Genomic DNA, 62300 nt, shown 5'->3' with positions numbered 1-62300 from the left:
CTTAAACTTTGGCACATTTATGAAAGAATTGTAGCATTACACAGAGTGTATGTTGTTTATAACAATTGGAAAGAAGTGAATATGTGTGTGATGGTTTATGTGGTTTGTTATCTAAACATTTGATTCAAAACTTAGCAACCAAAATGGATTACAAACTTTTAAGAAACTATCACTAAGATAGTGGTTCAATCGAAAGATACTATTATTGATATACAAACTATCAAAATGTGTTTTGTAATCCATGAATAAAGTATTTTTCAATTATTGAAAAATGGCGAGGTATTGTTGGATATTTTAAATAAATGGAAAATGCTTGAAAGAAAAGTCACAACTTTTGAAAAAAAGTCACAACTTTTGAAAAAAAGTCATAACTTTTGGCCATTTTCAATGTGTTTGGTTGCCTATAAAAGAGGCTAAGTTGGATGGAAAATAAATACATATTCTTACTCTCCTTTCCTTTGTTTTCAGAATTGTATTACTTAGTGCAAAGTTTAGGCAATTAAGTTCATCTAATCCTAAAAGATATTTGGTCTTTGTGTTGCACAATTTATAGACCAAATAAAACCTTAATGACGATATTTGAAACACAATTTGGAGTTTAATACATTTGTTCTTTCCTATGGAAAGCTTTCAAGATTGGCCTTATTCTTGAGCACTAGCCTCATACTACACCAACAACGTTAACGTCGGAAGTAAACAACTGTGGATTGAGGTCCTGTGCGAGATGCTCAAGCATGATCTCATGCCGCGCTTGTGCACCGAGTACCTCTACATCACCGTCGACGACATACTCTCTAACATAGGTGTTAACAACCAGGCCTTCTATCCTTACCCCCCAATTTTCAATGTCTATAAATTAAATATCATTATCGATAAATTAGCCCAACAATTTTATAAATAATGAAAAAAAACTCTATTTAATAAAAATTTAGAATTTCGTAAAATATAAGAAAAGGCTAGATGGTAACATGTTCGCTCAAGTGAACTCGGACCTATTCTACAACATCCTTGATGGACTCAACCAAATCCAGATCAGACCAGCCCACCTCTAGTTTCTAGATCTATCCTTAGCTGATGCTCTTTACTTCGCAAGCCTTCGGACCTCCGGCAGCTAGGAGATCACCGTAACCTCGACTCACAGACATTTGAGAGAGGAGGTGTCTGAGCCAGCAAAAAAGAGACACCATCAATTAATAAGCGTTTAATTTGTGTAAGTGAAAACCTATGGTAATATTGATAAATTAATAATGAGCAACTCCATAGAACAAGTGGTTGGTTAAAATGCATGACAACTTGTTATATGACTTATAAATATAAAATTAATTCTAATTATTTCTAGTGTTTGAATCCTTGTTACGAGATATTAAACATGCATGCGTGTACTGATCATCTATCACACGCATTTTTTATTTTGGGCTAAAAACTATAACTAGATTGAAGAAAAGAACCACTCTTCCTTTCCTGTAGGTTTAAGTTGGTTTAGGTAGCAAATAGAAACATTATCTCACAGGAAGCCTGTGAGCCTGTCTTGAGTCAGAGGAACAAACACGTACGAGTAAACTAGTCGCAGGCTCTGAAAGCAAAGAACACTTAAAGAAATAAAAAAAATGATCTTCTTTACAGAGAGAACGGATCAAATCAATGATGATTAATTATTGAAAGAATATTTTTAATTATTTACTCTCCATCATTAAAGAAAAACAAAAGTATAATATGACAGGGAAAGAAATTAAGCCTCGTCAAGGCAAGGCAAGCTTAATAAAGTTTATGAATTGCTTTATTGAAAGAACAAACCACAAAACCAGGGAGCGATCTGTGTATTTGATTGTGAGGATAAAGATCGATGGATGAGGGATGTCCAAACAAAAGATCAAAAATTTATATATATTTTGCACATTTGATATGATTCTGTTGGGATTTTGAGCAACTCGCTAGAACATCTTCACTGCGCTTTTCACCTTGGAAAGCCATGGAAATGTCTTCCTTTGTAATTCCAACAAAATTTTCACCACTTTTGTCATTGGCGGCCTCTCCGCCGCCTCCGCAGCAACGCACCGGATGGCCAAGTCCATGACTCCGATCATCTCGTCCCGGTGACACTCCACCTGCCCTCTCATTGCAGGGTCAACCCATTCGTCCAAGTGGCGTTCACGGTAGCAGTAGCGAGCCCACTGCAGCACCCCTTGCTCGTCGCCGTCGACGTCGCGCCTCCCGGTCAGTAGCTCCACGAGGAGCATGCCGTAGAAGTACACGTCGCTCGTCTCTCTCTCCTTGAATTCCCCTGCCATTGCACCTCGCATTAGAAACAGAGCAGCCATGGACAATCTTGTGATTGTTCTATGATTTACCAGGACTGAGATTGGCTACGTTGAGTACAAGGCGAGGCTCTCCGTCGTCGTCCAAAACGACGTCCGTCGCGGTCAGCATTCCGCTCCGACCGCGGTGGTGAACGTAGCAAAGGCCCTTGGCGACGCCAAAGGCAACTCTCCGACGCTTCTCCCAGCTCAAAGCTGTCTTCGCGTCGCCCAAACTCTTGATGCCTGTCAATGGCTCGTACAAGAATACCCACGTCGTGTCTGACCTGCACGCGGCGATCAAACCCACCACATTGCAATGCCGAAGTCTCCCCGACTCAGTCACCTCCGCCCACCCCAACCAGGGAACCTCCCCGGCCGCTTTCACCGTCACCAGCTTCCCGTCGCAGGTCTCGCTCTTGGAATTCTTGACGGACGCCAAGATGTCTTCCGTCGTCAGTGAAGTTTTCCGGAAGATCCTCACCTCCCAAGTGCAGTCGCCGACGGTCTCCACCTTCTTTAGTTCGAACTCTCGGCTCCGCCACCAACGTCGCAATAAGAAAGCCAAGACAACGGAGAGGAAGATGATGAGAAGCGCTGCTGCGAGAACCGACACCGGAAACCACCACGGCGGCCTCCCTGCAGCCTCCTCGCATGCCGGTAGACCGCTCTTCGGCCCGCCGCCGCATAGGCCAGGGTTACCGGCCAGGGCAGTGGAACCGACGGAAAGAAACGCTTCGGTTTGCGGGACACTGCCTTGGAAGCTATTGTAGGAGACGTTGATCGACACTAGCAAACCACTCTTGCCTAATCCCGGCGGGATTTCACCGGAGAAATCGTTCACCGAGAGGTCCAACGCGCTAAGGACAGGTAGATCAGCAGCCCCACTCGGAATCTCGCCGGAAAGGTGGTTCTTGCTGAGGTCGAGCCTGACCAACCTTTTCAACTCCACAATAGAGCCCGGGACAGAACCGGAGAGTCGATTCCCGCTGAGATTGAATTCCGATAGCTCGGCGAACCGCCCGTACCTTTGCGGAATGCTGCCGGAGAATTGATTCTCCGAAAGATCAAGATGCTCGATGCCGTAGCCGCCGTAGAAATTCGGCAGGGGCCCGGAGAATCTGTTCCCTGAGAGACTCAGCATCCGAAGTGACATCATCTCCCATCGGCGGCGTCCGATCTCGCCGGAGAACTGGTTTCCAGAGACGTCAAGATAGTTGACAGCGGGTAGCCTGGTAAACTCCAGCGGGATCTCACCGGAGAGCCGGTTGTCCTCGATGCGGACCCTCTCTAGGGTTCGACACCGGGTCAACCCGCGAGGGATGCCGCCGGTGAAGGCGTTGGAGAAGAGGATGAGCTTGACAAGGCTAAGGGCGTAGCAGAGGTGCTCCGGAATCCGACCGGTGAGGTTATTGGAGGAAAGGTCGACGACGGCGAGCTCATCGTTGCCGAGCCCGAGCGAGCCGGGAATCGTCCCCTCGAACCGGTTCGACCAGAGTTGCAGGACCCGGAGCCGCGGAGTGGCCCCGAGAGAACCGGGTATCGGACCGCTTAACCGATTCGAGAACAGGTTCAACACCTCCAGATTTTCGAGCCGCATCACGTTCTCCGAGACCTTACCCTCGAGCTGGTTCTCGCTCAGGTCGAGCGAGATCAAAGCCGTCAGATTGTAAACGGACGGAGGGATCGAGCCCGACAGTTGATTCTTGTACACAAAGAGATACTGCAAAAACGGCAGATTCCCAATCGAGCTCGGGATTCCGCCGGCGAGATGGTTGTAGACGAGGTCGAGGTGGCCGAGAGCGGTCAGATTACCAATCGCCGCCGGTATCTCGCCGGATAAATTGTTGTAGCCGAGGTAGACCCATTGGAGCGCCGTGAGATCGCCGAGCTGGGTCGGAATCGGCCCGATCAGCTCGTTTGAGGCCAAGGTCAGAAACTGCAAGCCCTTGAGCTCGGCGATAGACAGGGGGATCCGACCCTGAAAGTAGTTCCCTCCGAGGTCGAGGTCCTTGAGGCTGACGAAACGGGAGATTTCGTCGGGTATTGGTCCGGCGAGGAAGTTGTTGGAGAGGTCGAGGACTTGCAAGCTGAATAAGGTTCTTCCACCTCCACCGTCCTCACCGGAGGGAAAATGAAGGGCGCCAGACAGGTTATTGTTGCTGAGGTTGAGGAAGAGGAGGGAGGGGCTGAGCCCAGCGAAGGCGTCCGGAGGGATGGCACCGGAGAAACTGTTGGATGAGAGGTCGATCGAAGCGACGAAGGAGAGGGAGAGGAGGGCGGACGGGAGATCGCCGGAGAGGTTTCTCCCGGCGAGTTGGACGGCGGATACGTGTCGGGACGAGGAAGAGCATGTGAGACCTTCCCAATTGCAGAAGGCGGAGGTGTTGTTCCAGGTGGCCAGAGAGTGGAGAGGATCGTTGATGGATGATCGGACGGACAACAGGATTTGGAGCTCCTCTGCATGGCAAGATAGCAGCTGGAGGAGGAGGAGGAGCAGAGCAAACAGGGCATTAGCTTTCATGTTTAAGAGTGAGGACAGTGAAGAACTGGAGTACAGAGATTTGGATCTTTAAATATGCAGAGAGGGATAATTAAAGGTATGCAAGGTCTCATAATTAATGACAAGTGTGAGGCCTCGCTGGATTGAATGAGGAGACAAAGGTCCCAGGAAAGGTGGTATCAATGGAGCATGAGAATTGTGAACTGCTCCACTGCGTAGCCAAGGTAGTCTGCTTATCAATTATTCTAAATGGAGCTTGTCTGTGAAGCTTAGAATGATGTATGCATATTTTGTAAGTGACTCGCATGTTCTCTTGTCAGGTAAAGCGGGGTGGATGATCAACACATCCAATTTTCAACATCTTCATTCTTTCTTTTGGGAGGAAGGGAACATCATTGCGCTTCAGGTTAGTTGTCATGTTGAGTTGATATAAACTTGATCTTGAAGCATGCACACATAAGGGAAAACACAAATATATTCAAAGTTTTGTTTGATATATATTCACTTTTCTGTACTCCTTCTGTCTTCCATAAATCCATTTAGTCAATTTTAAAACATCAGAAGGGCGCGCATGCTAGAGGGAATTTCTAAATAATTCTAAAGGTTTGTTCCGGACGGAGGAGCAAACAAGGAGAGGATCAGAGGACTTAAAGGAAGGGGTGAGGATGGGCACCAAAAATAGGTAGAGGCACAGACACTAGGTTTGAAGAAAATTGTGAAGTTTGAAGAGGTTATAGATTGGGTTATGCTCTGCGTTTGTCCTGAACTTTTATACGTTGTTTGATCGTGCTTACTTGCAGTTTTTAATTGCTTCATAAACCATTTTACCCGCCAACATTGCCAAATAAGCCAAACAGAAACGCATTCTAAGGTTTTTTTTTTCAGAAAAGATTTCTACAAGAGTTCTTAAGTACTTACATGAAAATGAAGCTACTGAAGGGGAGTTTGAAGGTTTGAACAAAAAATCTTAGTAATAATTTTTAAAAGCTTTACCAATCGAGCTAGTTGGCACTCTAAAATATGTTTCCTTAGTAATCCTTGCAGGTCTGCATAAATAGGGTCTTATTAGAATCTGGTCGTGCCTCAAAGGTCAAAGAGAATTTCTTAGACATCCACTTCTTCATTTTAACAATTTCTTAGACGCCCATACCATCCAACATTTGATAATAATATAACCTGATAATACAAAATAAAACATGAATCAGAGCACAAGCTATCAACTTAAATTGAAATGGTAAAACTTTTAAGCTTGTTAATTCTAATTCATGCTTATCTATTGTCGTTGTTTTTTTCAGCTTCCAGTTACAGGCTAATTATCAAGAATTGGCAACAACCTTGGTTGTGATTTCTTATTTGAGGTATGTTTGTTTAGTTTTTGCTCTACCATTATGTTAGATCTTGAACACTCAATGAAGTCTCTGGTTTGGTGCACTGAACTCAGGGTGGACATGACAAGGCCCTAATAATACAAAAAGGGAAGAAAATGTATGAGCCGATCATATCGAGTTGGCATGGACAAGCAAAACCCCTTAACTAATCCTTGTCAGTTTAGTATCCCAAAACACACTAAGAATCTACATATCATGCAATAGAGTAGTTAGAAGAACCAGCTTTGTGACAAATATTTGCAGTTGTATGTATCAAACTGCTGTACAAAGAAAAGAGTTGCTACTACTTCTGACTAACTTTTGCCAACCAACCAAAGAAAAGACAAAGCTTTAGCTAGCCAATGTTGGTTTTTGATAAACTAAAATGCATGTTATGGTTGGAGAGTACTAGTTACTACTTTGCTTTTCTCTGTGCAGGAAAAGCAAAGCATGGACTTGTCAAGATCTGTTAGGACTTAGCCATCAGGCTGAAAAGATGCCCAAGTAATGTGGATGAATGGAGAAGAGGTGAAAGAGGATAAAAGTTTCATTGTGAATTAGACTTTAGTCCCATATTAGGAGTTTCTTGGCATGTTAGTTGGTTTATATTGATTCACATGCATTGAGGCTGTGAACAAATGCATGGGAAGAAACTCTCTCACGCGTGGATGTATAGGGGATGCAAATCCAGGACCCAAATTGTACTGAACTATGTTGACTCGTGTGCGAGCACGACCTGCGCGTGTCGAATGCCGGATCGATAGGGGAAAAATTTGTCTAAGTGGAACAACTAATATTTTGCCATGTAAACCTTTTTGCTGCTGTATAACGGATGTATTAAAGTAGAAATTAATGTAAAATCAAAACGCCCGAGTGATAATGAGTGAAACGACGAGCGTTTCACTGCTCGGCAAGTAATGGTCATTAATCAACCATTAACGCTGTCATTGATCTGAGCTCCTATATGCGGAGGCTGCGATCACAGACAGAGTACATACAACAACACAAATAGCAATTCTCCACCTTCATTTCCTCCTCTGTCGTGCAACTCTTGCTTGATAGAGTGCCTGTGATAGAAATCGGGTGTCACTCAGTTCGTTGTGACCACCAGTGCTTGGTGGGGATCACGATTAACCGTTATATCTTGGGAAACAAACGATCATAGTAAGCTTCAAAGTACAGCTGGAGGTGGGCGAATTTGTTTCAAGGAAACTGCATCAATCGCAGACCTCGGTTCGCAGCTTAAAACCCGACCTGCTTGTTTGTTCGCCTGACCTGCCTCGCTCGGTCTGCTCCTAAACTTGTTGCTCAGCCAATCTACCACTCTGCAACGCAGATCTGCTAGACCTACCACTCTACAACGTAGATCTGCCAGACCTGTCGCTCTGCAACGCAGACCTGTCGCTCTGCAACACAGATTTGCCCGCCTTGTCGTTTGCAATGCAGACCTGCCACTTTGTTGCTCTACAACACAGACCTGTCATTCTGTCGCTCTGCAACGCAGACCTGTAACTCTGCAACACAGATTTGCCCGCCTGTCGCTTTGCAATACGGACCTGTCACTCTGCAACACTGACATGCTACTCGACTGATCAGTCCGCTCGGTGATTCAGTCCGCTCTTCAGCACGTAATAGAAACCAGCTCTTGTTGGCAATTTGAGATTATCTGTTTAGATCATTTCAACTATAAGTTGAATTTAATTTAGTATAATTTAAATTCAATTAATATCTGGTAAATTAATATCTGGTAAAATTTCGATAATAAATTGTTTGTATCCAACATTATTTTCCTGGAGAGACACCATAAGAAGGTGTCAAAGTGAAAGAGGCTGGTAAAGCTGCAAAGTGAGGTTAGTCAGTTGGTGTATCCACTGAGCATCCAATGCAATTATCAAGTAGAAAGTGAATCAGAGACTCATCCACATACGTATACATGAAGCCATCAAAAGTTGAAACTGGACGTCAAATTAAATTAAGCCACGGACCAGCTCGCCTCTTCCATGCCACATTCATGTCTCCTGCCATAAATCACGCCTTCAATTAAAGGCTTGACCCCATTTATCTTGAACGCGAGTACGCGACGCAGGCAAAAGTAGGCAAAGAGCTAACTCCAATAAATATCGGTATTTCATTTTGCACCATATACAGGGAATTAAGTGCCCGTATTTACTGTAGTCGTTCTTTAGTTACCTACTTCAAATTGACAATCAAGTCTTTTTCCACCTGCATTTTTCTTCAACCATGCGTGGAGAACTTTCTCACTGAAGTGTTTGTTGGTGCAATATCCCTCAGGTCAAGGGTGACCTGGTTAACCAAGCTGAGTCTTGGTTAGGGTTTAGATGTTTGACAATAAGATATTGATTGAAGAAGAGTCAAGTAGGTCAAGGGAGTGACTGGATACTTGACTGGAAAGTCCTAGTGAGTGAAGCTAGGCAGAAGGAAATCCTGGTGAGTGAAGCCAGGCGAAAGTCCTAGTGAGTGAAGCTAGGCAGAAGGAAATCCTGGTGAGTGAAGCCAGGTAAAAATCCTGGTGAGTGAAGCCAGGTGAAAGTCCTAGTGAGTGAAGCTAGGCAGATGGAAAGTCCTAGTGAGTGAAACTAGGCAGATGGAAAACCCTAGTGAGTGAAGCTAGGTGAAAAGTCCTAGTGAGTGAAGCCAGGCAAGGAAGGAAATCCAGATGGATCAAGGATGATCGGACATCTGGTGTTGGGAAGTCCAAGTAGGTCAAAGGATTGACTGGATACTTGGCAAGGAAGGAAAACCAGATGGATCAAGGATGATCGGACATCTGGTGTTGGGAAGTCCAAGTAGGTCAAAGGATTGACTGGATACTTGGCAAGGAAGGAAGTCCAGATGGGTCAAGGTTGACCAGACATCTGGTGGAAGTCCAAGTAGGTCAATGGAGTGACCGGATACTTGGCACGACGAGTAAAAGTCCAAGTGGGTCAAAGGGATTGACCGGACACTTGGTGGGGAGTCCTGGCAGGTCAAGGGAGTGACCAGATGCGAGGCATGATGTACCAACAGGTCAAGGTTGACCGGATATTGGTTAGGGAGGTTTGGGACTTGGTTTGGGCAAAACCAAGTCTTTGATCGATCCGTGGATCGATCGATCGTGGATCGATCGGTGGATCGATCCGATTCTTCCAGTGACAGAAGCTCGGATCGATCCGTGGATCGATCCGGAGGTCCCGATCGATCGATCGATCGGGACTTCCTGCGTGATAAGCGCCGGATCGATCCGTGGATCGATCCAGCGCTTATCGCGTGGAGCGCTCGAATCGATCCGTGGATCGATTCAGGCCTCCGATCGATTCGGAACATTCGAATCGATCGGGATCCGACCGTTGCGTCGGGTTTAAAGCCGCAGGCGAGCGTGGTCTTCGGCATCTCTTCACGAGCTCTTCTCAGATTCATTCCAGCTCCTCCACAGCTCTCTACAAGCACGTGATCGCCAGTTCTTGAAGGTTCTTGGAGGCTTTCCAAGTCAAGAGGCGGATCTATTGCAAGAGGAAGAAGTTAGGGTTAGGGTTTTTACGGCACATCTTGTAAGCTTTTGCTTAACTTGTATTTCCCTTTCTTCTTCTTGTATTGAGAGTGTTGTAGGGCTTCTCCGCCTTTGGTAGTTACCATAAAGGAGTGTTATTCATAGTGGAGGGTGTGTGCGTTGGTGTGGATCCTTGGATTAGTCACCTCTTGTGAGGTGGATACCAAGTAAAATCCTAGTGTTAGCGTTTTGTGTTTGTTTCTGTATTTTCCGCTGCACATCCAAGAAGAAACAAGCAGCGCCAAGCAACACCGAGCACCGAGCGAACGCGACAAGCTATTCACCCCCCCTCTAGCTACTTTTGGTCCTAACAAGTGGTATCAGAGCAAGGCCGCTCTTCACCGGAATCATCACCGGAAGGGTCAAGCATAACAAGAAAAGCTAGAGGGTGAAGAAGTTGAAGCAAAAATTGTCAAAGTCAAAGATATCAAAAAGCTCAACTTCAAGATGCAATTCCAAGATGGACTTGGATTTGACACAAGGGTGGCTCCACCATACACTTCCACGAGTTTTGATTCTTGGAAATCAAGAATTGAAAATTTTCTTATGATGGAGATAGAGCAATGGTTTGCTCTAATGGAAGGCTTCAAAGCTCCAACAAACTCCAAGGGCAAGCTTCTAAAGAAAAGCAGATGGAGCTCAGAGCAAATTCAAAGGGGTGAGGCAAATGACAAAGTGACCAAGCTTCTGGTCAACTTATTGCCTAGCCACATCTTGGCTCGAGTTGGAGAGTTCGAAGATGCCAAGGAGCTTTGGAGCAAATTGGCCAAGCTTCATGAAGAGATCCCCTCCACTGTACAAGATCATGAAGAATCCAAAGAGGGTGACTCTTTGGAGCAAGACCAAGAGGAGGACCCCGAGGTTGAGAGATACTCAACCTCCGAAGAAGAGGAAATCCAAGAAGCTTCATCCTCAAGGGAATGCACCGAAGGGAACAAGGAGGGAGCATACTCCTTGTTTCACATTCAAGATGATGAAGCCTCCACCTCTAGGATTGAGGGGGAGCAATCCTTGGTGACACCGGATCAAGATGAAGAAGAAGCTTCTACATCCGGGTCAAGAGATCAAGAGGAGGAAGAAGCTTCTACCTCCACAAGTCAAGAAAAATCAAAGGGAGGAGAATCAAGGTCCGATCAAGAGGAAGCTTCTACCTCCGGATCCAAAGAAAAAGATGCCACCCCTACAAGCAAAGGTATAAATGTTTCAATTAATAATAAAAATCATATAATATGTTTTGAGTGTAGGGAACATGGGCACTATAAGAGCAAGTGTCCCAACTTGGCCAAGAAGAAGGGCCAAGTGACACAAAATGGCAAGGAGAAGCCCAAGGTGACCGCCCTCGGGACAAAGAAGAGCAAGGAGCACATTGTGTGCTTCTTGTGTCAACAAAAAGGGCATTATCGAAGTCAATGCCCCAAGGGGAAGAAAGTGGTCAAGGCTCAAGGAGGCACTAGTCAAGGGGGAGCCTCCAAGGTAAAAAGGAAGGTAACTTTCGTTGAGCCTATTTCCTTGCAAAATGGTAAAAAGCATGCTAGGTCAAATTTTTATCATTTTAATGCGATTTACCATAAGAATAGGAAGCATGAGGGCTTTAAGGAAAAGCATGTGGCCCTACATGCCAAAACTACTACACCTAAGGCTAGGAATGTAGGTAAAAGTCTAGGCAAGAACTCTAAGGATTGTAGCTACAAGCCTAGAAACAAAAATGCTCATGGACTTAATGGAAAACCAAAAACTAAGGACTTAGTGATGGAAAATCAAGTCTTGAGGTCAAGACTTGATAAAATGGAAAAGACCCTAAGAAGGATGGAAAATATCCTATTAGGCCAAAATGAGCATAGCCTAGGTCTAGGGGTACAAAAGCCATCCAATGGCCATAGAGGTTTGGGATACAAACCAAAGGCTAAGAAGGATGTGCCATCTTACCATAGAGTTCCATATAGTTATGGAACAAACCCTAGGTCTAGTGGTCAAGCCAAAAATACTAGGGAAGTCATCCCTAAGAGTATTTTTGCAACAAATGTGATTAAGACTTCTAAGAAGTCTAAGAAAGTCACAAACAAGGTCACAAGGGAGGCTATCCCTAGAGTTGACCTAGAAAATGTGACCAAGGCTTCTAAAAAGCCCAACAAGGTCACTAGGAAGGTATCTAGGGAAGTTATCCCTAGTGAGTACCTAGAGCATCCAAGGAGCACCAATAGGTGTTGGGTTCCTAGGAGCATCTTCTCTACCCCATAGATGGGTTAGAGAGTGTCAACTCCGATTAGAAGGGTAGTTAACCCAACTTTGAGGAAATTGACACTCAAGGAGCATTTTCAAGGTTTAGTTAACCTTTGAAAATGAAAGGGACCTATTGATTACTCCTTGAAAGAGTAAAATGTGCCTAATGGTGGAAGAATTGATTTTAATCTTAAATGTCACATATTGGGAAATTCATAAGAACTATCAAGTTGGGATTTTGGTATGTTCTTAGGCAATTTAAGGCAATCCGGGCCTTAAATTTAAAAGTGCTACTCTTGAGGAAAAATGGATTATGCCAACATTTGAGGACATGTTTATTTTAATTGGCATAAATTAATCAAGGGTATAAGAAATGCAAACTTAGGCTTTGGCATTTTCTTGAAGCACTTTAGGGCAATCTAGGTTTAAGGTGTAAATTTAGCTAAGACTTTAAGAATACTTAGATAGTTAATCTAGGTATAATTTAGTTATGCTAAATCTTGCCATGATTGTTTGCCCATCATATGCCATGACATCATGTCTATTTTTGCATTCATGTTTTATTATGAAAAATCCAAAAAAAAAAAAAAAATACCATGTCATGACATTCATACATCATGTAGCAATAGGATATTTTCTTGTGAAAATTATTTTCTTTTGATGTATGCCATAACATAATCATGCATTAAGTTTAATTCCTTGTAATTAAGGACAAATGGCATTAGTTCAACAAGTGGCATTTGTTTATAACAAGTGGAATAAACAAGTGACATTTGTTTAACAAGTAAATCAACAAGTAACATCCTTTGTGGATGTCTACCTCTCAAAATGCCTAGATAGATATGCATGATCCCTAGAATAGGGCAAAACCAAAATCTTACATCTCACAAAGACCTATAAGATGACTTGTATGTGTTTTAGTGCATATTATATACAAGTGAGATGTTAGGATGATGAACAAAGCTCAAGATGTTGACTTAGTGCATTCCTTTGAGTTTTAAATTCATCAAAACACATAGTTATGTGTTTTCCCATCATTGGGAAAGCTAATGTACAAGTCATGTGCATTATGCCCAAGGAACATGATGGGATATTGGTTTTGAAAATGTTTTAAAATGTTTTTGGAAAACCTTGGTGAAGGCTATCTTTTGATAGTAATCACCATTGAATAGTTAGACACAAACTTGAAGAAAAACACTAAAGTTTTTGCAAGTTTTCAAGTTTGTGTCAATCTTTGAAAATATGATGTATTTTCATAGAAAACTATTTTTCCATGATTAAGTATGCCCTAAATAATGTCTACACGAAATTTCATAATTTTTGGATTTTTGTAGAATTTTCTAGGGGTTTCTGAAGTTGACTGAAAAGGAATTTCAGCAACTATCAGAGCTCCGATCGATCCATGGATCGATTGGAGTTCCATGAATCGATCCATGGATCGATTCAAACGGTAATTCCCGCGAGCAGAAGCTCGCTGGATCGATCAGCCGATCGATCCAGGGAGTCTGAATCGATCCGTGGATCGATTCATAAAGGTTCAATCGATTGGAACCCAACTTCAATCGATCCAAGTTGCTGATTTTGGCTGGGAAGGCCTGACTTCAGCATCTTTGAACCATGGTTAGTCTATGTAACCATTCCAAACCCTTAAAATACATTTGTATACATAAAAAGGGTGTTTTCGTGTTGAAAACAAGGATGGAATGGTTAAGGAAGACTTCATTGAAGTTTAGGTCGAGGTTTGTGTCAAATTTTAAACATTTGAACCTCAAAACTTCTAAATCTGGGTTTCCTAAAGGTTTAGGGATTCCAAGTCATTATTGGTGCAATGACAGAAGTTACCACCATGTCTTTAGGGGGAGGGACTCTTTAAAGGCATGAAAATTATTTTTCATGAACCTTGGAAGGTGGTTAACCTTCTTTAAAGAAAATGCTCATGGTTGAGCATTTAAACTTGAAATGGGGATAAATGGGGAGTGGATATCCTCATCATTTCAAGTGGCAACTCAAGTGGTTGAAAATGCTCAAGGTTGGGTATTTATCAACATTGAGGGAGAAGTTTAAGGATAATGAAGGGTATGAGACCTTCAATATTGAGTTGATCACAATGAGTGAAATTGTGATCACGATGAGCAACTCTTCAGGGGGAGAGTCTTCAACAAATGGTTTTGTTGAAGTGTGCCCAAAATTGGAGCATAGGTTGATGTGTGTCCAAAGACGGGTTGATGTGTTTTATTAGTAGGGGGTTGATGTGTGCCAATAGGGGGAGAATGAAAGGAAGTAAGTTAGGTTTTCATTACCTAGAGGGAGTTTGCCCTCTTAGGGGGAGAATGAAAAGCTTAATTTATGGGTTCATTACCTAGTGGCATGAAGAAGGAGGCTATAGAATTAGCCTAACTTACATGTGGGAATGTAAGTGTTATTGTGGTATTGTCAAACATCAAAAAGGGGGAGATTGTTGGTGCAATATCCCTCAGGTCAAGGGTGACCTGGTTAACCAAGCTGAGTCTTGGTTAGGGTTTAGATGTTTGACAATAAGATATTGATTGAAGAAGAGTCAAGTAGGTCAAGGGAGTGACTGGATACTTGACTGGAAAGTCCTAGTGAGTGAAGCTAGGCAGAAGGAAATCCTGGTGAGTGAAGCCAGGCGAAAGTCCTAGTGAGTGAAGCTAGGCAGAAGGAAATCCTGGTGAGTGAAGCCAGGTGAAAATCCTGGTGAGTGAAGCCAGGTGAAAGTCCTAGTGAGTGAAGCTAGGCAGATGGAAAGTCCTAGTGAGTGAAGCTAGGCAGATGGAAAACCCTAGTGAGTGAAGCTAGGTGAAAAGTCCTGGTGAGTGAAGCCAGGCAAGGAAGGAAATCCAGATGGATCAAGGATGATCGGACATCTGGTGTTGGGAAGTCCAAGTAGGTCAAAGGATTGACTGGATACTTGGCAAGGAAGGAAAACCAGATGGATCAAGGATGATCGGACATCTGGTGTTGGGAAGTCCAAGTAGGTCAAAGGATTGACTGGATACTTGGCAAGGAAGGAAGTCCAGATGGGTCAAGGTTGACCAGACATCTGGTGGAAGTCCAAGTAGGTCAATGGAGTGACCGGATACTTGGCACGACGAGTAAAAGTCCAAGTGGGTCAAAGGATTGACCGGACACTGGTGGGAGTCTGGCGGTCAAGGGAGTGACCAGATGCGAGACATGATGTACCAACAGTCGAGGTTGACCGGATGTTGGTTAGAGGTTTGGGACTTGGTTTTGGGCAAAACCAAGTCTGGATCGATCCGTGGATCGATCCGATCCAGGCGTTCTTCGAGAGCCAGATCCATTGAAAGCTCGGATCGATCCGTGGATCGATCAGAGGTCCCGATCGATCGATCGATCGGGCGATCGATTGCGCGTGATAAGCGCCGGATCGATCCGTGGATCGATCCAGCGCTTATCGTGGAGCGCTCGAATCGATCCGTGGATCGATTCAGCTCCCCGATCGATTCGGAACATTCGAATCGATCGGGATCAAAGTTGCGTCGGGTTTAAAGCCGCAGCGAGCGTGGTCTTCGGCATCTCTTCACGAGCTCTTCTCGATTCATTGCTCCTCCACAGCTCTCTACAAGCACGTGATCGCCAGTTCTTGAAGGTTCTTGGAGGCTTTCCAAGTCAAGAGGCGGATCTATTGCAAGAGGAAGAAGTTAGGGTTAGGGTTTTTACGGCACATCTTGTAAGCTTTTGCTTAACTTGTATTTCCCTTTCTTCTTCTTGTATTGAGAGTGTTGTAGGGCTTCTCCGCCTTTGGTAGTTACCATAAAGGAGTGTTATTCATAGTGGAGGGTGTGTGCGTTGGTGTGGATCCTTGGATTAGTCACCTCTTGTGAGGTGGATACCAAGTAAAATCCTAGTGTTAGCGTTTTGTGTTTGTTTCTGTATTTTCCGCTGCACATCCAAGAAGAAACAAGCAGCGCCAAGCAACACCGAGCACCGAGCGAACGCGACAAGCTATTCACCCCCCCCTCTAGCTACTTTTGGTCCTAACAGTGTTCATGGTAAGCAGCTAAGCATTTACCCAAACTCTCTTCCATTTGCATAATATTTTTCTAATCTAGCACAAAATTTAAATTTTATGCTGTAATCTAAGCATTTGTTGTTACTTCATGCACTTTCTCTTAAAATGCTGATTTGACAATTATATAGAATTTTACTGAATATATATATATACTAATATATGACTTTGTAATTTTTGTTAAATATACACAACTAATATAAATTCTATGAAATATAACATAATCAATATAACTTCTACCAAATCTGCAATAACCAATACGAGTTCTTTAAATTCTAGCACATAATTAAATCTGTGTTTCTTTACATCATTTGATTTGATGATGTTTTTATTAAAACTCTTAGATTGTATTACTGACACTTATCACTTAGATCAAAACTTTATACACAAATTAACAGTATGATTAAAATTTTGGCGATGGTCTCTAAGGCAACTCTCTTAATATTTAATTGGTCAACATTTGAGGAGCTCAAAATAAAACTAAGAAAACATTACTAAATATTGAAGAAATAGAAAAGATAAAACTCAATGTAGAATTGATTTTTTTTTTATAGAATTTATATTGTTTAAATATTATTTGTACCTAATGTATTCTTGCATTTTATTGTTGTTGTGCAAGATTGGATAGAATTTAAAAACTAGCAATACATTAGAAAAATAATAGTGATATTTGTATAGTATATAATATAAATTATAAAGATTAATAATTTTAATAAACTTGCACGAACGTGAATAAGTCAAACGACTCATTTGTACCTCTTTACGAAATAAAACTCCATCCACGGAGGGGTGTTTTTGTCATTTTATAGTTTTCTTCTACAATTTTATCCTTCAAGTGGAGTGCAGTCACCGTTCAGTTATTCTCACCGCAGCCATAGCAAGCGTCAGTGCTCTAATGGCGATTAGAAGCTGAGAAAATCGAATCCGCCCGACAGATATATAAGCGGAGAAAAGGGGGCCGTGAATAGAGGCTTCGTTCCTTTCTTCCTCGGTTCCTTGGGGGAGCCCAAACGATGGGAGAATCCAGCGACTCGGTCTCGGTGGATGTGGAGAGGTTCTCCTTTGGCGGAAAGGTTAGCGTGCCCTGTGTCCAACGAGTTCTTCCTCTTCTATTTCCTCTCTTCCTTGACTTCGCTTTCGGCGAAATCTTGGATCTTGTGTTCTCCATTTGAGTGCGCCAATGCCCTTGTTTAGTTTGTTAAGCTTCTTCCTTCGAGGTTTTTATTTTCTTTATTGTAATGCGTGAGTGCAACGGTGATGCGGTTGCTTTTAAATGATCTTCATGGTGATTTCGTGATGCGCATTTGAGTGTCTCAACTTGGACTATAGTGTGTCGGCGGTTGTGGTATAAATTGAGTGTTGGTTCTGGTCCATCTAATTTCAGATATATTTTCTCGAGGGCAGTCTAATTTCATATACTGATGGTAGCCTATCGACCCCGTCTCATCTTTTTCCCACAACTTTAAAAAAAAAAATGATATTTTGAGTAGTTTAGTGATGTATGCCGCCTAATTTGTTGTTTACGTTGACTTTCCTTCTTTTGTGTCTTGTTGTTAGCACTGTCGTTTTTCAGTTTAAGTTATATCAGTAGCTTTGTTATGCAATGAAGTTGTATTTGAGTTTCATGAATAGCTTCATGTGTCTTACTACAGAATGCAGGTTGTAACATTTATAAGTATCTGAGATTAATTAATTGTTCGTTCATCAAAGTTGTGTTTCAATGATATTAATAGCTTTATGGTTTTTGCTGAAAAGGAAGGGAGCAGAATCCTTCATAATTCTTTTGAGTAATGTTGCTATTCTCTTTTTGCCTTATCAACATTTGTCAATTACTTTCTCGTATAGTGACATAGAAAAGAAATACTGTTATTTTATTCATATTTTAGACGTTGATTTTTCTTCTAGGAAGGTTAAAGTGGGTAATTTAGATCATAGGAAACTAGAATATTGAATCTTGCTTATATGTTGTTGGTTTTTAAGGCTTTTAAACAAACAACCTAGTACATGTGAATACCTTCTCTGACAACTGAGCTTATGACTCCTCTATGAGGAGTTGAGGTTTGCACCTGAACTGTTAAAAGGCCCAGAGATCCTAACATTCTTGGTCTATAAATCTATAAGCTTTAATTATATTGGTATATGAATTTATCTTTTGTGAACCTATGAAATTTCCAAAAGAATCATTTATCTACAATTTATTCCTCTATGTATACCTAGTCTCTGGTTTCACTATTAAAATAGTTTCCACTACGCAATGCTTGTCTGGACTTGACAACAAAAATGGAATTGTGTGCTCGCTAATTTCCTTTTTTCCAGTTGGCTAGGTTTGGTGAAGTAAACATACTGACATAGTGATGATTCATCTAGTGTTTTTGTATTTTTCATATATATATATATATATATATATATATATTTGAGTGTCTACCTGAATTTAAGGGTTTTTCCTTGATTAAGATAAAAAATATTCATTGAACTTATTCCCAGGAACATCATGTGCTAACTCGTCATGGTCCCCTGTCAGTTTGTGTTTATGGAGACCTGGAAAAGCCTGCGCTTGTTACTTACCCAGATGTTGCCTTGGACTGTAAGTTGGATCCAGGAAAATTTATCCATTTCTGAAAGTCTTTATCCGTCTCTATTATACTTTGTGAATTTTCAGGATTATATCCCTGCAATTTTGTGATGATTGTTGTTGATCTTTATATTGCTGCAGAAATGTTTTTTTATTTTTTATTTTTGAAACAACTGAATGATCCTATTAATCAAACCCTATTTATGTATGTTCATCAAACAATAGTTCTATACTTCTATCTGTCTGCTAAATTGATTCGGACAAAGATTTCCTTGGCTCCAAAGTTCACTGACACATGTTTTTATGTACATAACTAAGATTGTCAACAGCTAGGTAAAATTGTGAGAACCTTTCTTATTGGAGATTGATTCTTTTAGTTGCTAATGGTCCCCTTTTACTCATTTATTCAGATATGGCTTGCTTTCAAGGATTATTCTTTTGCCCTGAAGGTGTTTCTTTGCTGCTTCATAATTTCTGCATATATCATGTCAATCCTCCAGGACATGAGGTCAGTATTCTATAATATTACAGCTAGCAGTCAAATTTCCTCTTTGTGAAAGCAACTAGTTTATACAGTTGAGGCTTCAAAGTAAAATTGACATAACAGTTAGAGTCACTTTCCTTAAGAATTCTGCAGTTAGGTGCGGTTGCTATTTCTTCTTGTGATCCATTACTCTCAGGTGATCAGTTAGCTGACCAGATTGCCGATGTGCTTGATTTCTTTGGGTACTTATTTCTTTACTTCTCTCTTTCTAAATGGGTACGCTATCCATTATCTTGACATCTTTCTTGAAAATCCTCATTGGCTTTCTCTTTGCAGGTTATACTCTGTCATGTGTTTGGGGGTCACTGCAGGAGCCTATGTCCTTACTCTTTTTTCAGTAAGTGACCATGCAGCCAATGCTGTTTCGTATATTATTCTATTTTGTTTCTGTATTATGTATTGATTTTTATGTGCTCGTTAAGTCAAAATACAAGGAACGTGTTTGTGGTTTGATACTTGTTTCACCTTTATGCAAAACACCCTCATGGAAAGAATGGTTGTCTAACAAGGTTAGGTATCATTTCTTTCAATTGATGTTTTCTTGTGGAGTGGAGTTCGAACTGTAGCAAGCAAGTTGACACTTTTTTAGGTGATGTCAAATATTCTGTACTTTTATGGAATGTGTGGCCTAATCAAGGAATGGCTGATTCAACGATACTTCAGCAAGGTATTCTGGGAGCGTTTCTGGTTCCTTTCTAACTTGTGTCGTCAATATAATCTGTTTTATGTTATATATTCTTCTAATTTTTCACAGGAAATTTGTGGAAGTTGGCAGGCTCCTGAATCAGAAATTGTCCAAGCCTGTAGATGTGTTAGTATTCTTTCATGCTCTGGATCCTTGGAAAATTTTTGTGTCTTATGCAAATCTCTCTTGAGACAGATTTTGTTTTCTTGATGAATTATGCAGGTGCTGGATGGGCGGCAAAGTTCCAACATTTGGCGATTTCTTCAGTCGATGAATGAGTATGTTAGTTTTACTATCTTTCTCTTGTTAAGAAAGCAAAATGGGTGATTCCTAACACCTCACTTATGATAGCAGCCGGTGTGACTTAACAGATGCACTAAAAAAGCTTCAGTGTAGGACACTCATCTTTGTTGGCGAGCATTCTCCTTTTCATTCAGATGCCCTCTACATGGCCGCCAAAATGGATGGGAAATACATTGCATTAGTCGAGGTGCTTAGTTTGGATTAACAACAATGATTCATGATTCCCTTTTCTATCTTGTTTGAAAATTTCTTGAAAATTGGTTTCCAGGTTCAGGCATGTGGATCACTTGTGACTGAAGAGCAGCCTCTTGCAATGCTGATAACCATGGAGTACTTCCTTGCAGGCTATGGTTTGCACAGGCCGAGCCAACTAAATTGCAGTCCTCGCAGCCCTCTCAGTCCCTCACACATCTCGCCTGAGCTGCTCTCACCCGAGAGCATGGGAGTGAAGCTGAAGCCAATCAAGACTCGCATCTCACTTGAAGTTTGAACTGTCAACTCAGAGTCGATGCATGGTCTTTGGCCAGGTGAAGGATTACTCAAACCTGCATCATCAGTCTTGTATGAAAATTCTAGATTCTATACGGAAACAAATAAGGGCAAGAATTTCTCTTTATAGGATGAGCTTTTATTTCATTAATTCAGTTCCTAACCTGTAAATCTTCCTTGTTTACTTGAAAGATTAATAATGAAACAGAAACCAAAAAAAAAGTCAAATGAAGTTACTCCTGTCAGTTCATCATAAGTGACCTTCAAGTTCAAGGATCACGGGAGCAATCCGAAGACTCTGCTCATGATGTTGGCCCGGGAACAGCCAGATATGGTGCTGCTTCATGATGCCCAGTAGGCAGACCACCACAGGATTGTTGTTTACGGAATGGTGAAATGGAGTGGGGATCATGCTTCGAAGTCAAGGGACACACAATGAAGAGCTGCTGGCAGGTAAGCTGGCGCGCAACTCAGAAGTTATGGCAGGAAACATGAAAAAGACTTGATCATGATTACAAACCAATAAAAGTTGTTCTTTAATTTATTTCGATACGCAAACGCACCACAAATTTCGCAAACTGCCTTCTTTTTTCCTGACAAAACGATTTACAACGGAGTTGAGTAACAGTAAATTCGTTCAATCAAAAGAAAAAAAAACTTATAATTCTGTCGTGAGAGATCGAGTAGAAAACCACAATAGATTCGAGTTTTTTTTCAAAACAAAAAAAAAACAAAAATGCATCTCTTCATGTGCACAGCCCAAAATTATGCATTTATCTGCATCTGTAACCACAAATCCTACCATATATCGATCGATCTCTTAGGAATTTGTACCATACAGCTGCACCAAAACACTGTTGTAGCAGAAAAAAAAAATGATCTTTTTCATTTTTGTTTCCGGATTCAAGGTGGTTTTCTTCAATTCAAGCTAGAACCAGGATTGTTAATGGCGAGATCAGTCCATCCTGACGCCCAGCATCCCGAATCGCCGTCCAATCTATCGAAGACCTCCGCTGCCGGCGTTTCCGCGTCGTCATTGTTGGTATTTCCGGAAAACAAGTTGGGCAATTCTATCCCGTGAAACTCGATCGAGGAAGAGATGGCGTCACTCGAGATCGGCAACACTGCGGGGCCCAGCGGAGACAAGCTGCCCAGGAAGCCGTCGAAGGCCCCCTCCGACGCCAGCAGCGAGCTGAAGCTTCCGGGCATGTCGAGCAAGTGGCGGTCGGGGTCGAGCGGCGGATAGATCGTCGAGACGAGCTCCGCCTTAGGCACGCCGCAGAGCTCAGAAGAGGATTTGGGCGGATTGGAGCGTTTCGGGTTGGAAGCGGCCGAGGAAGAGGAGGAGAAGCCGGAGCGCTTGGAGCTCTTGCGAGTGCCGCCGCCGACGGGGACGTTGCGGAGGGCGCCGCCTTTGGTCCAGTAGCGCCGGCAGCTCTTGCAGAAATGACGCGGCTGCGAGAGGTTGTAATTGTTGTAGTAGCAGAACTTGGTGTCGGTGGAGTCGCACCGGGGGCACCGCAGGTTCTGCTCTTGCTCGGAAAACGGTGGCTTCGCCGCCGGATATGGTGCCGGCGCCGGCGAACCCTGCATTGTCTCTGAGGAAAAGTTGGGATTTTTACCAAGTCGCTTCTCCTTTGTTTTTCTCCAACTGGGTGGAGAATTCCGATGAAGAGGACTCGATTACTCAGTTCTGCAGTCTGTCAAACAAAACCAGTGCTGATAAAAGCGATTTTGAGCGCTGCAGAAACTAAAATCGGAACTTCTTCTTCCCCTGAGAAAAAACTCTTTCAAGATTCTCGGCGAGAACATTCAAAGAGAGCTGTGAACCTTTAGCAGAACAAAAACAAAGCGATGCTTGCTCCAAACACACAACACGATGAAATGGCTTGAACTTCACCCGCAACAAAAGAAGCAAAAAAGAAAGAGAAGGAACACTGAATTCATCATTAATGCTCGAACAAAATTGTGAAAGACACACACAACTTATGTAGACATCTCGAACGCAAAGGACAAGAGCGCAGTGTGCGTAGAGAAAGATAGGACATGTTCAGACTTCAGAGATCAGAGAATTCAGAGTCGTCGATGAAGAACATATTCCAACTGCGCAGTAGCCAACCACCCAAACTCTCTCTCCCTCCCTCCCTCCCTCACTCTCTCTCTCTCTTTCCCTTCCCTGCATTTTGATTTGATAGTATGGAATATATAACGCAGCTTGGCTCAGGTGTGACTCCAGAGGATTCCCCTGCAAATTTGCAAATTTTCATGCAATGTGCAAAGATATTCGATTTTCCTTGTTCCTGTATATTCACCAATTTGGCTTGCTCAAGGGCAAAGGGACCGGTAGAGTGGTTGTGTCCTTTAGTCAAAATTAACAGTGCTTCTGCTGCTGCACGGCAAACGGCAGGGTTCAGTGAGCCAGTAGTAGGTGTGAGCTTGTACGCCCCCTCACTCTGCCATCAATGGCGACAAATGAGACAGGGTAGCTTTGTGCTTGGCCGCCAGTCTACTCCATCAGTTGTAGGTGCTGTAGCAGCTTCTACATGAAGCACGAAGTGGAACTTATATTATTATTATTATTATTGATTCTTTTACCACATGATAACACAGAACTAATTCTCTGTATCTAAGAATTTGAGATAAGAATAATCGAGATCTCCAATGAAGCTAGCGTTTCGATTGGAGAAGAGATTTCCATCACCAATCAAATCAATTTGCCTTGCCAACCACCGATGTGAGAAAACAAACTCACATGGAAATCGATCGGCACGAATGAATGAATGAATCGATATCTCGATAACAACCTGTTCCCGAGACTATTCCGTGTAGTGTTTCCATGAACAGGGAATCAATTCTCTGATACTTTTGGGTTGTCAAATGTTCAAAGAACTGATTCTTATCAGGAAAGAGCAGCGAGAATAATAAGTCATGAGAAGACATCGAATTTGACAAGGTTATGACCCTACGATCTGTTGCTATAGGTAAAGGTTAATTTCATACAGGGAGTTAATTAAGATGAGAATTAAGGAGGAAGAAGAAGCTTGAGATATGGGCAAAAATGGCACACAGTTCGATGATAGAGATGAGTACGTAGATTACGGTTACAGTTAGGGAAGGAAGTAGCCCAACCTAAGGGCTAGACCTTCCTTGGGCTCGTCAATGTGTATCTGTGCTTTGGTTTGTGTTCCATTCACCACAATGGAAGGAGGATTGCTGAACTTGTTTGGGGGTCTGATCTATCAATGCCATTTATTAGCCAAATCTTTTTTACTATATGTACAGTCAGACTCCAGTTGAGCTGGGAGCCGGTAGAAAAGAAATCGGATAAAAGTCTAAAGAACCTTTTACATTAAGGCATCTTAAGAATCGGCAGGGCGTGTTCTTACCGATATCAATATTAGAGTAACTCTGTTATGTTTACTGTAAGATGTGGATGAGAAAGGAAAAGAAATTTATAGTGAAAAATTATCCTTAAAGAAAAAGAAGAGAAATGATGAATTTTTTTTTTCTTTGTATGTTTATTTATTTTGATAGAGGAAGATGGATACATGTAACTTAATTTTATAAATAAAAAAGGTATATACATCATTTATTTATGTATATGGTATAATTTTATAAGTTAAAAAAGGTACATGCGTCATTTTTTTTAGTATACGGTTTAATTTTGTGAATGAAAAGGGATACATGCATTATATTTTTTTCATCCGCTGTTCCGTTTGATTTTGAAGTGATCGATTTTAGCTCCAAAACTATCTATTGATAGATTGTGTTTTTCTTTCATCTGAAAATTTTAATGAAGTAAATGACGGAAACTTTTTCACTACGAAATTTTTTCCTTAGTTTTGATTTCCGCTCTCCCAATTAAACTGCCAATAAGACAGATTAAAAAATATTCATATTATAATTTTATAACTGTTTTATTTATTTATCATTTTAATATTCATATTATAACGATTAGAAAATCGTAACGGTTATTTCATAGCTGCTATAATACGTTGAATTCGAATAGCTCAGTCAAAACTCAACTCGATTTTAAAATTAACTGAGCTTGAACTGGCTTGATTAAAAATTGAACAAAGTTCGAGTCTAATTATTACTTTCGGTGACTCGTCAAACCAAATGAGCCACTAATAATACAAATTTTTATAATAGATAATATATTAATTTATTTATAAATAATAATAATAATAATAATAATAATAATAATAATAAATTCTAACTTGTGTTGGAGCCCATAATTAAATATCAACTCTATTAGAGTAATCTAGGTAGTCTAGATTTTGATGTTTGGGCAAAAGTTTAAGTTAGGTTTATTATTGTATTTGATATGTATTGTGAGTGTGCAGCATACATGTACAACAAGGAAAGTCCAAGGGTGATCTTGGCAAAGGAAGAAAGTCCAAGGGTGAGTCTTGGCGGTGTAAGTCCAAGCATGTAGTTTTGGCAACGTAAGTACAAGCGTGACTTGATAATGGATGAAGTCCCGGAGGCATGACCTCTTGGCAAAGGAAGACTCGACAACAATGACAAGACCGATGGAAGCTCCAGAAGGCATAGCGTGAAGGATGGGGAGGCATCCAAGGGACGCGAGATTGATGGAGGAGGCTAGAAGGTTAGGTCTAGGTTGTGTGGGCAAGGACGAGTGCATGAGAGACTGTACTCTGGGTAAAATTCCAACGTGTACTATAATAGTACTATAGTGTTACTGTAGTAGTACTGTAGCGTTACTGTAGCAGTCGACTGATATTTTCAGTTGACTGATAGACGACCATTGACTTGTAACAGTCGAATTTCACTTAGAACCAGTGGACTGGTGATTGTACCAGTTGATTGGTGACAGGAAACACAGCTAGGTGTTTCCTCTCGAGCTCTATTTAATAGAGCTCGGGGTGCTTGGCCAAGGTTGTTAAAAATATAAATGGTTAACCCCTATTAGAGTCTCCAATGTCTTCTTAAGTGATCAAGAGCTTGTGTGAGTTTGTGGCGAGGTTTCTCCACCCACAAGGAGCTACTCGAGCTAGCCGGAGGTTTTCCGAGGAATCATCCATCGACGGATCAGGATCATCAATCTTACAGACAGCTGTAGAGTAGGAGCTTCATCTCCGAACCACGTTAAACAATGTGTTAGGTTTGCCTTCTTTTGTTAGTGTTTGTCTTGTATTTCTGTTGTGCACACTAACCATTGTAGGAAGCGACGTTTTGGGTGAAACGCTATTCACCCCTCTCTAGCGGCGTCAAGGTTCCAACAAGTGGTATAAGAGCGGGTCACTCTTCTACAGACTAATCCCTGAGGGAGCAAAGTGTTGGTGCGGGTAGCACTAACGGTCTAACCCAGGTTTTGATGAATGACAAATAGGTTAAGTTAGTTTTGTTGTTGTCTGACACTTTGATCAAGTGTGCAGGAAAAGTCCAGACAGGTCGACGGGCTGACCGGATGTCTGGCACGAAGTCCAGCTAGGTCGACGGGCTGACCGGATAACTGGCGAGAAGTCCAAGCTAGGTCGACGGGTTGACCGGATAGCTGGCGAGAAGTCCAAGCGGGTCGACGGGCTGACCGGACGCTTGGCGAGAAGTCCAAGCGGGTCGACGGGCTGACCGGATGCTTGGCGAGAAGTCCAGACGGGTCGACGGGCTGACCGGACGTCTGGCAGGTGAGTAAGGTAAGTCACTAGAGGGGAGTGACTGTGAGGACGCGTTCCCGGGAAGGGGACATTAGGCGTCGATCCGGCTTAGATCCATTTCGGATGTCTAAGTCGACGGAATCTAAGTCATACTCTTTTTAATTATGTGTTGAACTTTAACTGTGCTGACAATCTGTTTTACAGGATATACATTTGCCTCGGACTAACTTTGTTTTGCAGGAAAAGGGAGTTTTCTGGAACAAGGTGGTCCGGGCGCTCGGAGGGGATCCGGGCGCCCGGTGGTCCAGGCGCCCGGAAGGGATCCGGGCGCCCGGAAGGCGAATTCTATCCAGCCGAGTCGTCGCCACGTGGAGCATCATGGTTTGTGCAGCTACGTCACATTCCAGGCGCCCGGAAGGAATCCAGGCGCCCGTAACAGCATATAAAAGAAGCCCCAGGCAGGAGCTTCAGAAAATCAATTAAGCTGAGAACTCTTCTACTGCTGGTCTTGCTGCTCGACGTTCAGTGCGACGCCAACAAAGCTCCGACACTACGCTCCGTTCTTTTCCCTTTTTGTCGGTATTTGTTGTCAGTTTTCATTAGCATTCTCTGTACGGTTCTTTTGTAATCATCATTTCGAATTGCTAGTGATTGCCCAACGAAAGTGGTCAAGGACCACGGGCCTTCGAGTAGGAGTCGTCACAGGCTCCGAACGAAGTAAAACCATTGTGTCTATTTTACTTTTCCGCTGCGTTTATACTCTAAAATTTCTAATCGATATTCACCCCCCCCCCTCTATCGAATCTAACGGTCCTACAAGTGGTATCAGAGCAGGTACCGCTCTGATTTGGTGCAACCACCAATCAGACTGGGGGTGATTTTTTTTGGTTTTCAGTTTTACACTCAAAACTTGTTTATCATTTTTTTTGCAACATCAATCTAGATTTTTCTACTATTTTTCTCTTCCCGCACTACTAATCCAAGACCAAGTCTTGGGATATTTTTTTCCGGTTATTTACTTGTGCACAGAATGTCTCAACAAGAAGGATTTAGCACAGTGCGACCTCCACTCTTCAACGGGTACGACTTCCCGTACTGGAAGAAGCGCATGGAGGTCTACCTCAAAACAGACTTCAACCAGTGGATGAGCATTACGAAACCCTACAAAATTCCAGTGGACAACGCCGGGAATCTAGTGGATCCTGAAGACTGGACAGCAGATCTGAAGAAAAAAGCATCAATAGAAAATAAAGCGATCAACACTCTACAGTGCGGATTGACAAGAGAAGAACTGAATAGAGTCGGTCCACACAAAAACGCTAAAGAGCTATGGGACAAGTTGATCGAACTGCACGAGGGAACGAGCGACGCTAAGGTAACAAAACGAGACCTGCTTTTAAATAAAATTTTTAATATAAAAATGCAGGAAGGAGAAACAGCGAATCAACTACACGCGAGGATCAAGGACATCCTCAACGGGCTTCATGCAATAGGCCACCAGATGGAGAACAGAGACTTAATAAGGTACGCATTAAACGCCTTTCCACGTAATAGTTTGTGGGCATCAATAGTGGATGCCTACAAAATTTCTAAGAATCTTTCTAACTTAAAATTAGATGAGCTTTTCTGTGAATTAGAATTACACGAACAAACTAATGCTGGAGCCGAGAAAGGTATAGCTCTATTTGCAGGTTCCTCCAAAGAAAAGAAAAGCAAGCCTGAAGTTGAAGAAGAATCTGGCCAAGACTCAGAAGACGAAGAACACCTGGTGAACTTGGTAAGAAAAATGTTCACCAGGAGAAAAAGGAGCTTCAGCAAAAAGGACCTTCAAAAGATCAGCTCTCCCTCAGAACAAAAGAACGTGACTTGCTACGGCTGCAATAAAAAGGGACACTACAAGAACGAATGCCCAAAACTGAAGTTCGATAAACCAAAGCCAACCAAAAAGAAAGCACCGAAAGCAACATGGGACGACTCCTCGGACGAATCAGAAGAAGAAGAACAGAAACATCAGAGCCACCTCGCACTGATGGCCCGCGAAGCCGAAACAGAAGACGAGTCGGAAGATGAAGACGGGTCTGAACCCGAAACAAGCCACGAGTCCGTACTCGTTTCCGAAGGCTCGAATGAGGTATATTTTAATTTAAACAAAATTTTTTTTAGAATCATGTCCTGTTTAAATAGTAAATTAACTAAAGTAGAAAATGAAAACAAATCACTTCTTGAGGAAAATCAAAACCTTAAGGAACAATTAAAAAATTCGAATCCAACTCAAGATCTAACACTTGAGGAGGAAAATCTATCATTAAAAAATGATGTTAAAAATTTAAAAGAAATGCTAGAAAAATTTACAACAAGATCAAAAAATTTAGATTTAATCCTAAATAATCAAAAAGCATGTTATAATAAAACTGGACTAGGATATAAGTCGAATTCAAATAAAACCTTCAAATCATTAATAACCCAATACAAATCAACCAATCTAGCCTGGGTTCCGAAAGCGTGTCTGACCACGCAAGTAGGACTTAATCAATATTATATACCTAAAGAAAAAATACATTATATAAAATCGAATAAACCAAACCAAAATCCAAAATACAAACCTAAATTAAATTCAAAATCTAAACAGTTTCAAAACCAACAAAATTATCACCAAGTTAACCATAACTATAAAAAGAATCGACACAAACCTAAAACCAAAATATAAATAATTCAGGGGGAGGCTCCAGAATAGCTGGCACCTCCAAAACTAACTTACCCGACAGGGTAACCCAAAACTAACTAACCCGGCAGGGTAATTAGAATTTGAGGCCAAGTTTAACTTGAATCACGGTACTGGAGAAGTTTTTGGATGATAGTACGTTAGGGAAACTTGGGCATCGCATGTCTAGAAAGATATGGCTTCGATCTGGTGCATTTGGCCAAGTGGAACTGACCGAAGCTACCCTTAAACGAATCCTAACCAGTTAGACCAAGATTTAGTACTAAGTTCCGTGGATAGGACTATTCGGAAAACCTTGAAAGGTTGGTTACTTCTAATGATGTCCTTGTGACTCACCAAGCTTAGAAGTTTATCCGAAGAATGCCTATTTGTGGAAACCAAAGCTAAGTCTGAATCTAACACAAGTTAAACCAAAACTCTGTAATCAAACCAATTTCATCTCACAAAATCATAGGGTTCCCTGATTGATAATATAGATCGGGTGAGATGAATAAGGCTTAAATTTTAAAGTCAAAATTTTTAATTTTAAACTTAAAAATTAATTTCAAATTTTTAATTTTAAACTTAAATTTTAATTTCAAAATTTTTTAAACTTAAAAATTAATTTCAAAATTTTTAATTTTTAACTTAAAAATTAATTTCAAAATTTTTTAAACTTAAAAATTAATTTCAAAATTTTAAATTTTAAACTTAAAAATTAATTTCAAAATTTTTAATTTTAACTTAAAAATTAATTTCAAAATTTTAAATTTTAAACTTAAATTTTAATTTCAAAACCGTGTGCCGAATTTTGCAATAACCTAGTGAAAGTAGACGATCTCACCTATACCACTAGGACAGCAGGCACTGATATCATATTTTCCCCTACTACTATTCGAGAGTTCTTAGAGTTACGTCCATCTACTTATTCATTTTTGTGCTATCCTCCCAGGGATCTACCATTCGGAGATCCCTACTCACATATTACTCTCGATACGATTTATTCGTATTTTTTGGAGGAGAGCGAGATCCCACTGTGACACAGTTTAGGTCGGTAGAACTTCGAGTACAGGACTATGCTCTTTATAGGGTGTTAGTCCTTTGCATTTTACCACTGACTACTCGGGACATCGCTGTGATGCGCCCATTTCATTCGTTCTTACTCTATGCCCTGAGTCATAGGTTAGATATTGACATCAGCCTACATATCTTCTCCACCATTATTTACTCGGCTGGATTCGTTACTGATAGACGAGTCCACATGCCATTTTGTCACATTCTGACAGCCTATATGTCCTCATTGCACATTGATGTCACTAGAGGAGACATTGCCCATATGATCGAGTTCGATGTTATAGCGGCTCGGAACTTCTCCCTAGCCGGTGTCCAGATAGATAGGGATGACGGGACTATGTTTTGGCGGAAGGGGGCACAACACCAGCCAGATCCAGACGCACAGGTGGACGAGTTCATGCTCGCACTATTTCCAAAGGAAGCCGCACCGGCTCCACCACCGCCCCCAGCTCGAGCACCACGACACGCTCCCCGCACTCTAGCCGACCGTATGACCGGACTAGAGAGAGCTATGGCGAGTCTCCAGCAGGAGAACTCTGATTTTCATCGGGACATACGACGAGAGGTTGCCGAGTTACGAGCTGCTGGGGACACACGACACACTGAGCTGATGGCACTTCTTCGATCCTTGGGATCTGGACCACCCCCCTCATCATCTCAGTAGCTTTAGTTATGACCTACTTCTGTAGTTACACTACTTGTAAAATATTTTGGATTTATCTAGTATATTTCAGACCTACATTGATTATGTTCTATCTCGGTCGCCTAGGAATTTAAAAATTTAAAAATTGTTTTAAAAAATCACTCTTTCAACTTATAAGTCAAATTTGTCTGTTTTCAAAACCTTCCATTTTTAGACTTTCAAAAACAATTTTGGCCTTAGACTAGTTTTGAATCCTTAGAAAGCATGTACCCATAGGTCTAGTTTTTGAGCATCTCACCAACACCTTAGGTTTACCTTGCTTGTGTTTGACAAACATAGAAAGGGGTGAGATGCATAGGCCAACTGTCTGAACTTAAGATGCTTATTTCAGTGCATCAGCATAAGTCTGGACGTTAAATACAAATCAGACAGTAATCAGATTAAGATCATCAGTCAAGTCATACACTGACTGTTTACAATCACCTTAATCTGACTAACCAAGTGAAAGCTACTATCTTCTGATAGTTGGTTAGTACCTAATTGGTTAGACAGCTGGTTAAAGTTAAGTATCAAGTTCAGAGGGAGAATTAACTCAAATTTTGTGTGCTTGAAAAATGCCTTTTAAAACCTAACCTATGTTTGAACATTGATTTACAAAAGTTAAATTTAATTAAGTATTTGAAAAATGTGAAAGTTTAATCGCACCCAATTTTCAAACCTGATCTGAAAAGTCAACTATTTCCAAATTTAACCTTTATCAAATTAGCCTTAAAAATTTATTTTGGCAAAAATTTTACTTCTTGAAAAAATTATTCTTACTTGTTTAATTTTTGCTTTGTTTTGAAAAATCGAAGTTGAAAATTTACCTTTTTTTTGAAAAGTAAATACTACTTAAACATAAAAAGTAAATTTGAAAAACCTGTTTTGAAAATTTCTACACGCTTGAAAAGTTAAACTTGATTAACTTTAAATTTATACTTTTCAAAATTCAACTTGTCTCCCCCGAGTCAACTTGACTATTTTTTTAACTTGGTGTTAAAAATTGTACTCTTATCTTTTGAACCAAACTTAGATATGTTTCAAAATTTGATTACCTTTTACAGTAACTCTTCACTATGATTGTTTACCCTTGCTTATTTTTGATGAATGCCAAAGGGGGAGGGTTAGGTGGTTAAGTTAGCTAAATCAAATTAAAAAATACAAACTAACTTTAAAACCACATAAATGCATGTTGTTTCTTGCATATGTTTTTCACTAACTTAACCAGGTTGTCATTCCATCAAAAAGGGGGAGATTGTTGGTGCGGGTAGCACTAACGGTCTAACGCAGGTTTTGATGAATGACAAATAGGTTAAGTTAGTTTTGTTGTTGTCTGACACTTTGATCAAGTGTGCAGGAAAAGTCCAGACAGGTCGACGGGCTGACCGGATGTCTGGCACGAAGTCCAGCTAGGTCGACGGGCTGACCGGATAGCTGGCGAGAAGTCCAAGCTAGGTCGACGGGCTGACCGGATAGCTGGCGAGAAGTCCAAGCGGGTCGACGGGCTGACCGGACGCTTGGCGAGAAGTCCAAGCGGGTCGACGGGCTGACCGGATGCTTGGCGAGAAGTCCAGACGGGTCGACGGGCTGACCGGACGTCTGGCAGGTGAGTAAGGTAAGTCATTGGAGGGGAGTGACTGTGAGGACGCGTTCCCGGGAAGGGGACATTAGGCGTCGATCCGGCTTAGATCCATTTCGGATGTCTAAGTCGACGGAATCTAAGTCATACTCTTTTTAATTATGTGTTGAACTTTAACTGTGCTGATAATCTGTTTTACAGGATATACATTTGCCTCGGACTAACTTTGTTTTGCAGGAAAAGGGAGTTTTCTGGAACAAGGTGGTCCGGGCGCCCGGAGGGGATTCGGGCGGCCGGAGGTCCAGGCGCCCGGAAGGGATCCGGGCGCCCGGAAGGCGAATTCTATCCAGCCGAGTCGTCGCCACGTGGAGCATCATGGTTTGTGTAGCTACGTCACATTCCAGGCGCCCAGAAGGAATCCAGGCGCCCGGAACAACATATAAAAGAAGCCCCAGGCAGGAGCTTCAGAAAATCAATTAAGCTGAGAACTCTTCTACTGCTGGTCTTGCTGCTCGACATTCAGTGCGACGCCAACAAAGCTCCGACACTACGCTCCGTTCTTTTCCCTTTTTGTCGGTATTTGTTGTCAGTTTTCATTAGCATTCTCTGTACGGTTCTTTTGTAATCATCATTTCGAATTGCTAGTGATTGCCCAACGAAAGTGGTCAAGGACCACGGGCCTTCGAGTAGGAGTCGTCACAGGCTCCGAACGAAGTAAAACCATTGTGTCTATTTTACTTTTCCGCTGCGTTTATACTCTAAAATTTCTAATCGATATTCACCCCCCCTCTATCGAATCTAACGGTCCTACACAAAGCACCTGAGGGAGCGGGTAGTTTATCTTGACAAAGGAAGGTGGATATATGCAACGTAATTTTATAAATAAAAAAGGTACATGCATCATTTGTTTAGGTATATGGTGTAATTTTATGAGTTAAAAAGGGTACATACGTCATTTTTTATATATAATATAATTTTGTGAATGAAAATAGGTACATACGTTATTTTTTTCCCCATCCGTTGTTTTCTTCTGATTTTGAGTTGATCGATTTTGGTTCCAAAATCATCTGTTGATAGATTGCATTTCTCTTCCATTTGAAAATTTTAATGAAGTAAACGACGGAAACTTTTCTACTACAAAAACTTTTCCTTAATTTTGATTTCCGCTCTCCCAATTAAACTGACCATAAGACCGATTAAAAAATATTCATATTATATTAATTATAATCTTATAACTGTTTTATTTATTTATCATTTTAATATTCATATTATAACTGATTCGATGATGAAGAAGAGGGTCCGGCCGTACAGTGGTCAACAACACGTAGAAGTCAAAGTCAAGAGGGCCAGCAGAATGTTCTTGTCGAGCGGGGGAAGTCACCTCGTCGATCGACCGTGATAGCGTCCCGGCCGGCGTGAAGACAGCTCGATCGCAGGGTGGGTTTCCGTCTGGGGTTCCTGTATGAAAGAGTCGATTCGCTGAGTAGCATGTCCGCTCGGCCGAGCTACCTAACAACTAAGGCTGCATACTCGTCCGAGTATGCGACCGAGCGGCTCACCCGCTCGGCCTAGTAACAGACGAGAGAGAAGAGGACAAAATGGATAGCTGGCGATATCCTTCTCGAGATATGCACCGTCGACAGATAGCATGGTCGCCGACCAGACCGGGCAGAAGATCGTACGGTGGAAGTTTCCACTGTCATGTCGGAGATATGCTCGGATGGTTGCGGTATGACGATAGACACACTTTTCTGATACGTCCATTTTGAGGTATGCGTTGAGGAGCGTGCACGCCTTAGGAAGCGTGCACGCATCCCCCCGGGATCCTATATAAGGATCCCTAGACTTCAACGGAGGTATGGGCGATCCTTCATTGTAGCTACAGTTTCGTTACTCTGCTTCCACTTTATTCCGCCGGATATTGACTTGAGCGTCGGAGGGTCGTCGCCGGGAACCCCTTCCCGGCTCGGCTTTGTTGCAGGTTCACCGGAGGTCCACGTCATCTGGGAGGTCATCTGAAGATAGCAGCGATCACCACATCCCCAGCGCCTGTCGACTCGACTCTCGGACAGGATCAATTTGGCGCCGTCTGTGGAACACACCTGAATCCGAGCCGAGAAGATGGAGGAAGCTGGACATTCACACACCGTGACACTCTCTCCCGAAGAACTCGACGCGCTCATCCAGGCGCGAGCGGCAAAGATAGTGGAGCAACAGCAAAAAGTGTTAGCCTAACCGATGGCGCAACAGGCGACCTCGGCGTCGGACGGGCAAGCAGTCCAAGAAGATCGATCGGAGCAATACTCCACTTGGGCACAGAATAAAGGTCAGACTGGCACACCAGGAGATGTGCCGCCTGCCCCTATTCCGTTCCATCGGGTCCTGTTCCAGACCCCGTCTGAGTTAGCTCAAGCCAACCAAGGGTCATCTGATGAAGCCCCCGCCCGGGATGTTAAGAAGGGAAAGGTACCTCAGACCGAGTCATCTCCTGAGCGGATTAACCGCCAATTTTCTGAAGCAATCTTGTAGGACCCGCTCCCGAGGCACTACGCCCCACTGGCGATCGGGGAGTACAACGGCGCAACCGACCCGGACGACCATCTCGGTAAGTTCGACAATGCCGCTACTCTCCACCAATACACCGATGGAGTCAAATGCAGGGTCTTCCTCACCACCCTGTCCGGCTCCGCACAACGCTGGTTCCGGAGGATGCCGGACGGATTAATTCGAAGTTTCAAGGAATTCCGAGCGGCATTCCTCCACCACTTTGCCAGCAGCCGACGCTACTAGAAGACCATCATCAACTTATTTTCCATGAAGCAAGGGCTGAGAGAGAGCCTCCGAGCCTACATCCAGTATTTCAACCAGGCGGCCATAGATATCCCTACGGCCTTATCCGAGACAATGATGCATGCCTTCACTTAGGGCTTAGTCGATGGGGATTTCTTCCGCTCGCTCATCCGAAAGCCGCCCCGCGACTACGACCACATGCTGAAGAAGGCAAATGAATATATCAACATGGAAGAAGCTCAGGCGACCAGGAGGAAAGAAGCCCCTCTCGAGCTTTCAGCCCCGACCGAGCGGAGGTCGTCGGCCAGCCATCAACCACCAAGAGGACCCCGCGCTGAGGGAATGCACCCTCAGCAGGAAACGAGGCCACACGCTGTCCAACATGTGGCAGCCGACCGACCCAAGCAAAAAGGAAAGCTATGGACTCCCATGTTTTGTTCGCTTCACTAGTTAGCAACCCACAACACCCGCGATTGTCGGAGTCTCGGCTCGATTGCTCACCCAGCACCAAGAAGCTATCGACGCCAATCACCTTCGCCCGATCAACGCCGTCGACACCAGAGCACCGAGCGGCGGGTGGCTAGGGAGTCCCCCGAATGGCAACATCATCATCAGCCGAGGGTCAATCCCCGAGTCTCACAGGAGCGAGTGAGACCGTCTGCTCGGGAGGAAGAAAACAGGAGCAACACTACTCGAGGCGAGATTAGCATCATTGTTGGTGGACCAACAGGCGCTGACTCAAACCGGGCCAGAAAGTCACACGCTCGGCAGCTAAGGATCCATGCAGTAGGCTGCGGTTAGGAGTAAACACAGGGCCCTGAGATCAGCTTCGGGCCCAGAGACCTTGAAGGAGTTGAAGTACCGCATGACGACACACTCATCATCCGTACGGTAATAGCAAACTATACTATTCACCGCATATTCATTGATACAGGTAGCTCGGTCAATATTATTTTTAAGAAGGCGTTCGATCAATTGCAAATTGACCGAGCCGAGTTGCTGCCTATGACAACCCCACTATGCGGATTTACTAGCAATGAGGTTCTGTCGGTCGGGCAAACCAGGTTGGCCATCTCGCTCGGAGAGGAGCCGCTGCGGAGGACGCGGACCACAAACTTTATTGTGGTCGATGCCCTCTCCGCCTACAATGTGATAGTGGGGCGACCGGCTCTCAACGAGCTCTGGGCAGTCGTCTCAACCTTCTGTCAAAAGATCAAATTTCCTGTCAAGGACAAGGTGGGAGAAGTCCACGGTGATCAGCTGGCCGCCCGGCGATGTTATGTGGAGATGATCCTAGCTGAATCGAGGTCCGCTCGGAAAGCGCCGCGCCTTGAGGTAAACTCCATAACCAAAAAACCTCCGTCCTTAGTTTATGAAGAAAAAAAAGAGGTGTAGATCCAGGATGGCAGACTGGGAGCCACCACGTTCATCGCTTCCGACCTGAAGACGAACCAGAAGGAAGAGCTAATCAGTTGCCTGTGGCGCAACCACGATGTCTTTGCATGGTCAACTTATGAGCTACCCAGTGTTCGGCCAAGCGTCGCGCAGCATGAGCTCCACGTCCGGCCAGACACTCGGCTAGTGAAGCAGAGGAAGCGGGACTTCAGCGCGGAGCAGAACGTCATCATCCGAGCGGAAGTGGAAAAGCTCCTGGAGGCCGACCACATACGGGAGGTGTAGTTCCCAAGCTGGCTCGCGAATGTGGTACTGGTCTCCAAGCCGGGCAATAAGTGGAGGGTCTGCATCGACTTCCGGGATCTGAATAAATCGTGCTCGAAAGACTTTTACCCTCTTCCCCGAATTGACCAGAGGTGGATTCGACCGCTGGATGTAAGCTGATATGCATGCTGGATGCCTATCAAGGTTACCACCAAGTACCGCTCGCTCGAGAGGATCAGGAGAAAGTGAGCTTCATTACGGTGGACAACACCTACTATTACAACGTAATATCGTTCGGACTGAAGAACGCCAGTGACACATACCAACGGCTCATGAATAAGGTGCTCCGGAAGTAGATCGGGTGAAACTTAGAGGTATATGTTGACGACATACTTATTAAATCAATTCGGGTGGCCAACCTATATGTAGATATAGAAGAAACCTTCCATACACTAAGGACGCACGGAGTCAAGCTGAATCCCAAAAAGTGTCTGTTCGGAGCAAGGAGCGGTTGCTTTCTGGGATATATCGTTACCGAGCGGGGCATAGAGACGAATCCCAATAAAGTGAAGGCACAGCAGGACATGCCGCCTCCCAGAAACTTGAGGGAAGTGCAACGCCTTACCGGTCGGATAACGTCCTTGTCACGGTTCATCGCCAAAACGACCGATTGGAGCTTGCCTTTCTTAAAGATTTTATGCCGAGCAACCAAATTCCAGTGGGATAGAGAATGCGACTAGGCATTTGAGGAATTAAAGGTTTATCTAAACTCTTTGCCTGTATTAGCTAAGCCCAACATTGGCGAGCCGCTCCGCATCTACTTATCCTCGACCGAACATGCTGTAGGCTCGGTGTTAGTACGACAGGACGGCGAAAAACAACCCGTGTATTTCCTGAGTCACATTCTAAAGGATGCTGAGTCCCGCTACACCGGTCTAGAAAAGCTTGCCTTTGCTCTAGTTCTCGCCGCTCGGAGGCTTCGACCTTATTTCCTCGTGCACAAGATAAACGTCATGACAAATAGCCCTCTAGGGAGAGTTCTCCTCAACCCGGAGGCGTCTAGACGGCGGATTAAGTAGACAACCGAGCTTAGTGAATTCGATATCCAGTACCAACCCCGCACGACCATTAAGGCGCAATCATTCGCGGACTTCGTCACCGAAGTGCAGAATCCCGAGTCCGAAGCTTTATGGAGAGTATATGTGGATGGGTCATCCATTCAGCTCGGGAGTGTTGGTGCGGGAAGCATCCGATGATCGAACCCAAGTTTTGATAATGGCAAAGGATTCAAAGTTAAGTCTTGTTGTTAGCTAAAATGTTGAATGAGTGTTTCAGGAAAGTCCTAACTGCGGTTAGGCAGGTGAAAACCCTAGGGGGTGGTAACCCTAGGTCCTAGGGGGCGATAACCCTAGGTGGAGAAAAGTCTTAGCTGCGGTTAGGCAAAGGGAAAACCCTAGGGGGCGGTAACTCTAGGTCATAGGGGGTGGTAACCCTATGCGGAAAGTCTTGGCAGGTCGATGGCTTCAGGCAAAAGTCCTAGGGGGTGGTAACCCTAGGTGGAAAGTCCTGGTGTCGCGAACTAGGTGAAAGACTAGACTAGCCGGGAAGCAGATGTCCAGCAGAAAGTCCGGAAGCGTCGAGTGCTGAGCAAAAGTCCAGTCGATCTGGAGGATTGCACTGGCAGCAGGTAAATCTCCTGAGTGGAGTAGGTGATGACGCGTTCCCCATAGAGGGAACAATAGGCGTCGGGTCGACCTAGGATTTCCGGATGGGAATCCGAAGTCAGACCCGGACAGTCCGGAGACTGTCATAATATTCTTTATCATATTCATACTATTTTTTTATGCTAACATTGTGTTGCAGGATATTGTTTGGGACTAATATGTCTTGCAGGTACAAAATAATGATGTTTTCCCTCGGATGAACAGTGTCCCAGGCGCCTCCATGGGGCTTGGAGGCGCCTCGGGTGCAAAAGCTGACCTGGCCGCGAAGCAGGGCTGAAGGCGCCTCGGTTGGCTATGGAGGTGCCTTGGAAGGCGCCTTGAAGACCTATGAAGGCGCCTTCAAGGTGATAAGCGCAGAACGGTCAGCGCTCATCTGCACGGTGGACTCGGAGCTATGGAGGCGCCTTCGGAGGCTTCCAAGGCGCCTTGGACACCCTTTATAAGGGGGTTTCGAGCAGCACCTCAAATTATCTGATTACAAGTGATCGTGCTTCAATTAGCTGCTAAACGCGACATCCCGAGAAAGCTTCAACTCGACTCGACGACCCGACACTTCGACTTCCTTAGATTCTGTCATCGGTATTGTATTTCTTTAATTAGCAAATTGTTCTAAGTTTGTAATATTCTTCGAGCTTATAGTTGTTGCCCACGGAAAGCGATCAAGGATCACGGGCCTTCGAGTAGGAGTCGCCTTAGGCTCCGAATGAAGTAAATCCCTTTGTGTCTCTGTGTTTATTTATTTTATTCCGCTGCGTTTTAATTACTCCGATAGTTTTCTGATAATCGAACGAAATAGCCATGAGCGCTATTTACCCCCCCCCCCCTCTAGCGCTTCTCGATCCAACAATTGGTATCAGAGCGGGGTCGCTTTGAACTGGTGCAACCACCATTCAAACATTTTTTTGTGGCCTTGTCGTTTGTATAGGTTAAAAATAAAACCTTACACCTTTCGTTTTTTCCCTCCAAAATTATTTTCGAAAAACTCATTCTCATCTTTTAACCATAAGTCAGCATTAGCGAAATATCGCAATTTCAGAAATTTAAAATAAAATTTTTTAAAAAATATTTTATTATTTTTTTTAAATTCGTGACCTTCTAGTTCTATCCTTCCATACCGCACTGCTAATCCAGGATCAAGTCTTGGTACATTTTTTGCTATTTTTTGTGAGCAAGGTTCTTTTAAAATGACATTCCAAGAAGGATTCTGCACCGTCCGACCGCCGCTCTTTTCTGGCGAGGACTTTGGATACTGGAAGAACTGGATGGAATACCACCTTAAGACGCAAGTCGAGATGTGGATCATCATCCAGACCGGACTCGAACTTCCACGTGACGACACCGGAGACCTTATCTCATGCATCAACTAGGATTCTAGCACAATGAAAAAAGTTGAAGCCGATGCCAAAGCAACCTGCATGCTACAATGTGGCCTAACCAATGAAGAACTGAACCGCATCGGCCCCTTCGCAAGTGCAAAAGAGTTGTGGAAAAAGTTGATGGAACTACACGAGGGCACTTCCGATGCTCAAGTAAGCAAGCATAATTTAATAAATGATTTATTTGAATTAGATGAGCAGAATAATACTACTTCGGCCGAGGAAGGTATTACGATGGTTGCAGGTACAAGTAAGACAGAGGAAAAGATACGGTCCGAGTCTTCAGATGAATCCGGGTCTGACGAAGAAGAACCGACGAGCTTCCTCGCTCTACCAGTACTAGCAACCGTGGCGGAAACTGAGTCCGAGTATGAGTCAGAAACCGAGAGCGAATCCGAGACTGAGTCTGATCGAAGCCACGAATCCGTATTCGTTTCCGAAGGACCAAAACCCACTGTAAGTTCACTACTCGCAGAATTTCAATTAGATAACTTGCATGAATTATTACCTTACTTAGTAAAAAAGTTGGCTAAATCCAACGTCCGGGTAAAGTCGCTCCAAAAGGAGGTAACAACCCTTAAGGAAGCGACTGACTCGAGCTCTTTAACTGAGTCAGTTCAAATTGGAAGTTCAACTCAAGTCCAACAACTTGAGGAAGAAAATTCCAATTTGAAAGCTCAAATTAAAGAACTCAAGGACGCGTTGGAACGGTTCACCTTGGGCTCCAAGAATCTGGATCTGATTCTTGGAAAACAGCAAGCCATTTACAACAAAACTGGACTTGGATTTAAAACTAAAATAAAATACAAATCATATTTATCGCTAGTTAATAGAAATAATAGAAAAATTGTCCAAGCATGGGTGCCAAAATCCAACTTGGTTAATCAAGTTGGAACTGGTCACTATTGGGTCCCCAAGGATCAAGTCTATTACCTTGATAGACCATATCGAGGCTATGATCCAGGGGGAGCTAATAGAAAAACAATATTAAGAACATAATTCAAATTAATATTCAAATTAAATTAAAAATTAAATTAAAAATTAAAAATTCGAAATTCAATTAAAAATTAAAAATTCGAAATTAAATTCAAAATACAAAACTCAAAATTCGAACTTAAATCAAAATTCAAATAATTCGAATTCAAATCAAATATAGATGGAGGATCCAGACTCGTTGGCACCCCCAACTGAACTACCCGACAGGGTAACTGAACCTAATCTACCCGAAATGGGTAAAACAAGAGTAGATTACCCGGCAGGGTAATTAAGGTTAGATCAAAACGGGCTAGGTTTAACTTGACCCACAGTACTGGTGAAGTTTTTGGATGATAGTACGTTAGGGAAGCTTGGGCATCGTATGTTTAGGAAGATATGGCTTCGACCTGATGCATTTGGCCAAGTGGAACTGACCGAAGCTACCCTTAAATGGATCCTAACTAGTTAGACCAAGGATTAGTATTAAGTTCAATGGGTAAGACTATTTGGGAAACCTCGAAGGCATGGTTACTTTAATGAGTTCCTTGTGACTCACCATAGCCCAGAAGTTTATCCAAAGAATGCTTACTTGTTGAACCCAAAGCTAAACCTGAATCTAACACAAAGTTAAACCAGACCCTTAAATTCAACAATAATTCATCTCACAACAATTATAGGGTTTCCTGATTGAAAATTTAGATCGGGTGAGATGACTAAGTAATTAAAATCAAACTGATAATTAATTCAAATTCAAATTAATTTCAAAGTTATTTTAAAACTTAATTTCAAAACTTAATTTCAAAATGATTATAAAACTTAATTTCAAAATCTTTTAAAATTAATTTCAAAATCCTTTCAAAATTATTTTTAAAATTATTTAAAAATATTTTCAAAATCTTTTCAAAATTATTTAAAAATCCTTTCAAAATTATTTAAAAATATTTTCAAAATCTTTTCAAAATTATTTAAAAATATTTTCAAAATCTTTTCAAAATTATTTAAAAATCCTTTCAAAATTATTTTCAAAATTATTTAAAAATATTTTCAAAATTATTTAAAAATCCTTTCAAAATTATTTTTAAAATTATTTAAAAATATTTTCAAAATCTTTTCAAAATTATTTAAAAATCTTTTCAAAATCTTTTTAAAATTATTTAAAAATCTTTTCAAAATATTTTCAAAATAATTTAAAAATCTTTTCAAAATTAATTTCAAACTATTTAAAAATCTTTTCAAAATCTTTTCAAAATCAATTTAAAAATCATTTCAAAACTTAATTTTAAAATCATTTTAAAAATCATTTCAAAACTTAATTTCAAAATCATTTTAAATCTTTTCAAAAGTTATTTTAAAATCTTTTCAAAACTTAATTTCAAAATCATTTTAAAAATTTCAAAATCATTTTAAAAATCATTTCAAAACTTAATTTCAAAATCAATTTAAAAATCTTTTCAATTTAAAAATCATTTCAAAACTTAATTTTAAAATCATTTTAAATATCATTTCAAAACTTAACTTAATTTCAAAGTCATTTTAAAAATCATTTCAAAACTTAATTTCAAAATCATTTTAAATCTTTTCAAAACTTATTTTCAAAATCATTTCAAAACTTATTTTCAGAATCATTTCTAAACTTAATTTCAAAATCATTTTAAATCTTTTCAAAACTTATTTTCAAAATCATTTCAAAACTTAATTTCAAAATCATTTTAAAAATCTTTTCAAAACTAAATTTCAAAAATCATTTTAAAATCTTTTGAAACTTCATTTCAAAATTATTTGAAATTCAAAACTTATGTTTTATATCAACTGTAAAGACAACTCTATCTCACGTTCACTCAAATGCTAAACATGCTTGTTAATCTAGACTGAGTGAGATGAAAAATTAGGTAAATAATTTTTTAACCTCTCATGCTTGAACTCCTGAACTCAAAAATTTATTAAGATATTAATTAAGGGGGAGTGATTTTGGGTTGGTTTTAAAATTAGTTTTTCTTTGAAATAAAATTTTGACTTGACCTCAAAATTAAAAACTAATTTTTACTTATCTTCAAAAATTCAGGTTGATACGGTAAAGAGAAGAGGGCATTTTGGACATTTTGCATTAAATAGGGTTTGACTTTAAAGGTGGCACGGTTCACCAGAGAGGGAGGAGGTTTTTTTTCGTGGTTGAGGGGAGCGCCGCAAGAGAGGGGAGTTCTCTCCCGCCCATGCCCTTCGCCGGAGTCGAGTAAGCCGCAACATCGCAGAGAGGAGAGGCTTCTGCCTCGTCCTCGCGTCTCTCGTCAGCATGAAGGAAGGGAGGTCTTCTTCCTCCCCATCTTGCACTGTTTGCCGGGGCCATCGCTGGCCGCCGCCGCTTAGCTTCCTCTCCTCCTCCTCGTGACGTAGGCATCGCGCCGTCGCTATCATTTCCTCCCGGATGCCGCCGCTATTGCCACCAGTCGGAGCTCCCCATATGCGGCATTCCCCTGCCACCGCCCACATCACGGGTGTCGTCACTCCTAGCCTTCATCCTTTCCACCGCCGAGGTATTACGGGTGCCGGCGCCACTACTGCCGGCGAGGGGCTCCGGACGCTGCCTACTTTGCTGCTGGCAGTAACATTTCCTCTGCTCCACCTCCTCGCAACGCCACTCATAGCCATAGCATCCAACCGTCGAGTCCGGCGGCCATCGCCGTCATGTGTAGCGGCCACCGCAGCCTCTCCCGCTGTCTAGCGCCACCTCCTCTTCCAGCGGCGTCTCCGGCAGCAGGTACTGTTTCTTATAGCAGCGCCACAGCGCCTCCGACGGCCAGCACCTCCGGCGGCCGGCGCCTCCGGCGTCCAGCGCCGTCACCTCCGGTAGCCACTGCCGCAGCCACCGACACCTCCAGGCAGCCGTCATCACCATCCGAGCAGCCGTCATCTGACGGGCTCAGGTTTATATATTCCGGCCTTCGCGCCGAGATTATGTTCGGCTTGTGAGCCGATGTGGATTCGGCCATCGTGCCGTTGTGTTTCATTCTTAGCACCATTATTATGCTTGCGAGTCATTTGTATTATCCGGCCTGCGGGCCATGTGTCGGCCTACGAGCCGCTATCATATCCGACCTACGAGCCGTCTCTTGGGACCCTTGCTGCATTAGATCCTATGTCACCATACGATGACTCGATCAGCACCACGATCAGCTCACCGATCGATCCGAGGGCGCCCCCCCTGGGCCAAGGTAAGTTCTCGTACTCGGTATCTGTTCATTTTATTGCTATACTATTATGCGGTTACTTATATATCTGTGGGATTCGCCTCGAGCACCGAGGTACCAGAGACCGGGGAAACCCGGTCGCTGGATACAGGTACAGTTGACCGGAGGAGGACTTCTGACGATCTGGTCAACGCAGTGGACATATCACCACCGGGTCAAGAGGATGCGGTCAACCCTCCAGACACGTCATATCGGCAGGTTCGTCTTCTCAGCTTCTAGACAGGAACAAATTGACGCCGTCTGTGGGAACGCGCCTGATCTGGAACGTGAAGATGGACGATGCCGGAGAGTTCTGCCGTTCTCATGACCCCGGTCAGTTTTTTCGTTATTTATTCTGTCAGTTATATGAATTGCATTAGTTCCTCGGGCGAAGACCCCCGAGCCGATCAGCCGGGCGGATTATATACGAGCCACACGCTCGATGGCGAAGACCCCCGAGCCAATCGGCCGGGCGGATTATATACAAGCCAAAGGCTCGATGGCAAAGACCCCCGAGCCGATCGGCCGGGCGGATTATATACGAGCCACATGCTCGATGGTGAAGACCCCCGAGCCGATCGGCGGGCGGATTATATACGAGCCACACGCTCGATGGCGAAGACCCCCGAGCCGATCGGCCGGGCGGATTATATACGAGCCACAGGCTCGATGGCAAAGACCCCCGAGTCGATCGGCCGGGCGGATTATATACGATCCACACGCTTGATGGCGAAGACCCCCGAGCCGATCGGCAGGGCGGATTATATACGAGCCATAGGCTCGATGGCGAAGACCCCCGAGCCGATCGGCTGGGAGGATTATATACGAGCCCATGGCTGCCACGGGCTCGATGGTGAAGACCCCCGAGCCGATCGGCCAGGTTTGAATTAGCCCTCAGGGCCGTCTAGCCCAGACGTTAAACCGTAGAGTCGAACCGGCGACTATAAAAACCCCGGCTTGAAGACCGTCTAGCCCAGACGTTAAACTGTAGAGTCGAACCGGCGACTATAAAAACCCCGGCTTGAAGACCGTCTAGCCCAGATGTTAAACCGTAGAGTCGAACCGGCGACTATAAAAACCCCGGCTTGAAGACCGTCTAGCCCAGACGTTAAACCGTAGAGTCGAACCGGCGACTATAAAAACCCCGGCTTGAAGACCGTCTAGCCCAGACGTTAAACCGTAGAGTCGAACCGGCGATTATAAAAACCCCGGCTTGAAGACCGTCTAGCCTAGACGTTAAACCGTAGAGTCGAACCGGCGACTATAAAAACCCCGGCTTGAAGACCGTCTAGCCCAGACGTTAAACCGTAGAGTCGAACCGGCGACTATAAAACCCCGGCTTGAAGACCGCTGCATGGACTAGATATAAGAGCATCTTATCTCCCCCGATCGGGGTCGAGCTATCTCCGATGGTCGCGAACAGGGAGTATCTCTACTGGTTTCAAACCAGAATACAGGTTATGCGCCCGTTCGGATCGTGACTTTCGCCTCCACGAGCCTTCGATTCACGGGATACACTTCCGATCGACTCACGAGTGATGCGGTCACTCGGCATCATTCCATTTAGTTCACTCGATTGCTGGGTGGCACCTTACAATCGCCCGTTGACTATTTTTGGGGCTGCGCAGTCAGCACTTTCATAGCCGTCCGACGGGTATCGCTCGACAGCGTCCGTCTAACATCTATTCATCCGATCGGCATCATTCGATCGCTCGCACGACAGCGTCCGTCTAGCATCTATTCATCCGATCGATCGCCATCATTCCGGTCGCACGCGCGGCATCGTCCGCCCGGCATTTATTTGATCGATCGCCATCATTCCGGTCGCACGCGCGGCATCGTCCGCCCGGCATTTATTCGATCGATCACCATCGTTCCGATCGCACGCGCGACATCGTCCGCCCGACATTTATTCGATCGATCGCCATCGTTTCGATCGCACGCTCGGCATCATCCGCCCGGCATCTATCCGTCCGATCGACATCATTCCGATCGTACGTTCAGCATCTTCGGTGTCGTGTGCCCAGTATCGTCATCGCTTGCAGAGATGTTTTTGTTTCTCATCCGGCATCTCCGTGGTCGCGCACTCAGCATCGCTTGTCCACTCGGTCTATTCGTAGTCCATCGTGCCGCTCGGTCTGTTATCATGACACTCGTCGCTTGCTTGTTGCTTTGGCACTCGCTTGACGTTGTCACTCGTTCAGCATCTTCTGCTCGGCGTCTATCCACCTGATCGGCATCACTTCGATCGTCCGGTTGGTATCTTCGTGGCTGCACACTTGGCATTGGTCTAGTTTCCGACTTAGTCTGCTCGGTATCATGACCATCTCTCACGACACCATTATTATAGCGACTGCTCGAGCGACATTATATTATTGGTTCAGCGATTTGGCTTTGACATCGAGAGCGGTTCAATTCTTTGCAATAGATTATCCAGTCAGTCGGACTCACGCCTCCTTCGACTATACTTGAAGGGGAGGCTTGTGATACGGTAAAGAGAAGAGGGCATTTTGGACATTTTGCATTAAATAGGGTTTGACTTTAAAGGTGGCACGGTTCACCAGAGAGGGAGGAGGTTTTTTTTCGTGGTTGAGGGGAGCGCCGCCAGGGAGGGGAGTTCTCTCCCGCCCATGCCCTTCGCCGGAGTCGAGTAAGCCGCAACATCGTAGAGAGGAGAGGCTTCTGCCTCGTCCTCGCGTCTCTCGTCAGCATGAAGGAAGGGAGGTCTTCTTCCTCCCCATCTTGCACTGTTTGCCGGGGCCATCGCCGGCCGCCGCCGCTTAGCTTCCTCTCCTCCTCCTCGCGACGTAGGCACCGCGCCGTCGCTATCATTTCCTCCCGGATGCCGCCGCTGTTGCCACCAGTCGGAGCTCCCCATATGCGGCCTTCCCCTGCCACCGCCCACATCACGGGTGTCGTCACTCCTAGCCTTCATCCTTTCCGCCGCCGAGGTATTACGGGTGCCGGCGCCACTACTGCCGGCGAGGGGCTCCGGACGCTGCCTACTTTGCTGCTGGCAGCAACATTTCCTCTGCTCCACCTCCTCGCAACGCCACTTATAGCCATAGCGTCCAGCCGTCGAGTCCGGCGGCCACCGTCGTCATGTGTAGCGGCCACCGCAGCCTCTCCCGCTGTCTAGCGCCACCTCCTCTTCCAGCGGCGTCTCCGGCAGCAGGTACTGTTTCTTATAACAGCGCCACAGCGCCTCCGACGGCCAGCACCTCCGGCGGCCGGTGCCTCCGGCGTCCAGCGCCGTCACCTCCGGTAGCCACTGCCGCAGCCACCGACACCTCCAGGCAGCCGTCATCACCATCCGAGCAGCCGTCATCTGACGGGCTCAGGTTTATATATTCCGGCCTTCGCGCCGAGATTATGTTCGGCTTGTGAGCCGATGTGGATTCGGCCATCGTGCCGTTGTGTTTCATTCTTAGCACCATTATTATGCTTGCGAGTCATTTGTATTATCCGGCATGCGGGCCGTGTGCCGGCCTACGAGCCGCTATCATATCCGACCTACGAGCCGTCTCTTGGGACCCTTGCTGCATTAGATCCTATGTCACCATACGATGACTCGATCAGCACCACGATCAGCTCACCGATCCATCCGAGGGCGCCCCCCTGGGCCAGGGTAAGTTCTCGTACTCGGTATCTGTTCATTTTATTGCTATACTATTATGTGGTTACTTATATATCTGTGGGATTCGCCTCGAGCACCGAGGTACCAGAGACCGGGGAAACCCGGTCGCTGGATACAGGTACAGTTGACCGGAGGAGGACTTCTGACGATCTGGTCAACGCAGCGGACATATCACCACCGGGTCAAGAGGATGCGGTCAACCCTCCAGACACGTCATACCGGCAGGTTCGTCTTCTCAGCTTCCAGACAGGAACACAGGTTATTTTTAACTTAACTTTAAGAGTAAAATTATTTATGACCTGGCTTTTAAATTACAACTCTTCTAGAATGTCTTCAAAGCTAAGCCTTTTTGTAAAACCTCTTTTTAACTTAACTATTATCTTCATAAGTCTAGTCTTTGATAAAAGTATTTTAAAAGTAAAAATCTTAGCTAAACTGAGTCTTGAACAAATTTTTTGCTAAACTCCCTCTTTAAAAACTAAGAATTTAAAGTATTGTGATATCACAAAAATTTGCTTAGTTACTTGTTGAAGACAAAAATAACCTTATCTCAGCTAAAAGTATCTCTCAAACTAAAGGAAATGGAAATATTAAAGATTAAGTATGCTTGTACTTTAGGGCTCTGATACCTTATCAACACCAGTTAGATAATTTGATTGCTATTTAACTTGATTCGTGCATTGCTATTTAACTTGATTCATGCTTGGACTTAAGGACCAACTGAATAAATAACCTAAATTTAAATTTTAGCTACTCTCTCTCTCTTCAACCTAAAAATTAACAAGTTCTTTTTCAAAAATAAGTATTATTTTATTCAAAATTAAGCTAAGTCCTTTTTGCACTTAAGCTATATTTTCAAAATTCAATGTTTTCAAAAGGCTTCACTAAGTGATTCATAGAGCAACTTTCAAATTTTTTTTCAAACTTAGCCAACCTTGAAACCTAACTTTATAAATTCTTGCTAAGATATTTTCTAAGTTACCTTTCAGATAGTTTTTCAGTGCTTTCAAAAATTTTAGGTGAAAATTTATTTTTCAACTTAGCACTTATCCCGTTTTTTTCATAGCCTAATTTACTTTTCAAAAAGAAAAATTGAAAATGGTTTTCAACTGGCTTATTTTTTTGATAAATGGCAAAGGGGGAGAGTAGGAAATTTAAAAGTAAAGTAAAAAGTAAAAATTCAAAAAGGAAACCCTTTATTAAGGGGGAGCATCACAAAAGTTTAAGTGTTAGCTTAAGTTAGGCGTTCATTTGAATTTATATACTTAATCTTGCTCACTTAAAACTTTTTAATATACTTATGCATTTGTTTTACTTAACTTTGAATTTGGGTTGCCATAATAAAAAAGGGGGAGATTGTTGGTGCGGGAAGCATCCGACGATCGAACCCAAGTTTTGATAATGGCAAAGGTTCAAAGTTAAGTCTTGTTGTTAGCTAAAATGTTGAATGAGTGTTTCAGGAAAGTCCTAACTGCGGTTAGGCAGGTGAAAACCCTAGGGGGTGGTAACCCTAGGTCTTAGGGGGCGGTAACCCTAGGTGGAGAAAAGTCCTAGCTGCGGTTAGGCAAAGGGAAAACCCTAGGGGGTGGTAACCCTAGGTCATAGGGGGTGGTAACCCTATGCGGAAAGTCTTGGCAGGTCGATGGCTTCAGGCAAAAGTCCTAGGGGGTGGTAACCTTAGGTGGAAAGTCCTGGTGTCGCGAACCAGGTGAAAGACTAGACTAGCCGGGAAGCGGACGTCCAGCAGAAAGTCCGGAAGCATCGAGTGCTGAGCAAAAGTCCAGTCGATCTGGAGGATTGCACTGGCAGCAGGTAAATCTCCTGAGTAGAGTAGGTGAGGACACGTTCCCCGTAGAGGAAACAGTAGGCGTCGGGTCGACCTAGGATTTCCGGACGAAAATCCGAAGTCAGACCCGGACAGTCCGGAGACTGTCATAATATTCTTTATCATATTCATACTGTTGTTTTAGGCTAACATTGTGTTGCAGGATATTGTTTGGGACTAACATGTCTTGCAGGTACAAAATAATGATGTTTTCCCTCGAATGGACAGTGTCCGAGGCGCCTCCATGGGGCTTGGAGGCACCTCGGGTGCAAAAGCTGACCTGGCCGCGAAGCAGGGCTGAAGGCGCCTCGGTTGGCTATGGAGGTGCCTTGGAAGGCGCCTTGAAGACCTATGAAGGCGCCTTGAAGGTGATAAGTGCAGAACGGTCAACGCTCATCTGCACGGTGGACTCGGAGCTATGGAGGCGCCTTTGGAGGCTTCCAAGGTGCCTTGGACACCCTTTATAAGGGGGTTTCGAGCAGCACCTCAAATTATCTGATTACAAGTGATTGTGCTTCAATTGGTTGCTAAACGCGACATCCCGAGAAAGCTTCAACTCGACTCGACGACCCGACACTTCGACTTCCTTAGATTCTGTCGTCGGTATTATATTTCTTTAATTAGAAAATTGTTCTAAGTTTGGTATATTCTTCGAGCTTATAGTTGTTGCTCATGGAAAGCGATCAAGGATCGCGAACTTTCGAGTAGGAGTCGCCTTAGGCTCCGAACGAAGTAAATCCCTTTGTGTCTCTGTGTTTATTTATTTTATTCCGCTGCGTTTTAATTACTCTGATAGTTTTTCGATAATCGAACGAAATAGCCACGAGCGCTATTCACCCCCCTCTAGCGCTTCTCGATCCAACAGGGAGTGGTATTGGTATTCTATTGATCTCCCCTCAAGAGGAGCGGATGCATCTATCCATCCGGTTGGACTATAGGACAACCAATAACGAAGCAGAATATGAAGCCCTCATAGCAGGATTGCAGGTCGCTCGACATGTGGGAGCGAGCCGAGTAATGATCTACTCAGACTCTCAGCTTGCCACTCAGCAACTCTTAGGATCATTCGATATAAACAACCCCAGACTCAGGCTCTACGCGGAAGCTTTCGAAAGGCTCAAAGCCAACTTTTGCGAGGTTGTCATATAGAAGATTCCCTGAGCGGAGAACCAGGCGGCAGATGAATTGACCAAACTTGCAAGTTCAATAACACCGATCGACATCCAACAAACGATTGAGCATGTAGCCTTAGTGGCTCACATTGATAGAATGGAGGGCCTCACGTTCCCGAGTGACTGGAGGATGATCATAATGGAATTTTTACGATTGGGAGCTACGCCATCCGATCGGTAAGAGGCCCAGTTGCTGAGAAGGAAAGCCGGACGGTTCACCCTCAGCGGGAATCAACTCTACAAGAAAGCTTTCGCCCAACCATTGCTAAAATGCGTCAGCTCGGAGGATACGGAATACATACTACGAGATGTACATCAAGGGTCTTGTGGAGGACACCCGAGCGGCCACTCATTGGCGAAGAAGATTCTACTAGCCGGGTACTTTTGGCCGACCCTCTAAGAAGATGCCGCTCGGACCGTCGTCACTTGCCTTTCCTGTCAAAAATATCACAACTCCAGCCACCGACCCACTGAGGAGATGAAGGCATCTACAGTGTCCTGCCCTTTCAACCAGTGGGGTATAGATATTGTGAGACCTTTCCCGATGGCGATCGAGCAGCAAAAGTTTTTACTTATGGCGGTGGATTACTTCTCCAAATGGGTCGAGGCCGAGCCATTGGCGAAAATAACTGAGCAGAAGGTCATGAAGTTCATTTGGCAGCACATAATATGTCGGTTCGGTATTCCACGCTAGCTCGTGTCCGACAATGGATGGCGGTTCGTCGGACAGCAGCTCCGAGAATGGTGCGAGGGGTACAGTATTCAGCAACACTTCACCTTTGTAGCCTACCAGTAAAGCAACGGGCAGGCTGAGGTCGCCAATCGGGAGATCCTTCGGATTCTTCGAGTTCGGCTCGACCATGTTGGTGGCAGCTGGGCAGATGAACTCCCAGGCGTGTTATGGGTGATTTGCACTACCCCTAAGGAGGGAACGGGGGCACGCCTTTCCACTTGGTGTATGGAGGAAAGTCTGTCGTTCCCATAGAGGTCGGAGTAGAATCCGATCGGGTGCAACAGTATGACGCAAGTAACACCAAGCGGAGGCAGCTGGAGCTGGACTTGATAGACGAAGTGCCAGCCAAAGCAGCTGTCCGACTAATGGCGTACCGGCAGAGAATGAAGTAAAATTACAACATGCGAGTAATTCCCAGGTCATTTCAGGTCGGCGACCTTGTATGGAAGAAGGTAAAGTCGATCGACGATGTGAGCAAGTTGGAGGCTCTCTGGACCGGGCCCTTCAAGGTTGTTGAAAAGCTCCGATCGGGTGCCTATTAGCTTGAAGACGAAGACGGACGGCAGCTAGAGCGACCATAGAGCGTTAACCATCTCCAGCCGTACCGAGCTAGTTGAAAGATGCGCCAATGTAGTTCATTAAGTGCATTTCCGTTCTTTGGTATCCTTTGATTGCAGGAAGGAATTCATGAAAACCAAGGGTATAACTGGTTTGCGTCGAACGGTTACACTCCATCAAACCGTCGAGCGGTGACGTTAAACTCTAGAGTCGGACCGGCGACTATAAACCCCCCAGCCTGAAGACCGTCGAGCGGCGACGTTAAACTCTAGAGTCAGACCGGTGACTATAAACCCCCCGGCCTGAAGATTGTCGAGCGGCGACGTTAAACTCTAGAGTCGAACCGGCGACTATAAACCCCCGGCTTGAAGACCGTCGAACGACGACGTTAAACTCTAGAGTCAGACCGACGACTATAAACCCCTCGGCCTGAATACCGTCGAGCGGTGACGTTAAACTCTAGAGTCGAACCGGTGACTATAAACCCCCCCGCTTGAAGACCGTCGAGCGACGACGTTAAACTCTAGAGTCGGACCGGTAACTATAAACCCCCCGTCCTGAAGACCGTCGAGTGGGGACGTTAAACTCTAGAGTCAAACTGGCGACTATAAACCCCCCGGCCTGAAGACTGTCGAGTGGCGATGTTAAACTCTAGAGTTGGACTGGCGACTATAAATCCCCCGGCTTGAAGACTGTCCAGCGGTGACGTTAAACTCCAAAGTCGGACCGGCGACTATAAACCCCCCGTCTTGAAGACCGTCGAGCGGCGACGTTAAACTCCAGAGTCGGACCGGCGACTATAAACCCCCCGGCCTGAAGACCGTCGAGCGGCGACGTTAAACTCTAGAGTCTGACCGGCGACTATAAACCCCCCGGCCTAAAGTCGTGAGCCGAAAATATTCAGTGCGACTATAAACCCCCCGGCCTGAAGACCATCGAGCGGCGACGTTAAACTCTAGAATCGAACCGGCGACTATAAACCCCCTGGCCTGAAGACCGTTGAGCGGCGATATTAAACTCTAGAGTCAGACCGACGACTATAAACCCCCCGGCTTGAAGACCGTCGAGCGACGATGTTAAACTCTAGAGTCGAACTGGCGACTATAAACCCCCCGGCCTGAAGACCATCGAGCGACGACGTTAAACTCTAGAGTCGGACCAGCGACTATAAAACCCCCGGCCTGAAGACCGTGTCGAGCAGCGACGTTAAACTCTAGAGTCAGACCGCGATTATAAACCCCTCGGCCTGAAGATAGTCGAGTGGCGATGTTAAACTCTAGAGTCGAACCGACGACTATAAACCCCCCAACCTGAAGACCGTCGAGCGGCGACGTTAAACTCTAGAGTCGGACCGGTGACTATAAACCCCCCGACCCAAAGACCGTCGAGTGGAGACGTTAAACTCCAGAGTCGAACTGGCGACTATAAACCCCCCGGCCTGAAGACTGTTGAGCGGTGACGTTAAACTCTAGAGTCGAACAGACGACTATAATACCCCCAGCCTGAAGACCGTCGAGCGGCGACGTTAAACTCCAGAGTCGGACCGGCGATTTTAAACCCCCCGGCCTGAAGACTGTCGAGCGGCGACGTTAAACTCCAGAGTCAAACCGGCGACTATAAACCCCCCGGCTTGAAGACCGTCGAGCGGCGACGTTAAACTTTAGAGTCGATCTGGCGACTATAAACCCTCCGGCCTAAAGACCGCTGAGCGGTGACTATAAAGCTGTACCTTGGCATCACTTTAATCTGACATCGGCCCAATGGAAAATGGGTGGTCTGGTACTCGCTTGTCGAACAGTAGCTCGAAGATCAAAAGGAAGTTCTCACGGATTTGATAGCGATTAAGGAAATAGATAGCTCGCTTGGATACACAACGATGGAACAAGCAAAACAAGGGAAAGCCCAAAAAAGTTCATTAATCAAAATAGGCCGAGCGGCGAGTACATGCAGTAAGATAGGTTGAACGACCATTACATAATAGCAAGTTTACTCGAGATAACCAAAAATCTCATTAGGGATCGTGGTAAGAAGCTCGGCATGGTCACGGACCGGAATGGTGAAATCCTCAGGAAGATGGTCCTTTGTCTTTAGATAGTCAGCCGTGGCGGTGATAGCCAACTCGAATGCATGGACAAGCCGAGCGCAAGCTTTTTCAACAAATTTCTCCGAGCGGATGTAGTTCTTCTGCATGATAGTAAATCGACTCGGCTCGGCCTCCTGATATTCTTTTATGGCTGCTCAGGAGGTCTCGAATGCCTCCTGAAAGGTCTTCAGGTCGCCCTAGAGAGTGACCACCTCCGCCGAGCGACCCGCTTTCTCGGCGGTGAGCAGATCAGTTAACTCCTTGACCTTCTGCTTGAGCGCTCGGGCCTCGACATTTTTTGCCTCCAGGTCGGTGACGACCCTATTCTTCCTGGAGGTAGCCAAGTCGATCTTTTTGTCATAAGTCTTCACTTGGGTCTCGAGCTGGTCCACTATAGTTTGTAGGCTCGAAGATTTGTGTTGCTCGACCTCCTGCAGTTTCTTGGTCTTGTCAAGCTCCGCCTGTAGCACGGCGTAAGGGGGGGCCTTGAGGGGGAGCCCCACCAGAGACCTTGAGCTTTTTGAACTCCTCTTCAAGGAGAGCCAAGCGGTGGCATACCGCTATACTTTCTGCCCAATACTGCAACCGGGTCAAAAGGGGAATAGTCAGTGCCGAACGGAGAGGAAGAAATGAAGGCTTGTGATAAAAGTTACCCCAGTGGTTTGTTGCAGATAGCTATTGCCGAGCAGCCCCGGGGGCATCAAAGCAACATGCGCCCGGGCGTCCTCCCAGACCTTCGCCAACGGTCCCCGGATGACTATTTGGTGTTCGGGGCTCATTGGCCGCTCGACCGCCTGTAGATATTCCTCCATCGGTAGGTGAAGGATGACCTTGATTGTCCTGCGGCCGCTCGGCTCAGACTGAGCAGACGCTGAAGGGGCGGAGTGTTGGTTAGTCCTAGGAAGATCGTACCGGTTCCACTGTACAAAATTTTATACAAGTGTCGAACCTTTCCTAATAATCTATTGTGTTCTTTAGAAGTTAAATTAGGAATCGCATACGGAACTTAACATCATTGATTCCAAATTTAACCTATCTGTTCTTAATGGTTTAGATTTGGATCGCAAGCGGAACTTAACATTATTGATCCAAATCCACCTATGTTATTAATTCCATTAAATATTAATTTCTAAAATTGGCTTCCAGGACTGCATGGCGAGGCACATGACCTTCTTGAATATGGGAGCAACCACCACCGCCTAAACAAAGCCTTTTAAGGAAAGCTAATATTTAATTTCCTTAAATAACTCTAGGTTTAACCAAAATGAACAATCGAATCACAAATTCGAAAAACAAAGAAAACACAAACTCAAAAAATAAATTCGAAAAACTAGATCTACTGCCTCTTGTGTTTGGAATTCATACAAAAAAAAATAAACTAGCATGATGCGGAAAATAAATACTAGTAATACCCTTCTTTGTGAACTTTAATGACCTCTTGATCTTCTACCGTATTCCTCTTTTAACCTCGGACGTTGTGTGGGTAATGATCTTCCGAGATGAGAACCACCAAGCACCTTCTTCTTCCTTCTAGGTTTCGGCCACCAAGAGTCCTTCTTGATGGATAGGTTCAACCACCACCAATGCTCCAAGGGATGCTAGAGACTAGGCTTCCTTTCTCTCCTTCTTCTCCTTGCTTGATCCGGCCACCAAAGCAACTCCACCAATGAAGAGGTTTCGGCCACAAGAAAGGGAAGAGAGAAAGAGGAGGGGCCGACCACACCCAAGGAGAAAAAGAGAATAGAGATTATCTCCCATGAAGGCACCTCTACCCCCTCTTTTATATTCCTTGGTCTTGGCAAATAAGAAAATTTTAATAAAAACTTCCTTAATTCCTTTGCCATGAAAAATAAAATTTAATTGATTTAAAATCAATTTCCATTTCTCAAACCATATGGCCGGCCACTATTCTAATCCCAATCAAGGAAAATTTAATTCACACAAGAATTAAAACTTTCTAATCTGTTTCCGGAAATTTATAAAAAATTTCTCCAATAATTTTTCCCTTCATGGTGGTTTGTAAAAAGGAAATTTTATAAATTAAAATCTTTCTTTTAAACATGTGGATGATTTTCAAAAAGAAAAGTTATCTCTAAAAATTAAAATCTCCTTTTAATCTACAAATAAGGAAAGATATCAAATCTTTTCTTAATCTTTTGTAGAAACTAATAAAAGAGAATATTTAATTTTTAAACTATCTTTTAAATCATGAGCATGGTTAAAAAAGGAAAGTTTTCTCAAAAATAAAATCTACCTTTCAATCTACAAATAAGGAAAGATTTCAAATCTTTTCTTAATCTTTTGTGGAAAGCTATAAAAGGAAAGATTTAAATTTTAAACTCTCTTTTAAAACCATGAAATCCACATAAGAAAAATAAAAAAAATAAAATTACTTTTTATTTTAATAGGGCCGGCCACCTAAGCTTGGGTTCAAGCTAGGGCCGACCACCTCATGAACCCATGAACCATGCCTTTGGCCGACCCTAGCTTGGACTCCAAGCTAGCTTGGCCGACCCCTATAGGATAGGTAAGAAGGTGGATATATGTGGGTATAGTACTCTATAATAAAGAGGCTATGATAGGGACCGAGAGGAGGAATTGGTTTTAGTCTCCCGATGAAATTAAACATCCCGTGTTCGCCCCGAACACATAACTTAATTTCATCAATAATAATTCATTCCACTAAAGAACTATTATTGAACTACTGCACCATTCTCAAATTACATTTTGGGCTCCTTATTATGAGTGTGTTAATCTCCCTGTGTTTAAGATGTCGAATGCCCACTAATTAAATGAGTTACTGACAACTCACTTAATTAATATCTTAGTCCAAGAGTAGTACCACTCAACCTCATCGTCATGTCAGATTAAGTCCACCTGCAGGGTTTAACATGACAATCCTTATGAGCTCCTCTTGGGGACATTCTCAACCTAGATTACTAGGACACAGTTTCCTTCTATAATCAACAACACACACTATAAGTAATATCATTTCCCAACTTATCGGGCTTATTGATTTATCGAGCTAAATCTCACCTATTGATAAGTCAAAGAAATAAATACTAAATATATGTGTTTGTTATTATATTAGGATTAAGAGCACACACTTCCATAATAACTAAGGTCTAGTTCTTTTATCAAGTCAGTATAAAAAGAACTTACCTCAAATGGTCCTACTCAATACACTCTGAGTGTATTAGTGTAATTTATTAGTCAAGATAAACTAATACCTAATTATACTATGACTATTCCAATGGTTTGTTCATTTCGATCTTAGTCGTGAGCAACTATTTATAATTTATAAAGAACTGATAACATGATCTTCTGTGTGTGACACCACACACCATGTTATCTACAATATAAATTAATTGAACAACTACACTTAACAAATAAATGTAGGTATTTGACCATTGTGATTCTTTATTTCTAAATAAATGTTTATACAAAAAGCAAGACTTTTAGTATACACTCTAACACGGAGGACTGGCCAACTGACTCAGAGCGAATAAGAGATCGCCTGATTACCCATGGAGCCGGAGGGAGTGAGCTGAGAGGCTGAGCAGCGATGGGGTCGGAAGGCCAATCTCCTTGAGATGGGGTCCGGTTAGAAGACAACGCTTCCACAGTTGCTGGAGCCAGTGGAGGAGGATCGTCCATCTGCTTGGACACGTGAACGGCTGAGGTGGCCGAGTGGGTTGGTGTGCCTGTTCGGCGGCATTTGCGTCCAACCAACGAGAGTTCATCATCGGAAGACTCGGCTTCCTCGGGCCGAGTGGTCGGTTGAGTACTCGACGGAGTGGTCTCTCCAGCTGCATCAGTAGTGACCGTTCGAGCGGCAGACACATTGCCCGCCGTTTACACCTCTTTGCTCTCGCCTTCATGAGAGCCGACCGGGGTGATGCCGAGTCTCTCCGCCTCCTGCACTACAACCGCCTCTATCTCGGCAGCCTTGCGTTTTAGCATGACGAGCACCACCGATTTCAGCATGGTCTCAGCTGCAAGAAAGAGAAAAGAAATCAGTTAGACCCAAAGAAAAGGAGAGAAAGTTTTTTCTTACCAGGGTCGTTCGGAAGCCGCGTTCGGATCGGGCTTAAGCCAAATAGATACAGCATCCCTTCGGGCAGCAACTTATGGATGTCCAGCTTCAGCCCGACCAGTAGGTTAGTCGCGTGTAGAAAAGTGGGCTCGGTCCTATACCTTTTCAGGTCTAGGGGAGGCGGCAGCGAAGTTTGCCATTTGGTTAGAAAAGGTGGTGGCTTGGGAAAACTCAAAAAGAAAAAATAGTCCTTCTAGTGCTTGTTGGAGGTAGGCATTTTATCAAAGAAAACCAAGCCGATCTGAGCTTGAAACAAGAAGGTGCCCAGCTCGAACTGCTTGAGATAGTAAAAATAATGAAAAATCTGAGGCTTAAGGGGGATGTTGTGCACTCGGAAGAGCACAACTATGCCGCACAGTAGCCTGAAGAGTTGGGCACGAGCTGGCCGAGTGGAATGTGAAAGTAGTTACACACTTCTAGGATGAATGGGTGGATTGGAAACCTAAGGCCAACTACGAATTGGTCGCGGAAGAAGGTAATAGTGCCAGTCGGTGGGTCATGAGGCCGGTTAGACGGCTCGACCAGGGTGAGTTTGTGGTCAGCAGGGATGTCATATGCATTGATCAGTTTAAAAGCATCTCCCGAGTCGAACCGACTCTCCATGGCTTGATACCAAAGGCCGGGAGAGGGGGCGGACGAACTAGCCATGATCGGAAAATGAAAACACAAAAGGTTCGTCGAAAAGATTGATGGAAAGAGCAACGATAGAGGCGACGCCAAGGAAAGCAAAAGGAAGCAAACGCGAAAACAAGAGAGAATCAGAGAGCTTACAAAAGAAAACCTAGAGGGAGGTAGAAGATCGCCGGAGTGCTAGAGGCCAAGGAAGTCGAAGAAGCATGTGGAGGCAGTGACGATGGAATAGAAGTCGGCGCCGGTGCTTTATAAACATGGGGCTCGGTCAACCTTAGTCGTCCGATCCAGGTCATCGGGATCGAAGTTGGCATCTGACCGTTGAATTCAAATCGTCGCCTGTCCCATCGGAGCTGACACCCTCGCCGTACGATGACGGAGGTGTCGCCACATGGCGACAGGTTAGGGGCGACATTTAATGAACGCAATTACGCAGGCATGGGAGCGTGCTCGACCTTAATGGCAAGGATTTGCACGAATCCCGAGAAGATCCTGAAGACGTCAGCATTAATCGCCCGCGGATCGACAAGGCAATCAGCGGCAAGCAAAACTTTACAAGGCCTAGCAGGTAGGCCGTCGAGCGGCTGCTTGGCGCCCTCACAGTGCCCGAACAGAGAATCACTCACTTTAGTGGCCGAGCGGCTGATACACCACCAAACTAGTAATCCAATCAGTCGGACTTTCAACCTCCTTCGACTAGACTTGAGGGGAAGACACGTGATCCGGTGATGAAGAAGAGGGTCTGATCGTACAGTGGTCAACAACACGTGGAAGTCAAAGTCAAGAGGACCAGCCCAATGTTCTTACCGAGCGGGGGAAGTCACCTCGCCGATCGGCCGTGATAGCGCCCCGGTCGACGCGAAGACAGCTTGATCGCAGGGCAGATTTCCGATGCTCAGTGGTTCTCGTATGAAAGAGTCGATTCACCGAGCGACATGTCCGCTCGGCCGAGCTACCTAACAACTAAGGCTGCATGCCCGTTCGAGTATACGACCGAGCGGCTCACCCGCTCAGCCTAGTAACAGACGAGAGAGAAGAGGACAAAATGGACAATTGGCGATATCCTTCTCGAGACATGCGTCGCCGACAGATAGCATGGTCGGCGACCAGACCGGGCAGAAGATCATACGGTGCAAGTTTCCACTATCATGTCGGAGATATGCTCAGATGGTTGCGGTATGGCGTCAGGTACACTTTTTTGACACGTCCATTTTGAGGTATGCTTTGAGGAGCGTGCACACCTAGGGAAGCGTGCACGCGCCCCCCGGGATCCTATATAAGAATCCCTAGACTTCAACGGAGGTATGGGTGATTCTTCACTGTAGCTACAGTTTCGTTACTCTGCTTGCACTTTATTCCGCCGGTGCCTGACTTGAGCGTCGGAGGGTCGTCGCCGGGAACCCCTTCCTAGCTCGGCTTTATTGCAGGTTCACTGGAGGTCCACGTCATCTGGGAGGTCATCTGAAGATAGCAGCGAGCGCCACGTCCCCCGCGCCCGTCGACTTGACTCTCGGATATGATCAATAACGATTAGAAAATCATAATGGTTAAAATATGAATAACAATTAAATTTCATAGCTGCTATAATAGATTGAATAACTTCATCAAAACTCAACTTGATTTTAAAATTAATTGAACTTGAACTAGCTTGATTAAAAATTGAATGAAGTTCGAGTCTAATTATTACTTAGCTCGATGACCCGTCAAATCAAATGAGCCACTAATAATACCAATTTTTATAATAGATAATATATTAATTTATTTATAAAAATAATAATAATAAAAAATTCTAACTTGGAGCCATAATTAAATATCAACTACACTTGAGCTTAACTCTACACGCTTAAATAAATTCGAGCTTAGTCAAACTAACCTAAATCAAATTGAGTCTAGACTTAAGTTTGGCTTGATTTTATTTACGGCCTACAAGACAGTAAGTATTTTACTACTTAGCCTAACTATCCATTTAGCCTCAAACCGCCTAATTAACTTGCCCCTTGCAATATAAATAATATATATGCATAAATTTTTGATGTTTTGTAAATAAAATAGACATTATATTTTTCTTAGTGCTAAATTATTTTTAATTTAACTCATAAGGTTTGGTCCTCTCTCCTCACTATAATCATTATTTTTTTATAAGATTCTTTGATGATCATAAAAGAAATGTAACTCCAAAATCATGGAATTGATCTTAAATTAAAAGCATGTAGTAAGATTAAAATGCTAAATTAACATGACAACTTGGTGTCATTATTTGTGGAAATCTAAATAGTACTGAATCATTTGCGAATACACAAATGTTAAGAAAATTTAATTGAGAAATCAAACTCAATTTTCTAGATTTAACTAAAAAAGAATGAAAAGAATAAATTGTTTTCAACTAGTTATTAAAAATTAATTAATTAATTAAATTGTCTCATGAAAAGCAAAATACTATGTATCCAATGAATTTGATTAATTTAAATTAGTTAAGTTAATAGATTTTTTTTTAGATATTTAAAAATGGTTTTTCATTCTTGAGGTGACTTTTCACCCCTTTAAAAGAAGATCTATAAAAGGAATTCAGAGTTGATCTATAAAATGTTTTTGCCTGAGCTCTTCTCTCCTCTCTCTTTTTAAGAGTTGTGAAATTTTATAAGTTCATTAGAACTTAAAATTTAGAGTGCATGAAATTTTAACCACATTTCATTTCAAGGAATAAAGAAATGAGTGTATCAACAAACTAGATATAGTTATGCTACCTATACAAAGTTGTTTGCTTATGTTTTAATTGCTATTATGGATGTTAAAAGTAGCAGAACTTTTTTACCTATTGTTTAGGCTGTTTCAAGTGATGTTTCAGAGAATTAATGATTAATTGCTCTGAAAAAAGAGATGAAGTCTCTGAACAAAGTGTTAGCTGTATTTTCTCTTTTTATTGAGAAACATTATTCTATATTTAATTCTTCTTATGTCAAATCAATCCGGGCTGATCTGAAATCTTAATAAAGAAAAGAGTCATATTAGATTGGCCGTCAACATTAAAATAATGATAAATATTTGAAAAATAAATCTATTAAATTATTATGTTAATATTAGATTATTTATCAGAAGGAACGTGTTGCAGACTCTGATTGTAACGTCTCAATAAGAATCGTTACATCTTTAAAACTCAGGCATAATGTTAAATATATAAAAGTTCACGTTGTATGATCTAACTTTAATGTATCGGCAAGGATCACTACATCTCCATGAGAACTTGGGTGTAGTGTTAATAGACAAGAGTTCTCACACCATAGGTTGGATAAGAATAAATATGATAGGAAAACTAATAGTCTAAGATTTGGAACATGGAACATGGAACATAGGAACCCTCACTGGTAAATCAATTGAGGTAGTAGACGAGAAGGAAAAGATGATAGAAAACTCGGGTTTTAAGTTTTAGTACATAGGAAAGAGTAAAGCAAGAAATGGAGTGAGTATTGTTGTAAATAATTCGTTAAATGATGAAGTTATAGGAGTAGTTAGAAAAGGGGATAGAATTATAGCCCTTAAGATAATAGTGATTGATATGGTGCATAAGGGTGGGGTCCGATAAGGCCAGGCA

General features: G+C 43.7%; 3 protein-coding genes across 5 annotated transcripts; 1 reads left to right on the top strand and 2 right to left on the bottom strand.

The window, feature by feature from the left end:
- Window positions 1-1702: 1702 nt before the first annotated feature.
- On the bottom strand, window positions 1703-4818 carry LOC121995644 (leucine-rich repeat receptor-like serine/threonine-protein kinase SKM1). 2 transcript variants are annotated; one of them, XM_042549384.1, is made up of 2 exons: window positions 2349-4818; window positions 1703-2281 (listed from the first exon to the last, which is right to left on the bottom strand). In XM_042549384.1, the coding sequence occupies exons 1-2, from the start codon at window positions 4816-4818 to the stop codon at window positions 1932-1934; spliced, it is 2820 nt and encodes a 939-aa protein (XP_042405318.1). In that variant the 3' UTR covers window positions 1703-1931. The 2 variants fall into 2 exon arrangements, with proteins under 2 accessions (XP_042405318.1, XP_042405319.1); XM_042549385.1 differs by having other exon boundaries at window positions 2083-2281; window positions 2368-4818.
- A 61-nt stretch (window positions 4819-4879) lies between these two features.
- LOC121995645 (protein NDL2-like) lies at window positions 4880-20783 on the top strand. 2 transcript variants are annotated; one of them, XM_042549386.1, is made up of 12 exons: window positions 4880-5021; window positions 5118-5203; window positions 18464-18563; window positions 18962-19059; window positions 19189-19277; window positions 19372-19432; window positions 19518-19604; window positions 19685-19762; window positions 19850-19906; window positions 20003-20058; window positions 20135-20270; window positions 20352-20783. In XM_042549386.1, the coding sequence occupies exons 2-12, from the start codon at window positions 5132-5134 to the stop codon at window positions 20571-20573; spliced, it is 1056 nt and encodes a 351-aa protein (XP_042405320.1). In that variant the 5' UTR covers window positions 4880-5021; window positions 5118-5131; the 3' UTR covers window positions 20574-20783. The 2 variants fall into 2 exon arrangements, with proteins under 2 accessions (XP_042405320.1, XP_042405321.1); XM_042549387.1 differs by lacking the exons at window positions 4880-5021; window positions 5118-5203 and adding an exon at window positions 16741-17052.
- A 475-nt stretch (window positions 20784-21258) lies between these two features.
- LOC121993665 (dof zinc finger protein DOF1.7-like) lies at window positions 21259-22744 on the bottom strand. The gene has a single exon (XM_042548024.1). The coding sequence runs from the start codon at window positions 22163-22165 to the stop codon at window positions 21491-21493; it is 675 nt and encodes a 224-aa protein (XP_042403958.1). The 5' UTR covers window positions 22166-22744; the 3' UTR covers window positions 21259-21490.
- Between the last annotated feature and the right edge of the window lie 39556 nt (window positions 22745-62300).

Source organism: Zingiber officinale, chromosome 6A, assembly GCF_018446385.1.
Source record: "Zingiber officinale cultivar Zhangliang chromosome 6A, Zo_v1.1, whole genome shotgun sequence".
NCBI classification, from domain to species: domain Eukaryota; kingdom Viridiplantae; phylum Streptophyta; class Magnoliopsida; order Zingiberales; family Zingiberaceae; genus Zingiber; species Zingiber officinale.
This window is presented reverse-complemented; position numbering and strand designations above follow the sequence as displayed.

Excerpts from the sequence above, each read along its gene's own strand:
- LOC121995644 (XM_042549384.1), bottom strand. The coding sequence starts at position 4,818 with ATGAAAGCTAATGCCCTGTTTGCTCTGCTCCTCCTCCTCCTCCAGCTG. Across the intron at positions 2,282-2,348 it reads CGTAGCCAATCTCAGTCCTG|GGGAATTCAAGGAGAGAGAG; the intron begins GTAAATCATAGA and ends GTGCAATGGCAG.
- LOC121993665 (XM_042548024.1), bottom strand. The coding sequence starts at position 22,165 with ATGCAGGGTTCGCCGGCGCCGGCACCATATCCGGCGGCGAAGCCACCG.
- LOC121995645 (XM_042549386.1), top strand. The coding sequence starts at position 5,132 with ATGATCAACACATCCAATTTTCAACATCTTCATTCTTTCTTTTGGGAG. Across the intron at positions 5,204-18,463 it reads GGAACATCATTGCGCTTCAG|GAACATCATGTGCTAACTCG; the intron begins GTTAGTTGTCAT and ends ACTTATTCCCAG. Across the intron at positions 18,564-18,961 it reads CCCAGATGTTGCCTTGGACT|ATATGGCTTGCTTTCAAGGA; the intron begins GTAAGTTGGATC and ends TCATTTATTCAG.